Here is a 69,565-nt window from a genome sequence, read left to right as displayed (position 1 = left end):
GTGTCCTAAAATATGGTCTACTTAAAAAAGGGTTCCACGTGCTGCTGAGATGAAAGTGAATGCAGTCATTTCATGGGTGAAATATTCTATACATGTCTGTCAAGTCCATATTATTAATTGTAGTTTTCAGTTCTGTAGAATCTTAGATTATGTTTGAATGATCTGTCCAGTGGTAAGAGGGTGTACTAAAGTCATCCAGTATTATTGTGTTGTTCCTGCCCACATCCTGCGCGGGGCAGTGGGAATGGGGTTTTCCTGGGTAGAATGGGATGGCTGAGAAATAAAAGTTAGGAAAAATAGAATGGCAAAAAATAATAAATAAATAAAACCCACAGAACACAGAAAGTAGTTTTAAAAGCAGGGACAGGATGGGCAAGCTGACCAGACAAATCCAGCTTCTGATAAAATGGAGCCCGTACCTGCTTTATTTATATAGGGAGACATCAAAGAGATTCTATGGAATGTTCTTTTCCAAAAAAGTTTAAAGGTTTGCTGTTCAGTTCCTAATGGGTTATGCCCATATTTGGTGCTGCTATGAGGAAGGTTTCCAGCAGAGCAGAAGGGAAGGTCACTTGCACTGGGCGGTCTGTCACCACGAGAGAGCCACGGGAAGTTCCCAATCCCAGGCCTATCTTTCCCTGGCTTTCATGCCAAGAGAAGGTCCTCGTGTATTTCATGGATGGCTTCCCACATGTTGTGGCCTATTTAATTCTTAATATTGAGAAGGATTTGTTTTATGCACATGGATGCTCCATGGTTTGGGGCATAAATATTCAGTTGTTGTATCTTGTTTATGTATAATTCCCGTAAGCATTATGAAATGACTTTCTTTGTCTCTTCTGATTAACTTTGGATTGAAGTTCACTTTATCTGATATGAGAATAGATACCCCTGTTTGTTAAAGAGTCCCATGTCAATGGTATGTCTTTTCCCATCCTTTCACCTTCATTGTGTGGATGTCTTTGCCTGTGAGGTGAGTCTTTTGGAGACAGCATATTGTTGGGCCTTGTTTTTTTTTTTTAATATTTATTTTCTAGTTGTAGATGAACCCAATACCATATTTATTTATTTTTATATGATGCTGAGGATCAAAACCAGGGCCTTGCATGTGCTAGGTGAGCACTCTACTGCTGAGCCACAACCCCAGCCCCCCCCCTTTTTTTTAAGAAAGAGTGAGAATGAGAGCGAGAGAGAGAGAGAGAGAGAATTTTTTAATATTTATTTTTTAGTTTTTGGCGGACACAACATCTTTGTTTGTATGTGGTGCTGAGGATCGAACCCAGGCCGCACCCAAGCTAGGCGAGCGCGCTACCACTTGAGCCACATCCCCAGCCCCCAAGCCCCCTTTTTTAATCCTATCTGCCAACCTATGTCTTTTGATTGAAAAGGTTACACCACTTACATTCAATGTTATTAATGAGAGAAAATTTTACTTCCTACCATTCTGATTTGTTTCTAATGTTTAAATCAGACATGATTCTCCTTGAATTGAGTATTCTTCTAGTGTAATTCTTCTCTGTGTTGGCTTTCATTTTTATTTTTCATTTCTTCATGAAATATTTCATTGAGTATGTTATATAGTGCAGGCTTTCTAGTGATGAATTCTCTTAGCTTCTGTTTATCACAGAAGGTTTTTATTTCGTCTTCAATTCTGAAGCTTGATTTTTCTGGGCATAGTATTCTTGGTTGGTATCTATTTTCTTTCAGAGTATATACTATTCCAAGTCCTTCTATCTTTTAGGGTCTGGGTTGAGAAATTGGTTGAAATCTAGATTGGTTCACCTCTAAATGTGACTAGATATTTTTATCTTGCAGCTTTTAAAATTCTATCTTTATTCTGAATGTTAGGCATTTTCATAATAATGTGTCTTGGAGTGGATCTACTGTTATTTTGTATATTTGGAGTCTTATAGGCCTCTTGTACTTTAATTTTTATCTCATTCTTAATGTTGAAACATTATGCATTCCTTTAGCTTGTATTTCAGAGCCTTCATCTACCTCAATAATTCTTAAATTTGGCCTCTTGATATTATCCCAGATTTTGTGAATAGCCTAGTCATGGTCTCTTAACATCTTTTTCTTTTTTTGAAATATTTTTTAGCCAGGCATGGTGGTGCATGCCGTAATCTCAGCAGCTCGGGAGGCTGAGGCAGAAGAATCACAAGTTCAAAGCCAGCCTCAGCAAAGGTGAGGTGCTAAGCACCTCAGTGAGACCTTGTCTCTAAATAAAATACAGAATAAGGATGGGGATATGGCTTAGTGGTTGAGTGCCCCTGAGTTCAATCCCCAGTAACCCCCCCCCAAAAAAATTTTTTAGTTGTCAAAGGATCTTTAATTAATTAATTTATTTATTTATAGGTGGTGCTGAGAATCAAACCCAGTGCCTCACACATGCTAGGCAAGTGCTCCTTTTCTTTCTCTCTCTCTCTCTCTCTTTTTTTTCCCTTTGTGTGGTGCTGGGAATTAAACCCACGCCTCATGCATGCTACCTAAGTGCTATACCACTGACCTACATCTCCAACTCCACCCACCACAGAGGATCTGTTTTTATTTGCTCTCACTTGTGCCTGCCCCTACCCCAGCCAGGCATGGGGACATGTCAGAAAGCTTCGTCTTGAAAAGCGGGGATGGGAGGAGAGGGTAGAGGAGTCAGAACTGGGATGCTAACAGCCTAGAGAACTTATCTCTTCCTCTCTAAGCCAAAGTAAAGCCTCAGAAGATGTTACAATAGGGTGAGGAAGGGAGAGAGAGGAAACCTTCCAGCAAATTCATCGAAGGGCAAACATTTTAATTTAGAAATTCCTCAAATTAGACATTTATTAACCACTGAAAATGTGTTCCATATGCTTAAAAAATTGACCACTTAGAAGTAGAGAATAGAATGAAGGTCACTAAAAGAAAGAGTAGAGGGGAGGAGAGAAAGGGAAAGGGTAGGTAACAAATCACAATTACAGGAAGAGATATAGTTCTAATGTTCTGTAACTCAGTAGGATAATTAGTCTACAACAATTTATTATCCATTTCAAAATAACTAGAAGAGTTTGAACATTTCCAACATATAAATGATCATATCTGAGGAGATGTAAATGCTAATCACCCTGATTTGATCATTGTATATTATATACATGTATTGAATTATTATACAGTAGCCCATAAATCAGTCCAAGTATTATGTCAATTAAAAATAAAAATCAAGCCAGGCACAGTGGTGCACATCTGTAACCCCAGCCACTCAGGAGGCTGAGGCAAGATCATAAGTTCAAGGCCAGACTTGACAACTTAGCGAGACCTATCTCAAAATAAAAAATAAAAAGGGCTGGGGAGGTATCTCTGTAATAAAGCAACCCTGGGTTCAATCCTTCATACCAAAAAATAATTTATTAATTCAATAAAATTCAAGGAAGTAAGGTGGGGTATAGCTCAGCAGTGCAGAGTGCTTGCCTAACATGCACAGGACCCTGGATTAGATCCCCAGCACTAAGAAAAATAAAAATAAAAGGTAAAAAAATTTTTTAAAAGTGTTCCTATTTGTCATTTATACACAGAAATTCACATTTCTAATGAACTTTTTAAAACTCTTGATGCTTGGGATATACCAACAGGGTAGAGCCCCAGAGAGCAAATGATTTTTTCCCAAAAAAATTTTTGCAAAGCTTCTCGACAATTTCAAAATAAAGCCAAGGATGTGAGTCACCGTCTTAAATGGTTAAGAGGCATTGATATGAGAAAATGAATATCCAAGGACAGACTCGAATTGGCATTTGGACCAGACATGTTTCGTCTGGGTGTTAGCCGGAGTCTATGTGTCTATGCCTGAGCCCAGGAGGGGAGCTCCTACTTTGTGCCTGGCCCTCTACAGGACCCTGGGAAATAAAGAGACTGAAATACCACCCTTACCTAGAGGATGAGGAAAACAAACAAGTCAACAGAAATATATTTCTGAATAAGTCCCCAGTAAGTAGAAAGACAGACAAAGCTGAGAGAGGAAAGATATAAGGGGAGAGGGGGTGCTGTGGGTTAGGTATGCTTTCTTCCCTCCAAAACTCATGTTAATATGTGGTCCCTAATGTAACAGTGCTGAGATGTGGTGGGAGCTTTAAAAGGTGGTTAAGTTGTTAAGAGGGATTAATGCCTTTTTCACAAAAATGGTTTAGTTCTTATGAGACTAGATTAGTTCCCAGTATAGTGGGTTCTTATGAAGAGAGGAGGCCTCATGTTTCATCTCTTCTGCCTACATACACTTGCTCTTTCTTCCAATTTTTGCCATGAGTTGGAGCAACATGAGGGTCTCACCAGAAAACAAGTAGATCTGACACCATGTTCTTGGATATACCATCATCACAGGGCAAACAGTCTGGCAGTACCACTGGGGACTGTTAGAGTCTGTAAACAAGTCAAAATAACACCTGGCATTTTGCCAGGGGAATGTTAAAGTTCGTAAACAAGTCTGGATGGTGCCTGGCAAAATGCCAGAGGGAGTGGTTTGAGAAGTAACAAAAGCCAGCCATTAAGTGTGGAGATTCCTTATTGGTTGACTGATGTATCTAGTTTATGCTAATTAGATAAGCTGTGTGGAATGTATAAATACTGCTCCTGTCCTGCAATAAACGGCTTCCACTCCTGCTGTATCAACGTATACAAGTTGTTCGTCAGCCCCCGGTTAGTTTGCTGCAGCCGGACTGCGGCAGGGGACCAAATACACCACTAACCCATGGCTTCTCCTGATTTCCACATGGTCTGGGGGAGGGTAGTAACAATAGACTGAAAGGGAAATAAGGTCCTGGGCAAGTGCCAGGTCTTGTTCAGACAAAAGATGGCAGGGCTATCTAGGTGGAATTAAAGATGGAACAGCACTTGTGATCCATGGAAGGGGGCTCCCTGGCTCATCAGGAGAATGTGTGCAGCAAGAAGCACAGGCAGGGAAAGAATGTGGACGGGACCAAAGGGGCAGTAGTAAAGGTTGGGCCTTCAAACCAAGGAGGAAGAACCTAGTATGGCCATGCTGCTCGACAAAGATACCAGCCAGGCCTGGGCGAGCTCAAGTCTGGAGCTTCAGGCTTCATAGATCATGATGACCATGAGTCACAGGTCTAGAACTCAGAGGTCCAGAAATTACTCATCTCAACCTATTTAGTTGACCCTCAGAAAATGTTCATTCACTCAGTTTAGAATCTGGTAGGAACTGGTGAAAAACAGTAACAAGCAAATACATCAGTCACTACTACCAAAGCAAAAAGTAACAGTTGAAGTAATAATAAGCTTATCAAAAAACTTAGAAGGTAATGCTGGGGAATGAGATGCTTTGAGGAATAATGGATTTAAAATTCTCTAATGTTTTCCTGGGAATCTAGAAAGTCACGTACATGCATGTTCCTGTTCAGACACGTGCATATCTAGGAAAGACCTATGCTCCCACTTCTGGTTGACTTTTAGGCTTTGAGCAAGCAGGAAATAAGAGTTTTTCATCTGTCTTGCTGAGTATTGAAAGTATGCACCAACCCATTCACAGAACTGATGTGCAAAAAATGGGAGATTTTTATTTTTAGCTCCAGGTGTGCTATGGTTTGGATAAGGCTGACATTGTTTGAGTATCCCTCAAGATTTTTTCTGTTGAAATTTAATCCTTACTGTGAAGTATTAAGATGGCAGAAACCTAATCCAACTACCGTGTTTAGAGGTGGGACCTTTGGAAAATGATTAGGATTAGACAATGTCATTTGGGGGAAGCCTCCATGATTGAATTCTGATGGTTGATAAAAGGAAGGGAGACCAGACAGACACAGACACACGCACAGACACACATTTCCCTTCTCTTGCCATGTAATACCCTGCATCCCCTGGAGACATTGGGTCACATCTGGTAATGCCAAGAAGGCATTGAAATAGCTATAAGACATAAAGGGAAAAAAGACCTTAGATAACCTCACACAGATTCCCACAGGCAAGAATGACACGAGGAAGGAAGAGAGCTGTTGTCCCTGGCAAATATGTAGACAAGAATAAGCCAGGATTCAGCACAACCAGTGGAGATGAATGGTCTATTCATAAATACCTGGTGGACAGATGACATTCATAATTAGATTCCCTCCAACATCCCTGAGTAGAGTAATGCCCCTTCATCCACACAGGGATAGAAGACCCTCCGTGGATGCCAGAAATCACAGACAGTACCAAACCCTGTATAAGCTATGTTTAATCCTATACCTACATACTTATAACGAAGTTTAATTTATACATTAGGCACAGTAAGAGATTAAAACAATATAGAACAATTATAGCAATACACTGCAATAAAAGTTATTTTTTTTAAAGAAAGAGAGAGAATCTTTTTTGTAAATGGACACAACACAATGCCTTTATTTTTATGTGATGCTGAGAATCGAACCCAGGTCCCGCGCGTGCAGGGCGAGCGCTCTACCGCTAAGCCACAATCCCAGCCCCTAAAAGTTATTATTTTTTTAAATTATGAATTGTTAGCCAGTGAAGTGGCACACTCTTGTAATCCTAGTGGCTTGATAGGCTGAGGCAGGAGGATCACAAGCCAGCCTCAGCAACTTAGTGTGGCCCTAAGTAACTTAGCAAGACTGCCTCAAAATATAAAATAAAAAGGGCTGGGGATGTGGCTCAGTGGTTTAGAGGCCCTAAGTTCAATCAGTGGTACAATATATATATATATATGACTTGTTTGTTTCTAGAATTTTTCATTAAATATTTTAGAACTGTGTCTGACCACAGGTAACTTGATTAAAGAAAAATTCTGAGATGTCCTAAATTGAATTACAAAGGCAAACAGAGGAAGAAGGAAGACAAGAGAATGAATTAGTTACTAGCCATGGCCTAAAATAATAAGATTGCTTCACATTCCTGATGTATGTGGAAACCTTAACTGAAATCTCATCGAGACTTTTGAGTAAAACTTTCTGGACTATTTGTTATCCTCAAAAGCAACAGGTACGCGGCTGCCAAAGATGGCGGAAGGGCAGGTCCTGGGGCTGGATGACCCAGGCCATCTCCTGGGCTGCCTGGAGGCCATTCGTGGCCCAACAGGTACTGCTGGGCCGCAAGGTGTTGGGTGTGCACTGTGAAGGCATCAACATTTCTGGAAATTTCTACAGAACAAGTTGAAGTACCTGGCCTTCCTTCCCAAGAGGATGAATACCAACCCATCCCGTGGCCTGTACCACTCCCAGGCCCCCAGTAGCATCTTCTGGTGAACTGTGCAAGGCATGCTGCCCCACAAGACCAAGCAAGGCCAGGCTGCCCTGGACCGACTCAAGGGTGTCCACCACCCTACGACAAGAAAAAGCGGATGGTGGTTCCTGTTGCCCTGAAGGTTGAGCGACTGAAGCCAACAAGAAAGTTTGCCTACCTGGGGCGCCTGGCTCATGAGGTCAGCTGGAAGTACCAGGCAGTGACAGCCACACTGGAGGAGAAGAGAAAGGAGAAAGCCAAAATCCATTACCAGAAGAAAAAACAACTTATGAGGCTATGAAAACAGGCAGAAAAGAACGTGGAGAAGAAAATTAACAAATTCACAGAGGTCCTCAGGACCCATGGGCTCATGGTCTGAGCCCAATAAAGACTGTTTATGCCTCATGTGTGGCCTGACCTGCCCTTCCTCCATCACCACCCTGGGATATGGGGGACCCAGGACAGCTCTCTGGGTGCAACAGGCAGCCTGGGACCTGGAAAGCTGAAGCAGGAAGGGCCTAGCCGTGATCTCTGCTCTTGTTTCAGAAGGTTTCTAAGAGTTGTATGGTCAGAATTATGACCTGCTTATTCATGAATTAAAAAAAACTGATAGAACTACCAGTTACTTGCAGTATTCAAAAAAAAATGAGCTGGAACACTAAAGGCGGGGTGGCAGGGAGGGTGGGTCTCCCTGACTATAGGGGCACCCACCTGTCTTAACTGTGTGGCCATCCTATACTCTGTAGCTAACAGAATGGGAGAGCACCTGCTGAAGTGGGCAAGTTTTAGAGGTGCAAAGACTGGAAAATGTGACCAAGGGAAACAGCACTGCCCCTTTTCCTTCCCTCTGTTTTGTGATCAAAAGCAAATAAATTATTTTTGAAGAAAAAAAAGCAACAGGTACTTCTTCTTATGGATGGTCCTCCTATCCCAAAACCTTCCCCCTATGGGGTTATCCTCCCCTCTTACCTATAGTCAATTTGGGCTTGACATACATGATTTAGGGTTTCCTTCCACAGATTTTTGTTATGAAATGCTCTTGCCTTTTGGACACAGTGGACATACTTCCATCTGCTCTCTAGTCTTGCTGCCAGTAGCTGTGGAACTTGCCCCTAAGGCCTTGTCCTTTTCTTGGTAGCTTCTGTCATAGCTCAATAAACCCTTTTATTTCATAGATCCCTTGGTCTCTAGAGTTTTGGTTTAACTAACTAAAACCTCATAAAGTAAAATAATAGATAAGGGGGAGAGGCTACTCTATTAGATAAGGCTCCAGGGCCTTGTATACAACCTCAGGGAACCCTAAATTAGGTAAGATTAAGTTTCTGCCACTCTAGCAGAATGGGTTCCAAAGTAGAAATTAAGATGAGTTATAGAAAACTTTAATTATATTTCTTGCACATGTGGGTTTATGAACACAAAGTCATCCTGACTGCAGTAAATATTTTGAAGAGATAACCAAGACTTGGAGATCAGATGGATGATGGGGTAGTAAGGAAGACGAGGTCTTTCCTCCCTTTGGGTCATTTGTTTTCCAAGCAACCCAGGCAAATTAAGGTTCTTTGGGGAGAATATCTGCAATGTCTTACTCCTTCCTTTGATGGTCTTCCCTCATAGGTCATAACATTGATAGGTTCTATTATTCTTGTCCAGTTAATTAATTTAGGAGCAAATACTATTTATTCTAATGAAGCAATTTACTTTACTAAAAATTGACTGTTTATTTTCTAGAAAAATAGTATCTGATCACAAAATGAGACAGGAAGCTAGAGAAATTCAAGGGCCAGGCTTACTCCTTTTTCTAACAACTCTCTTGAAGGAACTAACTGGGATCCCATGAGAACTACATTAATCTCTTCCAAGGGCAGTGCCCTCGATGACCTAACATGTCTCACTAGGCCCCATCTATTAAAGTTTTCACCACCTCCCATGCTGGAGACCAAGCTTCCAACCCATGGACCCTTGCGGGGACATACTTAAACCATATGTAAACCACAGCAGTCCTTGATCTGCCCCTGTCTGGTAGAATAAATTGTTCATGAAAGGCAGACCAGGATGAAGGTGATATGTTGGATGGTGCTCAGGAAGTGCACCAGGGATGTGAGGCTGAGATAGTAGTCTACTGGCATTTCCCCTATAATTTCCCCTTCCTTCCTCTCAAGCAGTCAGTCCTGTGCCCGTTTCCTTGGGGTGGGAGTAGAGAATAAATCACAGGATGAACTTGCAAACTGCTATGATTTAGCTGAATATCCTCCCAAGGTCCATGAGTTAAAGGCTTGGTCCCCAGGGTGGCTCAACTTGGAGGTGGCAAAGCCTTTAGGAGACAGGGCCTAGTGGGAGGTCCTTAGATCATTGGGAGTGTGCCCTTGACGGGGATGGGGGAACCAGTCTCTTCCTCTTCCTGTCTCTCTCTGCTTCCTGGCTCATAAGGTAAACTGTTTGCTCCACCGTATGATCCTGTCATAACAGGCTTCTCTTATCAGAGACCCAACAAAATGGGGCCACTCAATCTTGGACTGAAACCTCCAGAACCATAAGCCTTTTCTTTTTCAATTGCCTCAGATATTTTCTATAGTGATAGAAAGTTGACTAATACACAAACCTTCTTGGATTGAGGATTCCAGAAGCCCAAGCCCTTAGATACCTGGAGGTTTAGGTCAATGGCCTTCAAACATTTGTTTGTGTGCCCTCTACAAGCAGTTTTTTAAACTATGCACCCTCTTATGCAGGACCAGCTACAGAAATCGTAGCACTCAGAACAAACTGAAAACATGGGTCCTTTGTTCAAATATTAAGAATTTTAAGAAAGCAATGGATGGCACTAAGTGGAACATGGAGCCCTTCTGAGTGTGGGGTCCTCTACAGCTGCAAAGCTTACATAGCCATGAAGCTGGTCCTTCTCTCAGTCGTTTTTGTTATTAAGATAGGGGGTTTCATTCTATTGCCTAGGATGACCCCAAACTTGTGAGTTCGAGTGAGTCTCCTATCTAAGCCTCCTGAGGCTACAGGCATGTGCCACCAGGCCGTGTCTTATTTTTTATTTTTTGATACCAGGTTTGAACCCAGGAGTGTTTAATTACTGAGCCATACCCCCAGCCCATTTTTATTTTTTTATTTTGAGACAAAGTCTCACTAAGTTCCTTAGGACCTTGCTAAATTGCTGAGGCAGGCTTTGAACTTGCAATCCTTCTGCTTCAACCTCCGAAGCCACTGCGATTATAGACATGTACCACCAGGCCCAGCTCATTTTTAAATTAACATGTAAAAAATTGTAATTTTAAACAATTATAAAAGATGAAATTTCAGTATTTTATATATTATATATTTGCTTTAAATATATTTTCTTCCAGATTTCTGAGCAGCAGAACAAGTTAATGTAATGCATGAGAAATATTTGTCACAACTGCCGGTCCACATATATGGGTGACAAATCATGGTACTTCCATACAATGGACTAATACTCAATAAAAAAAGGGGGGGAAAATGAGCTATTTGTACATGTTACAACATAGATGACTCAAAATAATGATGTCAAGAGAAAGAAGCCAGGCAAAACAGAACACAGGGGCTGGGGATATAGCCCAGCTGGTAGAGTGCTTGCCTAGCATGCACAAGGCCCTGGGTTCAATCCCCAGTACCACACACACACACACACACACACACAAAAAGAACACATACTATATGAAAATGAAAAATATTCTGTAGAGACAGAAAGATCAGTAGTTTCTGAGGCAGAGGGAAAAGAGTGGGAGGCAAGGATTCCAGCCAGGTGGAGCCAGCCATGTGGCTAAATTGTCAGCAACAGAATGTGAATAAAGAGGATGAGGATTCTTTTCTGGGTACGGTTCAGAAAAAAATGGTTCCAACAACCCTCACTCTCTCACTCTATCTTCATTTCCATCTTCTAGTTGAGTGAAAATGACTTAATAGTTAGATGAAGTCCAGCCACAAGATAGGAGCCTGGGTTGCTGCATGATTGCATGAAAAGTTCCCTTCCACCAGCGTTGGGCCATGACATGAACAAGAACTAAGGTGGTAAAGCCTCGACTTTAAGGACTGTTCGTTACAACAGTTAACCAGCCCTAATACATAGTACTATGTAGTCATTCTGCTCAAGATAGCTGGCTGGTCTCCTCAAAATAAGTCCTATACAGGATTTTAGGCTGGTTCCCTGAGGCTTACACATTGGGTTCAGCACAGTAGATAGGTCATCCTTGGGGAGGGGAACAATCCCTATTGCTGGTCTAATTTTCTCATGAACCCCTGAGCAATCCCTGTGGTGGCCAGGGAAGGAGACAATCTAACATCACAAGGGACCATATTTCCACTGGACTTTTAGGAAGTTGTTTTGCTTGTTTGTTTTGTTTCTGTTGTATTGGGGCTTGAACCCAGTACTTGCACATGCTACACCAGTGGGCTCTACCACTGAGCTACATCCCCTGCCCTTGTTTATTTATTTTATTTTGAGACAGGGTCTAGCTTAGTTGCGCAGGCTGGTCTCAAACTTCTGATTTTCCTACCTCAGCCTCTAGGTAGCTAGAGGCTAGAATTATAAGCATGTACCTCAAACCCACCATGAGAGGTTCTTTTGGTAATGTTCATCTGGGACACAACCTTATGCTCTGAACCTATTCTGGACAATCTATTCACATTTGTCTTCCTCACTTCTTCCTGTTGCTAGGCCTTCCATCTTGTTTCTTCTAGGTCTCTCACCAATTGACTAAATCATTTCCAATGCCCATTAATCCCTGTGTCTTTATTGCAAGGTCTCTCCACAAACTGTCCTTTTCTATGCCCTTAGGTCCTTTCTGAGGAAGACTAACACCCTAGTGGTCCACTTCTGGCTGGAACTTGCACAACACATGGAGCCATCTGTAAACAGACTTTTAGATTTTTCTTGCTCTGTCTACTCTCCTTAAATAACATCCATGAGACCATGAACATAGATTAAGGGAAGAGTGGCAAGAGTGAATGTGAGCAACTTCCTCAGACAACCTACTTGTGCCTTAGGACTTGCCTGGACCTAATCCCTATATGTCACTTCCTTTTGATGATGGAGTGCTGCCAGCCACCCTTACTGTTATGGCTGGGTAGATCAGAACACTAAGCTTAGGTCACATGGTTACTTGGTATGTCTGCTATGGTCAGGCATCCAATTTCGCCAGATCCCTGGAGTGAGCAAGAGGCTGTTTCTCAGAAGGATTGTTTGCTAAAGGAATGCTTTACTTTGCTCCAAAAGCTAACGCTTTTGGAGTATAAAGGCAAAAGGTAAAACTATTTACTATGCAGCCTGGTCCAGTAAGAAAATGTCAGAAGCTGTCCATGGGCTGGGTGTGTGAACCACTGCGCATAGTAGCCTCTTGAGGGGACAGGCCTGGCACTGCGAACTCCCAGTCAGGGATTGATCACATGATACAGGTGAGCCTCCCCCTCTAGCTCTGCCTAAGATCCCACCCAGCACCTGAGATTGGTGTGACTCACCAACATGTCAGTCAAAGAGATGACATGAGACATCTTCAGCAAGACTCCACCCTTGAAACCTTATCCCTCTCTGACGTCCCTACTATAAAATAAAGGAACTGCAGGCTCACAGATCTCTTTAACCAGTGTTCTCTTTCCAGAGTGGAAGCTGACCTTTAAGGTCAAATGTCTGTGTTGTGTGATTTTTCGCCGCCTTTCTTAGCTTAATGTTGCAGCCAGCCCATTTAAACGCAGTCTGTCTCACCTGTGCAGGTCACAGGCGAGAGTTATCTCCTTGTATGTTCTCCCCACTAAAGTTGGCAGCTTTCAAGTGGTCCAGTAACTGGCCAAAATAATGTAACTAAAATGTTATCTTCCAAGTATAAAGCTGCCCGTGAAGTATATTGTACATCCTTCTTAGAGGTAGGGAATGTGATGTTCAGTACTTGTCTTTCACTTTGTAGAGAATATCTCCACACATCTGCTATGGTTTGAACATGTCCCTCAAGGTTCATGTGTTGGAAGATTTGCCCTTTGGTTATGTTAAGAGGTGGTGAGATAGTCAAGAGGTAGAAGCCTAGGGGAAGTTTGCAAGACTGGCTTCTCCCAATTCTCTGTCTTCCTATTGAGGGAGACCTAGAAGGGCGGCTCAGACAGCCGGGCAAGATGGAGAGTGAGGAGGTCAGGGGCAGGGCCGGAACAAAGGAGCATGGAGAGGGTCTTCTGATGAGGTCAACTTCCTGCTGGACAAAGTGCTTGTGAACACAAGTAGGGGGACCCAATCAGAAAGACACTTCCATACTTGTGCTCATAAATGGGGGATCCAATAGAAAAACTAAAACAGATGCATGGGCGGAGGGGACACCAATCAATAACAGAAAGCATGGACAGAGAGGGAGATAAGGAAATGAGGAAATCCCAGCTCTGAGGCCCCTTCTCTTTGGAAAAGTCTGTCTCTGTCACTTTTACAATAAACCTGCTGCTTACTTGCTACCTATGTGTCCTGTTCTTCACTTCTTTGCTGAACAGAGACAACCCAGCAACCCTAGACAATAACACTATCTTTTTTTTTAACCTTTATTTATTTATTTATTTTTATGTGGTGCTAAGGATCAAACCCAGGGCCTCACACGTGCTAGGCAAGTGCTCTACCACTGAGCCACAACCCTAGCCCGACAATAACACTATCTTGCCATGTAATCTCTTCATCCTGCATATACTTCTGTATTCGTGGTGCCATTCACCATGAGGCCTTCACCAGAGCTGAGCTGATATTGGCACCATGCCTCTGAACTTTCAGAACTATGAGCTAAATATAAATAAGCCTCTTTTCTTTATAAGTTACTGACCTCAGGTATTTCACTATAATAACAGAAAATGAACCAATACATCACCCAAGACTTCTAAATAGTACACTAAGTAGACAGATCCCTGTATGTTGGAAGTCACCCATGAAATATGGGTGAACCCAATCAGCATGGAAGCCAATGGGTAGAAGAGTCTGGTATCTGGGAACTCCCAGCAGCACTCCTGCTATAGAGACTGCCCAATACATGTGATATTCTACCTAGCTCTGCCAAGTTCAGCACCGCACTGGAGTTGGGTTGACCCACTGGAGCCACACAGACACACAGCCTCTCAGAGATGGGTGTGGCTTGCCAAGATGCCAATCAATCGCAAGACACCATGAAGCAAGACTTCACTCACTAAAACAATAGCCCTGCCTTTGATGTACTCTCCCTGAAATAAAAGACTAGAGCCATTTTCTAGTTGCTCAGGTTCAGCTCCTATGTGGACTAGACCTATCAGGCACTCTGCTTTCTCTTTATCTAATTCCTGGATCTGTCTCTTACTCCTTTCACTATTTCAGACTTTATTTTTCTCAGGTAGCTCATTATCTCCTGAGCAGGAAACTGCCATGGCAGGATGCTGGTAGCCCCACAATACCTGTATATTTGTGGGATTTATTATCCATCCTCTGGCACACACATCATGCCTCACCAAGTCATCTAGGGAATCTGTTACTTCCTGTTCTTAAGTTCCATCAGGGTGATATCACCAAAGACATGGCAGGTTAGTCATAGAGCCACTGGAATGGTGATTTGGTCAAAAATCCTGGCAAACCAAGTGTATCCAGAGAGTGACATAGCCCAGAAACGTATAGTGAAGGTCTACTGCTGCCCCTGTCAGATGAAAGCAGATTATTACTGATGTTTGTTACAGTAGTCCCTCCATACCACATGCTTCACTACCCACAGTTTCAGTTACCCAAAGTCAACTGTGGTCCAGAAATATTAAATGGAAAACTGCAGAAATAAAATTTTAAATTATGAGCGTTCTGAGTAACATGAAATCTTACACCACCCTGCACTGTCTTGCCCAGGATGTGAATCATCCCTTTGTTCAGCATATTCATGCTTTATACACTACCTGCCTGTTAGTCACTTAGTAGGCATTTGGGTTGAGATCTACTGCCATGGTATCACAGTGCTGGTGTTCAAGTCATTCTTATCTTATTTAATAATGGCCCCAAAGCACAGGAGTAGTGATGCTGGCAATTTGATTATAGTATATGGCTATATTATTTCTGTTACTGTACCTAATCTGTACCATTTAATGGGCAATTATTAAACTCCTAGGCCATATCTTTATCATAGGTATGTACATATGTATAGGAAAAAAAATATATATGTATAGTGTGTGTGTGTATATATATATATATATATATATATATATATATATATATACATACATACATATATCGAGAGAAAGAGAGAGAGAGAGTGTGTGTGTGTGTGTGTGTGTGCTCGGTACTATCCACAGTTCAGGTATTCACTGGAGGTCTTGAACTTAATCATAAGGATAAGGGGTTACTGCTCTGTACAAAAATAAGCATTGACTCTGGTTGACTGTTAGAAGTCAATAACTGTGCCAATCTGCTCCAAGAAGGACCATATCTGGAAGAATACCTACAACTTAAGTCCTTACCAGAGTAAGTTTATCACAACATTGTTCTCCCACCCCCTTCCCCCAGTGCTGGGGATTGAATCCAGTGCTTCCTGCATGCTAGGAGAGCACCCTTCTATTGAGCTACATCCCTGACTTCTTCCCTTACATTCTCTAAGGCTTTCTCCCTTCTATATTGGCCAAACTGAAGAAACAATGATGATATGATGAGAATTACTCTATATCTTTCAAATCTTTGGTAGTGGCACTAATTCCTATTATGAGATGATGTACTATTTTTGATTTATGTTATCATAGTTAAGGATACAGGGCTTTCCATTTAGTTCTTCAGGAAGTCAATGTCAGGATTCTGTTCCTGTTGGTGATATCTATAGCAATACTACACATAACCATTTCAGAATGTCACTGGACCAAACATGAGGCAGACAGCACTCAAAACTTTTTTTTTTAATTTGTACCTTGTATACGTATTATATATTCCCAAGAAATAGGAGGGGGGAAATCCTACTTAAATTAAAAAATTTTAATGTTCCTTTGTGTGCCACTCAAAATCCTTTCTTGCACATACCACTTTTTTGAAACACTGAGCAAGCACGTGCCCCAATCATCTCATTTTTATCACACTGGTTGTAATTATATATTTAACTGTCCACCTTCCACGTCACTCCAGGAGAAGGAGCTGGGTCTGGGTAGCAGTCCTAAGCACACTAGACTGGATTGGATATCCAGTAAACCATGCATTACGAATAAAGATACAGTCGATGCCTTGGTGTCTTTTAGCTCAAGCAGACCACGAGCCCAGGATCTCTGGCTGGATGATGCTCAGCAATCTTTCACAGGCCGGCTTTAGCCTCTAGGTTTCTCCACTGCAAAATGGGAATGATCCGTACCTGACTCAAGTGCTGCTGGGAGGAGTCAGGAGACGAGTGTGAAAGTATCGTAGCAGAAATTAATTCACTCATCCATTTAACAGACAATTATTAAACTCCTAGGCCCTCGCAGCGCAGCTGCCACAACAATACAAACGTTTCTCCGGCAAGTCGCATCCCTCAAGACCTGTACGGGGAGGGCTGGGAGCTGAGGTGTCTCACAGGCCGACTTTCCTTCCACCGAACTTAAGGCGTGGACCTTATTAAAAATGGCGCAGAAAGCGTCGGGGACCAGTGCGGCGGCGCAGATTCTGAGTGCCCTCTGACCTCCTGGCAGCGGGCGGAGGGGGAGCCGGGCGCCGCCATATTGGCTGTTGTCCTGTGAGGGGAGCGGCGGCGGCGGCGGCGGCGGCGGCGGCGGCGGCGGCGGCGCGAGTGGGGCGAGGGAGCGGCGCGAGCGGCAGCATGACTCGGAGGCGGAGCAGGCCGAGCGGCGGCGCGGGCCGGCGCGAGCGGGCGCGGGCCGCGGGGCTGCAGAAGCCCCAAGCACCCGAGCCCCCGCCGCCGCCGAGCTTGGAAGCTGGAGTGGGAGCAGGGCCCCCGGAGGCGCCGGTGGAGCCCGACCACGACGGCCCCAGAGAGGAGGACGAGTCCAAGCTGGCGTCCGGCCTGCAGGTAGGAGCGAGCGAGGCGACTCCGGCTGGTCGGGCGCTTTCACCTCCCCGGAGCGGGAGTGGGGCGGGGTTGGGCATGGACCATCCTGCCCGGCTGGGGCTGGAGCCTTCCCCCAAGTCGGGAGTTGAGGCTTTCTCCCCCTGGGGTGGGAGTGGAAGCTGAACCCCTCTCTCCAAAGCCGAGACTTGGCCGGTCCTCCTGTGACCAGGCTGAAGCTGTCCCCTCTCCCGCCGCCTCCGGGCTGGAGCAGAAGCTAAACGTTTTGGCTATACACCCACATTGGACTGGGCTTTGGTCTTGAGGCCACAGCTCAGCTTTCTGCCCTGGGCCCACCTGCTCCCCAACCCACCCACAGGCCATCTTAGGGCGCTGGAGTCTGCAAGGCAGCCTCTTGCTTGTTCCCCTGCACTGCCTTTAGCCGCTGCCCCTCAGCAGCTGTGCCCCCAGCATCAGTCTCCAGGGACTCCCTCCTCTCCCTGCCCAGCAAGGCAGTTGGAGCAGCCAGCCAGGCTGTCCAGAGGACTGTTTGGTGGGGCTCCTGACCTGAAGTGGAAACCCAGAAAAACTTGCTCTTTCTCCCCTCTATACTCACGTCCCACAAGGCGTCCCTCGCCCCACCCCTCAGATCCCTGGTTTGGCGAATCCTGCTGAGAGTGAGCAGTAGGAGGATTCTCGAAAGCTTCCAGCTTGCCACCTGGCAGAAGGTCACTTTCTTTTGAGCAGAGGAGATAATAGGAGGTACCCTGCCAGTGTTCACTGAGAGGCGGGGGTGGCAGGGGCCACAGTTGCTCTGGGAGGGTTGTGGTACCTGGGGCTGGGTGGCTCGCCCTAAGCTTGCTCTGACAAAAGAGTTTTGAGTTGGTCTTTTGACTGAGCCTGCCAAGGAAGGCAGGCCCCTGCAGGAGTCTTGGAGGGTCGGATGCAGCGCCGGATGAGGATGAGGCGTGGCAGAAGATGCGTTTGGCTCTGCAGACACTGCATCGGGCAGCAGGGGACTCTGGGAGGCTGGTGCAGCCAGAAGGCATGGCTCTTGACAGCCTTCTAGTAGAATCTCTGGAATTGTGCATGTGAGTGGGGATGCCATTTGGGGTACTATTCCCAGAAAGCCTTCCCTGATCTCCCCAGTTGCGTCAGGTGCCCCCTCTGTGCCCACAGTCCTCTGTGCTTCCCTCTGGTAGCACTCCCCATTATGTGATGAAATGTTATGTTGATCTGTCTATTCCCTGCACTGGACTGTGAACTCCACAGGAATCCAGACCATGTCATATATCTGATCTTCCATGCCTAGGCCAAGGCCTTGTCGACACAAAGATGAACTAACTAGGTAAATAAGAGAAAGAATGAATCAGCCCAGAACCTGTGCTTATTGTAACCTAGTTTTGGTGCTGTCTCCTTTGTATCTCAGATCACAGTGAGATTTTTAATTAATGAAGCTGTCATTGCTTATTGAGTATCTGAAGCCCTACCTTCATCCCCACCTCCTACCCTCAGCTGACTCCAGTTCCAGAGAAACTCCCTGGGTTGGACTTGGAGACCTCCTGGGTCTGACTTCCAACCCTGAGTCTGCTTTTTCCTCTAATCTATTCTGGACCCCCTTTGGCAGTGCTGTTATCCAAAAAGGAGAGTGGAAAAGGAGAGAGCCTGACTGATGTCTGTCATCTTCTCTCCTTCCCATTCAGATCATACAGTACTTTAGGGTCCCTGGCATGTAGAGGAGCCGAAAAACTTGATAATGGCTTAACCATTCAGTTTTATTGAGGACACAATTTTCCCAAGGGCTATAAGCTTTGTTAACTCTTCTGATATCTAGGTCTACCATGTTCTTATATTTGTGACCTGTCAATTCATTCATTTATTCTAATAGGCACCTGACATACCTTGCTCCTGATCTTCCCACTTCCCCTGTATTTCTCCAGAGCATTTAGTACAAATATGATGGGTTAACTATGGTGTAATTATTTGTCTACTTTTATATATAAACTAAGATTGCAAAAACCAACTCAGTCACCATCATACCCCATGCCCATTGATTAACAAATGTTAATGAACAAACTGAATGGGATATATTTATATATTTACCCTGTTTTTCAGATGAAGAAATAGAAACCCAAATAAATATTTTCCCAAGACTGATGATGTAGCTCAGTGGCAGAGTGCTTACCTAGCATGTGCAAGGTGCTGGATTCAATCCCCAGTACCACAAAAAAATAAACTAAAATTGCCCAAATGACTTCCACTATAAGTATGAAGCCAAAAAAATTCACTCTTGTATTTTGGGGAATTTTTAATAGCCACAGAAATGAAACACATTGATAAACTGTGTTCTGATTGTGCTCCACTTATTTGCTGGAGGTGGAATCTGGATTCAAAAACAGGCTTTTGTGCGCTGGTGAAAAGTACTAGTGAGAGGGTTGGGGATCAATCATTGTTCTGTCCACAGGCATGCCTTTGGTGAGGATTTCTGGCTCCCACCCCAACTTGAACATAGACTGGATAAAGAAGGTCATACTTATGTCATATGGCAACCCCAGTCCAAAAGCAGCAAATAAGACCACTCCCAGTCCTCACTTTTTTTTTTAATCTGTTTTTATCTTAATGTGAACTAGTATTTTTAAAAAATCAAGAAGTTTCCCACAAATCTGAATTCTTGCTTCTCAAAACTAAGACTATGGTGATACCAGGCCCACATCTCCACGAGATAGTAATCTGTCTGAGTAGCACTGCTGCCTTTATGTGGCATGTGCTCTTTATGCTTCTCTGCTTCTTTCTAGGACTCTTCACTCATTTGCATAACTGGTACACATTTAAATGTAAGACCTCAAGGTTAATTGAAATCCCAAAAGTCCTTCCAATTTTTCCAGGCCTCTAAACCACATTGATCTGATCCTTAAGAGCATAAATCCTTTTACTTCACTAGCAAACTAGAACAGGTACTGCCTATTAGCAAAGGGAAAAAAACACACAAAACTTAAAAACAGTTGAAGGAGACTATGGGGAATAGTGTTTACCAACTTGAGCTCTGCCTTCTGCTTTGTGATTCTGAGACCATTTTTTCTCTCTTTGAGCCTCATCAGTGATTGCACAAGAGAATACGAAGCAGCATGCAGAGCACCTAGTACATAGAGATTCCTCTGAGGTGGCAGGAACTGTGCCTACCAGCCAGACAAAGCCTAAATATCCTCTCTTGCTAGAACTACTAGCTGTCTTTGGTCTCTCTTAGACTACTCAGCTGTGTTCCAGGTGTATACTCAGCCCCCAGGAGACTTGCTAGAATGTAAACCAGCAATGAGGGGGGTGGGTTAAGCTCATGCTGTTCTTCCACCCCTCATGTACCTCTTCAATGCTGATCTCTTTACAGTGTCCCCTGAGACTTTGTCCAGTTTAATTTTAAGGGACTCTAGAGACCCAGTTCTCCTTCTGCTCAGAGGAAACCTGTTTCCTCAGGAATTGGAGCAGATGATTAGTTGGTCTCTATTAAAACCATCTCGTGTTTAATTCACTCAGTAAGCTCTCTGCAACAGGTTCTTTATCTGGGATTCACAGAAGGATGAGATAGTCCCTACCCTTAGGGACCTCCTGCTTAGAATCCCACCCTGCCCTGAACCACTTCCATACTAGTGGGAGGAAGTAATACTGAGGAGGCAGCCCTGCCACACAATGGTTCTTTATAAGCCAGTAGAGACTTGCCGTGTAAAAATGCCATCAGTCTTTGAAGATGAAGACTTAACCGCCCAGGTTAATTTCCCTAAAATGTCCCAGAGTAATAAGTTTAATTATCAGATGGATACTTAAAATTCTAACACCTTTCCTTATTGTACCTAGAATTTTTCAGAGCACGGACAGTATTAATTCATCTTCGTGGTATTGTGTATGGTCTTTACAGGTCTGTTAAACTAAATTATAATTTAAAAATCAGGTTTCTATGACTTTGTTCTTAACCCCCGTCCCCTCACTGGGCCATACTGACAGTCACTCATTCATTTAATTCAGCCTTGATAAATATGCTGTGATGCCCAATTATCCTCTCTTCTGGTGTTTATTCTGCAGACACTAACTGACCCCTGTTTTGTACCAGGCCCTGAACTAGCTGTAAAGGCAGAAGTAAATGAGACATGGTTCTTGCCCACAAGGGGCTCATGGTCTACAGACCGTGTATATAGTAATTGCAGTAATGCTAGAAGAATGTATTGTATCAGCTTCCTCTGAGTTAAGGTTTAAATCATATCCTCGTAAACCACATCCTCATAACTGGCCTTTGAAAGTGTTTCAGTCAGCCTCTTGGTTTGTTTTCTCATGTTTGAAATGACAGTGAGTTCAGGCTCGCAGGGTTAATGTTAGGGTTCTGTCAAGCACTTCGCACAAATGGTAGCTATGGTTATTGTAGTTGCTTGGTGCTGAGAATGCCCAAGACATGATAGCCCAGAGGTTGGATCAGAAAGGGCTTCTCAGAGCCTAATTTTCACAGTTGAGAAGAAGTTCTCCAGAAAGCAGAGTGGGAGAAGGAGGTCTAAAGAAGGAAAGGAGCACATACAAAGAGCCACAAACGAGCACTGACCGACTCATGGGTGAGCCTGGAGAGATCAGGCTGCAGAAGTTAGCAGGGCTCTTGTTTCACCACACCAAGTAGTTTGGTCAGTGAGGAATCAATGAAAGGTTTTAAGTAGGAAGTTGATCAGCATGTGCCTCAGTAAATCCTCTCTGATAACATGTGAAGAAGTAATTCTCAGTGGGAGAGGTACTGTGATTGCTTGATTCCACAGCTTCCTCACCCCTGCCTAACTAATCATTGGATCCCCTGTACTTTTTTGGACCCTATCCCAGACCTACAAAACCAGAGTCTCCAGGTCTAGAACCCAGGAATCTATTGTTGTTAGAGTGCCCTAGGTATTCTGAATGTGGCTGGGTCTAGGAACTGCTGAATTGAGGAGGCCTAGGGTTTTGTTTAAAGAATGAGGCCACCCAGGGAGGAACTTTTTCATAAGCAGGAATAGAAACAGTTTTAGTTTTTTTTTAAAAAAGAGAAGCCTTCCCCCACTTCTCCAGTTGTTGCCCTATTAATGATATTCAACTGCTAATTTCCCATAGCATATCAAAATGCTTACCTATGTTTGTGATGTTCTATAGCCTCTGCTAAATGACTGGAATATAGTGTCTCTTGGGACAAGGCTCTGCCCTTGGAAATCACACAGTATTGTGGAGAAGATAAATTTCAACTACTAGGTTATTGTGATCAGCTTTTTTCTAGAAAGATACAAAAAAGCATTAGCTCATCCCAGGGTGAATCCCAATTCATTCTTCCTGTGGACTTAGGATGTGACACCTAAACTGAGGCAGGGGGTACAGCAGGTGTGACTGCATTACATATTTGGAAAAAAGGAATGTTTAATGGTCCTTCTTGGCAGGATGTGTAGAAGCAGAAAATTCTGAGCAGAGGCATACTTGTGTCCCAGGAAGGTCCTGCATTTGTGTCCTTTGGTTCTGTGCCCATGCTACCACCCTCATTCTTCAAACTCTAGGCAGCAACCAGCTGAGTAGCTGCATGCAGCATGGAGAAGAACATGTGCCGTCCTAATGGCCATCTCCCCTTTATACTCTACCCAATACTCTTGGCGCCCTTTGTGATTTTCCCCCTTCATTCTGAAATGAGTAGATACCTCTATTTTGAAAAGTGATGTGGGGAAACTAAAACAGAAAGAAGGGGCTAGAGGGACGACAAACACTGAAGGTTCTTATTAGGAAATTACAGCCATGTTATATAACATGGACTGGGGGTTCAAAGAGTTCTTGAAGGTTACTTGTCTAGTCCTCCATCCTGTACTTCAAGTAATAAATTTGGTTTGGGCAAGTCTCACTTAGTAAGTTTCCCTGTCATTTCTTCCAGGGCAGAAGAGGAAAGAAACTAACGGGTATTGAGCACCTACTGTGTGCCAGGCCCAGGCCAGGTACTTTACATAATTTATTTCCTTCTGTCCTCACAACTCTGTGAAGTATGGTATTATTCCCATTTCATAAATTGAGGGACCCAAGGCTCAAAGACATTCCAAGATCATACTGAAAATGACAGAACTAGAATTTGAACTCACAACTGTGTCTCCAAAGTTCATGCTCTTTGCCCCATGAGAAACTTGGGCTGGGTTTAGAATAGGAAAGTGGCAGTTGGCCCAAGGATCCAGGTAAATCAGCAGCTTGGTTCTTTCTTGTGGCTACTTGTACCCAAGAAGAAAATTCAATAAGGTAGTAATAGAGGTAGAGGGTCACGAGGGTCATATAACCTCATTGTCCTACCCTCAACTCAGCTTGTACAACCAGATTATATTTTCCACCAGCTGTCTTTATAATAATGAAAGCCTGTTCTACCTCCTAGAAGGGCTACAACCTGAGTGGGAGTTTGAGTAAAAGTTCCAGGCCACTGAGGTGGGGTTGGAATGGCTCCCTGAGAATTAACTGCAGCTCTGATTGCCAGCATTGGATTGGCCTGAGATTCTTATCTTTGATTACCCCCTCATTAGAGAATCGTAGTGGTGTAGCCATGCCTTCAGCATAGCATGCTGGGAAAGGGGCTTCTTTGTGTCAAGCAGCTGAGACATGAGCCAGGGGGTTTTAAGTTTTCATATATTCCGTGGATATCTGCATAAAAATTAGACATTCCTTCAAGTAAAAATGGTGCTCCATGAAAAAGTGGTTTTCCCTTTGATGTTCTATTTATCCAGGAAAAACTAGATTGTCCTAACTTAATGTGCTAGGTTCAAGCCAAGCCTAAGTTTCTGGACCTTCGTAAGTGACCAAGATCCACTCCCTGCCTCCAAAGAGCTCAAATTCTTCTAGGCATTTGGTGATAGAGAATATAGGTACTACACTGAAAGAATTAGTTCTCCTTATCCTGGTTCAGCAAAAATGTTCATTGGCTTTAACTAGGATCTTAAGGGATGCTAGGGAAGTTGCCAGAAAGGAGTAACACAATGGTTGACATGAGATACCAGCTCTGAGGAACCTTTGTTGAAGTAATGAATAGAAGAGTGAGCAACAGTAACTGGCCTGGTGAGTTTTTCTAGGTTAGGTAATAATCATTTTCTCTTCTTCTCAAAGGGAATTTTAGGTACTATTATTGTCCTCTGCCTGTCTTAGTGACAGGGAGACTTTTGGAGTTTGGTGCCTTGAGAGGAGAGTGCTCTCGTGGGCTGTTTCAGAATAGATTTTGGAACTTGTTGCAGAGTAGCTGGTTAGATACAGTATGTGTCTTGGGGAAAACCTGTGCAAACATACTAACACTTGGGACTAAAGGAAACCCCATGGGAGGAATGAGACCAGGTTCAATGCTGGAAATTTCATACAGCTTCAGAGCAATCCTTGGCAGTTGCCTGGTCTGGTAACCCAGATTATTCCCTGACACTTCCCAAATTGTGGACAGAAAAACCAAGGTGAAAACTTCAATCATGCCCCCAAAGAGCTATCCAGATATGCCATGAACTATATCATTATTAATAATCACTGTTGCCTGACTTATACCCACTATGTGACAAGCTAGATAGGCTTTGCATCAGCAATTCTCAAAGTACTGGTCACAGGATCCCTTTACGTTCCTAAAAATTATTGAAAGCCTCAAAGAGCTTTTGTTTATGTTGGTTATATTCATATTTGCCAAGTTAATTATTAAAGCTGTGAAAGTGTAAAAAATATTTAGTCAACATTCATTTAAGATTAACATGGACCAAGAATGGTGGCGTGTGCCTAAAATTTCAGCAACTCTGTAATCCCAGTAATTTGTGAGGCTGAGACAGGAAGATCACAAGTTCAGGGCCAATCTGGGCAATTTAATGAGACTCTGTCTCAAAATAAAAATATAAAATGGGCTGGGAATGTGACTCAGTGGTAGAGCGCCCTGCATTCAATCCCTAACACATGCGCGCGCGCGCGCACACACACACACACACACAAAGAATGCTCGTTTTCATTTTTGCAAACTTCTTTATTAGAGTAAAGCCAGTTCCTCATATATGCTTCTGTATCAACTATTGTAGTATGTTGTTTTCTTTGAAGTATGTGAAAAAATCCAGCCTCACATGGATATATGGTTAGAAAGTGTGGGATGTCTTAGTGGCCTTTCCAGTTAATTGTAGACATTTTTTGCAGTATGGAATCTGACACCACTATCTGAAATCTTTGTACCCGTTTATGTTAAAATTCATTGTCTGTCTGACACTTGGAATGAATATTTTACCAATGGATAATTCTGTAATCTCATGCTTTTGATCATTTGGAAAATAGATTCATTGAGTTTTGCAGATCTTCCAAATGTTTTTGTTTCATTTTATAATACCAAAAGATAACTTTTGTTAATGTCATCACTGATTTCCTCAGAAAAGTCTTGGGAAGCCGTCAACCTCATAGTGATGGATACAAGTTTTCCCAAATTCTAATTTTTGCTTTAACGCTTGAATTTTATCATTGACCACAAATACTGCCAGTTGTTTTCCTTGAAGTGATAAACTCACTTTGTTCATTTGTTCATTTTTTTAAGAAAATGTCTGCCAGTATCTATATCTGCATAACAAATTAGTCATTCCTTCAAGTAAAAATGGTGCTCTATGAAAAAATAGTTTTCCCTTTGATGTTCTGTTTATCCAGGAAAAACTAGATTGTCCTAACTTAATGCTTCTCAGGCCAAGGCAGAAAAGTCTGGGCCTGGTCAGGTAAGGGAGCAGAGATAATGGTTTTAATGACTGCAGATGCCAGGCTCCTGGACCTTGCAATTGCCTCAATCTAGAGTTCACCTGGCTCCTTCACTGCTCAGGGGATGGGCGTTCTACAGCATGGATCTCTTGTGAATTATCTTACTCTCTACAGAGATTTTGGTTTTGTTCAGTGAATCAGAATTATCTTGAAACCTTTTTAAACAGATCCAAAATTACTAGAATCCCTAGAACTTTTCCCCTTCCCCATCTTTGCTAAAGCTAAAACTGTACTCCCCAGAGACTCTGAAATTTAATCCAAGAAGAGCAGGAACTATTACAGGGCTGTTGGTTTTAAAATCATTTCCAGGTTGGGAACACAGCTCAGCAGTGAAGTAGTTGTCTAGCATGCACTAGGCTCTGGGTTCTATCCCAAAAGCCACCAAAAAAAAAAAAAAAAAAAAGAGGAGAAGGAGGAGGAAGAAAGGTTTAATTCATCAGCCTTTTTGATGAAGAAAAATGTGGATTCATTCGATGAACATTTATTGACAAGATTCAGTTTCTTTGTGTGTGGAATACTGTCCCAGGTGATAAAAATACATCTTGAGACCAGTGAATTAAAAGCCTGGGTTGAATGATTCTTCAAGGCATAAGGGGTCATGACTGCCAGAATTTGAAAAATGGCTGGAGATTGCAGTCAAAGGGAACCCTGAACGAAGAACTTTTCTTTCCAAAGCAAAAATGTGAAGGAACACAGCTACTCATAAGGCTCAGGCAAAAAATTGCAAGTTCAAGGCCACTCTGGGCAACTTAAAAGAAGACTCTGTCTCAAAAATAAAGTAAAAAGAGCTGGGGGTACAGCACAGTGGTAGAGCACTACCACTGTGGTGTGAGGCCCTGGGTTCAATCCCCAGGACTTCCTCACCCCTCACAACTTTTTTTTTTTTTTTAAAGGAACAGTCATATTACTGACTGAATGTAACATCTCCAGGGTTTGGAATCCTCACTAACCCCGGCAAATACCCTGATAGATGAAACTGTCAGAAAAGTTACAGCTCCACAGTGCATTCGTTGTACCCAGAAGGAGCCACTCAGGGCCTAGGTTTAAGGGTTGGCCCCTCTGAATGGCCTGGACCTGAAAGCAGGACTTTATTTGCTGAACTCAGGAGAGTGGGCAAGTTAATTTCTAGTGTAAATTTAATCAGAACAAAACAGCCAAGGGGTGCTGATAATGAAATGATTACTTACTCCCTTGGATCCCTGGAGCTAAGTGCTTTGTATCTCTAATGTCACTTAGTCCTCTGGGCAACTTTAGGCAATACAGGTGGTATCCTTACTTCACTTAGAGCTTAATTAGCTTTCTAGGCCCTGTGTTTCTTCCTTTACCTGTGAAGACAGCCTGTCCTATAAAGTGACTTCTATTGATTGCTGATTCACTTATTTTGTGTACCAGTTTGTCTCGAGAGATTTGCATCATTTCCATTAACTGGGGGCATTTCATTAATGTCCATTAACTGGGTAGAATCCCTGAAGAATACGCTGCTTTTTCACTCTAGAAATTGGAACCATTTGGGTAGAGATACAGGGTTGGAGAGATGTGGGCCTTTTTCTGCCGGAAACAGTAATTTCAAGCACCATCTCACTAAGCTTCTTGGTAGCTCTATTGTCATGGGGACACCTCACAAATCTGATTGAACTAGTATATGCCCAGCTGAGGTGTGCTCTGAGCCAGGCCCTATGTTGCACTAAGTATCCTGACAGGAATCAGACCTGGTGCCTATGCCTGGTAGAAGGAACAGAAGATACAGGTAAATAAAACAGAAGGCCCTAGTGTGACCAAGGCACAGTATGCTAGAGGAGTGTGGGGGAGGAGAAATGAATTGCAAATGGGACTCTCCAGAAATGCCTAGTGGAGGCTGGATTTAAGTTGGGCCTTTCAGCCCTGCCTAAGTATTCATTGGGAAACACTGGAAGGAAAAGCTTTTTAAGCAAAGGATCCATTTTAGCAAAGTTATAAGGTAGGAAAGTACATAGAGTATCTGGGAAATTTAAGGATGACTTCATGAGGACGAGGTCAGAGATTAAAATATTTTCTGACAAGTCACCTTACATTCATCCAATATGAGAAATTCTCACACTCCATAAAAAACAGTGATCATTTTTTGTTTCCCATTGTTGCCATCATGTAAATGATTAGTGCCGTATGTTGAGCAGAATATTATTACATGTCTACCACTAGACTATCACATTTATTTCTCAGCTAATCCTGCAAATTAGGACTTAATCTCATTTTACAGATGAGTATACATAAAGGATAAGTAGAATTTAAAGTGATGGTAGCCCAGGATTAATGCCACAGCTATTGTTTTTTCTACTACACCCCAGCGCCTCCCACAAGTACTTAGGCACTAAGTACAATCACAATGGTCACACACTTCACTTTTGAAAATTATGTTTGCTTTTAAAAGAAAATAAAGGAAACAATTTTTTGTATATTGCCTTAAACATTCATTTTACCTGTGAATTCTTGGACATACCTACAAAACCATATATATTGTGTTTGACAGGCCATATAAAAAATTTCAGGGGTCTGGGGTTGTGGCTCAGTGGTAGAGCACTTGCCGGGCATGTGTGAGGTCCTGGGTTCAAATATCAGCACCGCATATAAATAAATAAAATAAAGGTCCATCTGCAACTAAAGTTATAAAAAAAAAAAAAGAATTTCAGGACATGGATGTAGCTCAGTGGTAGTGTAGCACACTTGCCTAGCGGGTACAAGACCCCAGGGTTCAATCCCTAGTACTAAAAAAATAAAAAATCAAATGCATGAATTCAATAACCAGCACCCCCATTCCCCTTTCATAAAAAAGAATTTCAAGACTAATTTTATTCATACAAGTATTATTTACATCTTTACATGACTTTAGAATCTAACATGCAAACGAAATGAGACTATTGTAAAATTCCTGTCCTTGTTTTTGCCTTGATATAGTTGCTATAATTACAGGGAAAGAGACATGCACCTTAGCCCCCACCCTTCCACCCAGAGTTACTATAGCATCTTGCAGCTGTGGAAAATATCCTGAGTACAGTTCTCAAAAAGGCTTCCTTGGCCCTAATTTCTCTAAATACCATCAGCTTTCCACCTTTTCATGAGATACTTACCATCAATAGGTCCATTTTGCAGCTTAACACTGAATAACTGCCTTTCTCTTTTAGATGTTCCTTTGGCAGAGTCTATTTAGGCAGTATCTTTTATGAATTCCACATGTAAAATTTCTGTCTCTGGTATTCCTCCCAATTCCATGTACTTCCCTAAATGTTTCATTATATTCCTGGTACTACAGTTTGAATTCTTTCTTTTTTGAGAAACCACAGACACAGGTTAGTGTAATTGTAACAGATTTAAAGATACCCTGATGCCAACTCATAGGCAGTTTTATTAGAGACAGATGATGGCATTTGTTTCATTGGTAGGATGAGGGTGATGCCCTCTGCAAACACAATACTTAGTGGAGGGTAAGTTTGGAAAGTATATTTGTTATTTTTTCTGTTACAAACCACCCCAAGACCTAATGGCTTAAAATAACACTTATTTCTCCTAAGTCTACTGCCTGCCTGGGTGTTTCTGCTGATCTGAACAGGTCTGGCTGATCTTAGCTGGGCTTGCTCACATATATCTGATCAGTTGGCTGATTAGCCAGCAAGACTGTTTTCTCTACACGTCATACATCTCTGCAGCCACTCTCACATCCTAGGCAGCCAGCCTGGTAATGCCTTGGAGTGTGGCAGAGGTGCATGAGTAAGCAAGCCCAGCAATGCAAGGAAACAAGGAAAAACACATACACACTTATGCTGACAGCATCTTTGCTAACATACCATTGGCCAAAGAAAGTGACATGGCCAAGCCCATGGGAGGGGACTACAAAGTTACAGAATATAGAAAAGCTATTAATCGGGGCCAAAATGCAATTAGTCTTTCAGTTAGGTCCCCTCTATGTGAAACTTTCAGACTTAGATTACTTGATCAAGTTTTTCTAGAAGGGGAATAAAAAGGCCAAGTAATGGTTGTGTATTGGGCCTATGGGCCTGCACAGGGCTAGGCACTTTACCTGCTTTTGCAACAACCCTCACAACAATTCTGCAAGGTAGGTAGGAATTAAAGTTCAGAGAAGTTAAATAACTTGCTCGAGGTCATCCTCCTAGTGGGCAGGAATTAGAATGCATGTCCATCTGACCCCAAAATCCAGGTTCTATGTATCATCATCACTGCCTCTCAAGAGTACCATGGTTGAGCCAGGCAAAGTGCACATTCCTGTAATCCCAGCAGCTCAGGAGGCTGGTGCAGGAGGATCAAAGTCAGCCTCAGCAACTTAGTGAGACCCTGTCTCAAAATAAAAAATACAAAGGACTAGGGATGTGGCTCAGTGATTATGTGTCCCTGGGTTCAATCCCTGGTACTGCCCCCCAAAAAGGAAGTAAGTTCCAGGGTCTGCCTTAACCTCCCTGCCAACATAAATTTTCAGTTGAGTTGATGCTTTCTGACAAGTTCTACAAACCCCTTCTCTAAAATGTTGCTGTGATCCTAAAGGAATTGTGCGACTCTCCTGAAAACCCACACATTCTCCCAAGTTCTCTGTCGACTTAAAGCATGCTTTCCTTCCAGATGAGGATTGGTCTGTAGGCTGCACAGGCATCCCCAGAATTGTGACCTCTCCTGAACATGCCAGAGAGAGAAGGGCTGTCTTTAACCTTTGAAATTCAGGGACATCAGGGTATTAGAACATTTGAGCATGAGCTTTGGAATCAGATTCCCTGAAGTTCAACCATTCATTAGCTCTGTAACCTTGGGCAACTCATTTAACTTCTTAAAATATATTTCTTCATTTAAAAGGGGGAAAAATGGGAGTAAGAACACCTCGTTTGCAGAGCTGTTATAAGGACTAAATCTAAATTATGTCTATAAAGTGCCTAACACCGTGCCTGGTATGTAATAAGTGGCATTATTAGTACTGTTAGTGTTATTTCTAAGGAGAGTCTTTCCCCTCCTGGGAAACCCTGTATCTGTCTGTTGTGCAGGTATCCCTTACCTCCAGCCAGTCTGTGCAGACTTGCTGCCTGCTATGTCACCGTGAACGGAAAGGCTGGGAAGAAGGCCCTTCACAAAATGGACTGGTGTTGCAGGGTGAGAAGCTTCCCCCTGACTTCATGCCAAAGCTCGTCAAGAATCTCCTAGGCGAGATGCCTCTGTGGGTCTGCCAGAGTTGCCGGAAAAGCATGGAGGAAGATGAAAGACAGACAGGTCGAGAACATGCAGTGGCAGTAAGTAACCACTAAAAGGGGGTTCCTGAATGCAGAGCAGCCACCTCCCCAGAGACATCAGGTGTTCCTTCCCTGTATTCAGGTGGCTCTACTTGGGCCTTCCCCAGGCCCAGGCACTGAGAGACTACTGGGTTACCTTGATACAGTTTTTGTGGCTCAGGTTCAGATTTGGGGGAAGAGACAGGTTTCAGGTATCCCACCAGCCCCTCAACATAGCACATACACAAGATAAGGATAAGGACCTGCACATAAGTGCCAGTAGATCACGATCCTACTCCTTCACGTGACCCTGATTTCTTCAGCTCTGTTGCAGTTTGAAAGTCAACCTAAGTATGATGACACAGAGGGTAAAGGTCAGTTTGGGGGTCTAAAATGTACCTTTGAAGCCTTCCAAGATAGCTAGGAACCATGGAAGTCTGCCATCCCATGAATCATGGTGGCCAGACTCTCCTCATTTCTCATTCCCCTCCACACTCTTTGACCCGGGATCCATTAAGTTTCAGGACTCCTGGCTTAAAGACCCTTTCTCTTGATAGCAGCCTCTCACCACTCTACATAACTGGAAGCACCACAGCCCTCACTTAGCAAAGGCGAGCCCTTGCTTATGCTTGTTGCCAGAGTTGTCCTGATTGTGTTTTGACAAAAATGACACAGAGGCCTGGGGGAGAAAGGAATGCCTTTGGTATACACTGAGGCAACAGAGGGTCTGCTCTGCTGTTTGATCGTGTGCCTTTTTCTTCCTGTTTTCCAGATCTCCTTGTCACACACGTCCTGCAAATCACAATCTTGTGGAGGTGATTCTCATTCTTCCTCGTCCTCTTCTTCATCATCCTCATCTTCCTCCTCCTCTTCCTGCCATGGGAACTCAGGGGACTGGGATCCCAGCTCGTTCCTGTCTGCGCACAAGCTCTCGGGCCTCTGGAACTCCCCGCACTCCAGTGGTGCTGTGCCAGGCAGCTCACTTGGGAGTCCTCCTGCCATCCCTGGTGAGTTCTTCCAGCTCAGCAGAGAGCCAGGCCCCCTCAACACAGACAGCTATATTTTCCTATCCGCTTTATTTAATAAATCAGAGGATTGTTTATTAAAATAAGTAAAAATAGAGCTGTTCTCATGGTAGAAGGGACAACTTAGACCTTCTATCTCTGTGAAACACCTTTCCCATGACTCTAAAGTTGAAAAATACTGCTAGTAGAAGAAAATTGCTCTCAAAGCTATCATTGATTCTGATAGCTGTTCATATTGAATCCAGGATGGGACCTCAAATGGTGAGGACCATTTGAGGAGTAAATGGAGTAGGGGGGCTCTTAAGGTAGTAGGACTTAAGTCTCATAACACCTGCCCTGCAGCACCACAGAAAACCTGGGCTTCCTCCACTCCTGGGCCTCGTTTCCTTCACTTGAGAGATGGCTATAAAAGCACTGCGCTTACGTCCATAAGAGATTGGCCATACACGCTGCCATGCTTATTATAGTCAGCAGCTTCTATTTTTAGACTAGGATAATGCTCTGAGACCCAAAAAGAAGAATCTTGAGTTATTGATTTATTATATAAACATGATTTACTGTCATACTGCTATATGGAGGGCAGAACTCTTCAAAATGGTGCCACCCGCAGGAATCAGGCATCCCCTGATTACTTGGTTTCAGAGCCTCAGCTTGTTGCAGGCATGCCTGTCCCAGGTCTGAGGAAAGCCTTTGAATAAGCAGTTCCTGGACAGATTAAACACACATCCTCCTTTCATGCTTATGCACAGTAGAGATGTGTGACCCTCTCTGGGGCCAACATTCCCAGTACCTTTTCCTTTGGGCTTGGGTTCCTAAATCCTATCCAGCTGAGCTGCTGCCCATATAGAATCTTCTCTAGCTCCTGTACTGAGAGGCTATGCCCTCTGGTAACAATAAGCAGGATGCTGTGGCAGTGAGCTCATGGGCTTTTTCCCAAAAGTCTGACCCCTCTCTTCCCCCTCTACCCGCAGGTGAGGCTTTCCCTGTTTCGGAGCACCACCAGCACACAGACCTCACTGCTCCCCCTAACAGCCCCACTGGCCACCACCCCCAGCCAGCATCTCTGATCCCTTCTCACCCCAGTTCCCTTGGCTCCCCACCCCACCCACACTTGCTGCCCACCACCCCAGCAGCACCTTTCCCTGCCCAGGCTTCAGAGTGCCCTGTGGCTGCTGCTGCTGTCCCCCATCTCCCAGGGCCATGTCAGAGCCCCCACGTACCCTCCACCAGCATGCCACTCCTGAAGATGCCTCCACCATTCTCGGGGTGCAGCCACCCCTGCAGTGGGCACTGCAGTGGGCATTGCAGCGGGCCTCTCCTCCCACCACCAGGCTCTCAGCCACTCCCTAGCACTCACAGGTAAGTGAACTGTGTGAAGACCACACTCCCTGCTCACTGGAACTCAAAAGAGTTTTGGAAAACTTTACCAAGGGTACCTTTGGAGTAGAAATTAAAAGGTAAATTGAAGTGGATAGTAGCTCAGTGGTAGAGTGTATGCTTGGCATGAACAAGACCCTGGGTTTAAGCCCCAGAGATGTGTGTACGTACATAGTAGTTGCTCTTTTTTTTTTTTTTTTCTCATTGTTTTCCCAATTATAAAGAATTTTTTTTAATTTGGAAAAAAATGTCCTTATAGCCTAAATTTCTTAAAAACTGTGTAGTTTTTCTTAATGTTTTAAGTATCATATCATGATCATTTCCCCAATTAAAATTCCTCCTTTTTTAAAAATTTATAAGTGTGCCTCACACAATGCTAGGCAGGCACTCTACCACTGAGCTACAACCCCAGCCCTAAAATCCTTTTTTTCTTTTTTTTTTTTTTTTTGGTACCAAGGATTGAACTCAGAGGCACTCTACCACTGAGCCACATCCCCAGACCTGTTTTGTATCTTATTTAGAGACAGGGTCTCACTGAATTGTGTAGCGCCTCGCTGTTGCTGAGGCTAGCTTTGAACTTGTGATCTTCCTGCCTCAGCCTCCTGAGCTGATGGGATTACAGGAATGTGCCATCACGCCCAGCTAAATTCCTCTATTAAGGACCACATACAGCATCTTACTTTATAGCTCCAGTATAGTTTATTTTACCATTCTATTCTTAAACATGTAGGCATTTCCAGTTTTTTAACCAAGAGAAATAAGGTTATAATAAATATTCTAAAACTGTATTTGAATGTGTCCTTTAGGAGATCCCTAGAACTCAACATAATTAAGAAACTTATATTAGTATATATTTGAAGTGAATTCTTGGAAGAAGGTAGATATATATTTTTTTTTTAGTTGTAGATGGGCATAATATCTTTATTTATTTTTATGTCGTGCTGAGGATCAAACCCAGTGCCTCACCAGTGCGAGACAAGTGCTCTACCACTCAGCCCCAGCCCCAGCCCTAGATGTATATTTTTTTTTTTTTAATTTTAATATTTATTTGTTTTTTTTTAGTTTTCGGCAGACACAACATCTTTGTTTGTATGTGGTGCTGAGGATTGAACCCGGGCCGCACGCATGCCTGGCAAGCGCACTACCGCTTGAGCCACATCCCCAGCCCCTAGATGTATATTTTTATAAGCCAGATCTATGTTAATATGTATCTAGATTTTCCCATTCAAAAATCCCACTGCCCTACTGCCACTACTTTTGGAAGATTTTTCCCTCATGTGTCTTTCACATGGTATTAATGGCATCTATACAGATTTGCTGCTTCTGGTTTTCACTTAGCATTACCTCATCAGCATGGTTGTGTTCCTTTGTGGTGGTCTTAGCCCTCAGTGTTCAAGGCTGAAGAAAATTAACAGTAGTCACTTCACTGTTCTCTAGTTAGTGAACATTCAGGTCATTCCACCATTTTAACATTATGAATAGCATCTTCAAAGATGTCTTGGCCTCAAGTGTTTTCCCTTTTTTAGATTTTTCTCCACGGAAAATTCTTCAGAATGGAAAATTTCTCAGTTAAAGGGTGTTTGGGTTTTTTCTTTGTTGTTTTTGAGGAGGGTTTTTTTGTTTTGTTTTGGGTTTTCTTTTGGTGTTGCTGGCGATCGAACCCAGGGCCTTTTACATGCTGGAGAAATGCTCTACTACTGAGTTAAATCCCCAGCCCAAGGAGGGTTCTTAATATGCATTGAAAAGCTGCTTTCCATAGGACTCTCCACGTTGATTCAACCACCAATAATAAGAGTCCTGGTCTCAGTACTCACAGGACCACTGGGTATTTTAATTTTCCTAAAATCAGTTTGCTTATGTGACAAATACAACAGTGGTCAATTTGGAGTAAACTTCTGTAAGCACCACTGATGACAATTCCTCCACACTCCTTTTTAAATGCTTGCTACATTTTTTCCTGTCCTTTTCAGCAGCGGAGAGAGGTTGTGTTGGACTGCCCTGAGAACTGAACTTCCACACAGCTCCTGGAGCTCCAACCTCACTCTGGCTCCCTGACCACTTGAGCTTCAATCTGTTCTTGCAGCACTTCAGCTGCTGATGGCCCAGCTCTAATTCAGCCTGTGTTATCCTTACTCTGGGGAAATACTCTCTACAAGAGGCCCACTGGGCATGATGGAGCACTCCCAGCAGCTCAGGAGGCTGAGGCAGGAGGATTGCAAATTCAAAGACAGCCTCATCAACTTAGCAAGATCCTTTCTCAAAATAAAAAATTAAAACAAAAAAAAAACTGGACATGTAGCTCAGTGGTTAAGCCCCCTTGGCTTCGGTCCTCAGTACCAAAAAGGAAATACCATGCCGAATTTATAGTATCAGGCACAAGCAGTAGCTCTTAGTCTATGGCCCAGGAGACACATTTGCTTTTCCTCAACTCAGTACTGCCTCAACTGTATTTAAGGCAGCTCCATTCACTGCTGCTGAGACCAAACTCAGGTCATGAGGACCTTAGAAAGTAAAAGGAAACACCTCATTGATCACCTGTGGGTGTGCCAGGAAAACCATCAGGCTGCTGCTCGGTTCAGACAACTACTTACTGAGCACCTGCTATATACAGTGTTATTGTGCTACACACTGGACCCACAAATCGAAGCAGCACCGTTCCTGTCTGGAGGGAGTACACAGTGTTAAGAGGCAAATAAGCAAACAGATCATTATAGTAATACATGAAAACAGAATAAAGGTGTCCACATGATGCCCTGAGAAGGATGCATATGGTAGGCACAGGCAGGGGAGGCACGGGGAAATCTCAGAGGTTTGTATTTTTGATGGCCCTCAAGAGTAGTTCTTGTGAGAAGTGCAGATCTAGCAAGTAGATGACAGTTGATGTGGCAGGTACAGGTTGTGGTGCCTCCCTAGACTTCTGTTGCCCACTCCTGCATTACCTTCCCTAACCTCTTCACCTATCTTTCTCCCTTGCAGCAGGGAGCCTGGGTGCAAGGGGCATAAGTTTGCACACAGCGGCCTAGCCTGCCAGCTGCCCCAGCCTTGTGAGGCAGATGAGGGACTGGGCGAGGAAGAGGATAGCAGCTCTGAGCGAAGCTCCTGCACCTCGTCCTCCACCCACCAGAGAGACGGGAAGTTCTGTGACTGCTGCTACTGTGAGTTCTTCGGCCACAATGCGGTGAGTGAGTCTGCCTGGGCTGAACAGGGCTGGGGGCCAGCCAAGGTGAGCAAAGGAGTACCCTGTTCTTCCCAGAGACCCCTCATCATGGTGATCATCACTGCACTTGGACCCTGTGAGTCCTGGTGCTTGCATCTGCTCACTTGAGCTTCAGGGCACATTTATGAGGTTGGGGTTTTTTAACATTTTGCTACCTTTGCTCTTCTCGTGGTTTCTCTTAAGATTGACTTTTTTTCTTTAGGCAAAAGGAAAGGAAATGGCAGAGAGAAAGCTATGATTCTGATGAGTATGTATACGTGTGTAATCCCAGAGAAGTGAACGCTTGTGCGTGATGAAGGCAGAGTGGAAGCAAAAAGGCTCTCAGTTCCCCAAGTGTGACAGCCAGCCGAGGGACAGGCCGTGAGCACAGACGGCGCCAGGAAGGAGACTCAGATCAGAGTACATGCTGTCTCTGCACAGGGGAGAAAGCAGTTCAGAAGTCTCATAAGGTGAAGAGGAAAGGGCTGCTGGTTAGGGCAGAGCAGCTGAGGATAGGAGGAATGAAAGTAATTCAACTACCAGTTGCCTTTGAGCTAGGCGCTGTTATCCTCATTTTAGAGATGATAAAATTGAGGCTCACAAAGACTCAGTGACTCGCCCAAGGTCATACAACTTTCAAGTGATGAAGCCCAGGCTCAAACCTACTAGCCTGGCTCCCCAGTCCGTGCTCGCCCAGCTCTGCCCTGTTTCCTCCCACTCCCTTCACCCCTGGCTGTCTCGGCTCAGAGCCCAGGCATTTGGCCTCTGTGGCTGATGGTAGGGAGAACAGCTGTCTCGCTCCTCACCACATACTTGGTGCCAGCGGGTGGGAGTGCTATGGGCCTCCCAAGCCCAGGGTGTAATGTCAGCGCCTCCCCCTCCCCCAGCCACCCGCTGCCCCGACGAGTCGGAATTATACCGAGATCCGGGAGAAGCTCCGCTCAAGGCTGACCAGGCGGAAAGAGGAGCTGCCCATGAAGGGGGGCGCCCTGGGCGGGATCCCTGGGGAGCCCGCCGTGGACCACCGAGATGTGGATGAGCTGCTGGAATTCATCAACAGCACGGAGCCCAAAGTCCCCAACAGCGCCAGGGCCGCCAAGCGGGCCCGGCACAAGCTGAAAAAGAAGGTGGGTGTGGGGGGAGCTCAGCTCTACTGCCTTTCCTCCCTGAGGAGTCCCTCACCCCAAGCCCCAAGACTTCTGGGGCATGAATGGTGCTAGCTGCCAAAGGCCTTGGCACAGCTCACTGCTCTGGGAAGGTCTGAATGAGTTTGGGAGGCATTAGGGTCAGAGAGTCTGGGGGCAAGTGAAGTGGAGGAAAAATGTTTCTTGGCCTCAGAAGCTGCTTACTGGATTCCTCCAAGCCGAGGACTTGCTTCATTCGGTCATTTATTCATTCAGCAAACACTTCTATAAACAATGGGAGCCAAAGTGTGCTGCATTTAAGTTCTCGTCTGGGAGAAGCTCAGTCCACTGGGGAGACACACAAAACTGGACAAGTACATATGTATGACAAGCACTGGAATGAGGGAAGCCCCCATCCTGCCCGAAAGTGGCTTTACAAGAGGCTGACTTGTGAGCAGAGTCATGGGGAGTGAGGACACATACATCAGGAGGGCCTCCTGGCAGCTGGCACAGCACACTCCACAGAGCTTGCTAAAGCCAAAGCTGAAAACAGCAGAGAGGCAAGACACAGAGGAGGCAAGGGAGGGCCTCGGGTCCAGCTGAAGATGAGCTTTGCCTCCAGGTGAGGGAATGTTACTGGACGGTTGTCATCAGAGAGTGTGCTTGAGATTTGTACTCTGATTGTGGTGTGGTGGTATGGAAGGTAAATTGAAGGGTGCTAATTTAGGCAGGAAAACCTAGAGTTTGATGCCCCAGCCAGGAAAAGACAAGCCAAGGGAGAGATAATTGAGGGTGGGGCAGCAACAGAAGAGAGAATTGCAAAAGAAGCAGAAGTGACAGGCCTGGGTGATCTGATGGCAGAATGATGGTGGTGCCCTTCACTGAGCCAGGATGGCGTTTACAGAAGACTGAATGCAATTGGGTTACATTTTCTCAGAGGTTCCCATGAAACATCAGCATGGAGAAGGAGGTGCAGGGTTAGGAGTTGCCAATACAAAGATGTAATTGAAGCCATGGGATTGAAATGGTCCTCAGGGCTAAGGTTTGAACCTAGGGAGCTATTCCCGAGCAGCCCTGCTGCCAGGTGAGTCCCAGAGCTTGGTGAAGTATTCCCTGCAGCTTTATTATCTCTTTGTCCACGTGTCCCCAACTGCATCTGCACAGTGCCACACCCAGAGGAGTCCAGCATCAAAGGGGTTTAGGTTTGACAGTCAGCTAGTTCCTGTTCCTGGGTGGTCAAACAACCCTAGAGCTCTGGAAGGCAGAAGTGATTTCCAGCTTTCTCTAGCCCAAAGAATTACTAAGATCCTTCTGCAACTTGAAGGACTAAGCCAAGGAGTTCCACTGCTGCCTTCAGAAAATGGTCAGCACTTTTATGTTCCCATTCAAAGTTGCCAGCGAGAGATTTTCAGTAAGCTGCAGTGTTCTTACTGGCCTCTTAAGGCAGCTGTCCCCAGTTAGGTCCCCAGAGGGTTTCCAGGCCTAATGTGCTTCTAATGAACTTGTGCCCTTTCCCTTTACTCATCATACTGTTTACTCACCTTTTCTTCTTGATAAGCTGTCTCTGCAAGCTCAGTTCAGATGTTTCCCCCTCTGCTGACTTCCTGAGGGAATTCTTCTGCTATGCTCCCACCACACCTTGGACATCTCTCTCAGCTGCCATTTGTCATGATCTTTTCACTCATTCCAAAGCTCACTGCGCAGCCACTGTTTGCTAGGCCCAGCCTAGAGGCCAGGACACACACAAACCAAGCATCCCTGCCCTCTCAGATGTAAAATCATGGGTCCACAGGCAGGGACACACATACATGGGCAGTTGCAATGTCAGGTCATTATCTGTTTAGACAGCAGCCTTCACTCTGAAGTCCCTCCACCTGCCAAAGTTAACCACAATCTGGCTGACCATCGAAACCCAGTTTCCCAGCAGCCAGATAGTGATGACTGCTTATTCACTCCCACTTTGGGAGTGTCTGTTTCCCATCCCACTTCCAGATCATGACCCTCTCACCTTTGTGTACTAATCCCTAATCTTTTTTTTTTAATTTATTTTTTTAGTTGTACACAATACCTTTATTTTGTTTATTTATTTTTATGTGGTGCTGAGGATCAAACCCAGGGCCTCGCACGTGCTAGGTGAGCACTCTACCGCTGAGCCACAACCCCAGCCCCAAATCCCTAATCTTTTGAAGCTGAATTCCTGGCCCCACCATTGTAACCTCCTCCACTGAATAATGTCACCTGATCCTTTCTCTTATGCCCACACCAATCTAGTATTCACTCTTAAACTGAGTAAGTATTGGTAAAAGAGCAAGTGAACTGTCCCCATCACTCTCTCTCGCCAGTACTCTCAATTCCTTGCCCCATTGCCCTTCTGTCAACACCTTCTCAGAAGAACTGCCCCTCCCCTTCTACACCCCCAAAATAGTACATGACCAGATCTGCCTGGGGCTCCTGGCCAGGTGTTCTCCCTTTGCCTGAGCCCCCACATTGCCTGGCCAGCTTCCATAGCTCCCTAGTCATCTTGCTCCACCTTATGCCCATTTGTACAGCCTCTTTGTCAGAATTCCATTCTCCAGCCTCCAGGTCCTTCATGGCCCCCTTCCCCTTATTTTTGGTAAATAACCACTTTCCATGTCAACAAGGAAAAAAACCATTGGACAGGCATTCTCTCAACTGATCACCTCACCTGCAAACTTAACTTTCCTCCTTGTTGGGAGAAGAGTAAGCCCTTCTCACCCAAACCCATGTGGTCCTTTTTTGCCTCCTCAACCTAGCATGAGGCCACCTACTCTGGAGCTGCAGCCTCTTCTGGGATACTTCCCATTGCCTTTCACTGTGTCCACTGCTGTCATTTCAAAGCAGAGTCTTTGTCAAGCTTGTAGCCTCTCCTGTACCTTTCCTCTCATCAAAGCCACCATTTCTTGAAAAACAATGTCTGTGTTTACTGTCTTCACCTCCCCCCTTGTCAGCTCACTGCAGATTGTTCTTCATCCCTTTGCAGAGTCACACTGATTTCTTTGTTGCCAAATTCAAATTCTGTTCATCCATTTAGCAACCTTTGACATTTTGTGTTTTCCTTTTCAAACTTTGTCTTTGGCTCCTCCGCCCTCAACCAAACAGGGCCAGGAAAGAAGCAGTGGGAACACCATCTTCTCCAGTTTTCTGAACTCTCAGACCACTTTCTGTCTCCTTTGTGAGCACCTGGCCCTCCCACTTGAGCACATCTCCCTGGGAGAAGAAAGCCATGGAGTTTGCACTATACTCCCTGCACTTCAAATTGATATCCCCTACTGCTACTGGGCTCCTCCTCACGGATGTCCCCCAGACACCTCAAACTCAGCAAACTGAGCTTGTTATCTTTCTCCATTGTCTCGTCAGTGGCACCACCACCCACCCTGATTGCCGAACCAAAGCTCACCTCTGAATGCCATTCTGGAGGAGTGCATTATACTGACAGAGCAGTGGGCCTTGCAGTTGGACCTCAGTTTGAAGCTCTGCTATGCCACACTTGCTGTATGACCTTGGGCAAATCACTTAACCTCTAAGCCTCGGTTTCTTCATCCATAAAATGAGAATAACAGGAGAACCTAAGTCAGATTATTGAGGATGAAATGGAGTGATGTACAAAAAGGTTGGGCATAGTGCCTGGCGCATGTCAACGTTCGGTCTATGGAGGCTGCTGTAGCAGCCACAGTGGTTGGGCAGTGTTTTCTCAACACATCTCATTCTCTCCCTACCCAATACCAAAAGTCCTATCCAGGTGGCTTTCCCAGTTGCTCTAACCAGTCACTTCTTTCCACCTACCGCCTCTACTTTCAAAGCCTTACGTGGCTGGCTGAACATTGTCCTCGGGCTCAAACCAGAACCCAGTGTGGCCTGCAGGCTCCTTGGGATCCAGCCCCAGCTTAGCTTGCTAGCTTCATTTCTCAGCCTCTCCTCTCTCACCTGCCTTCCCAGCCCCAGCCCCTGTCCTAGCCGCTGTCCCACACAAAAAAAAATAAAAATAAAATCTAGACTCTGACTGTACCTTTGAATGGTGTGTGTTCCCTAATGATACACTTTTCCATTTCCCAGCTTTTAGGCTTGCTATTCCTTCTGTCTAGAAAGTACTTGTCTCAACTTTCTCCAGGATGATTTCACTCAGCCTTCAGTGCCTTCTCTAGGAAGCACTCCCTGATGACCCAGTCTGGGATAGGAGGATCATTATCTCCCTGTAGCTCTGAATTAAACAGCCTGTTTATGTGTCTTCTCCCCCAGCTGACCAAAGTAAGTGAGGCAGAGACCATGTATGGCTGCATGCCCATCGCCTAGCCCACTGCCTCACAGTTGATGGTTAGTTAATGGTTGGCAAATGGAATTGAAAGCCATGGCAACTTCTGAAGATCATTCCTGGTGTATTATCCAAACTCTGTCATTTTACTAGCCACATAACCTGAGCCAGTTCTGTATTCTTCCCAAAGTCAAGATTCTTCATCTATAAATTGCAAATCGCGGTGCAGCAAGGATAGTAATAAAGATTAGAGGAGTCGGGTTCCTGGTATGTAGCAAAAGATGTGTGTTGCTGTGCTTTCTCCTTCTGTTCATATCAGAGTATATGGTGCTAGTACGCTCCCTCCTCACCAGTACATTTCAGATATTTTGGTTCAGCAGCAAGTTTTTTCTCTGCATGAAATCTTCCATGGACTCTCCTGTCTAACAACTAAAAGCAAAGCTGGTATAGGGAAGCAGTGAGGGGAAAGGGCCTCTGGGCCCTTGGCCATCCCATGGCCTCCAGGCCCTACACACAGCTAGAAATCCTGCTTCAGGCTATACTGTTGCTCACTTGATCCCTCACTACCAAGGCACAGCCTTAGCACTGGGGAAGGAACTTGGCACAGACTTTTTCTCCCTAATAGATGTACATCTATGTAGTAGGTGTACTACTTTTTCTCCCTAAGTCACAACCTGGAAGGTTAGGTTCAGAGAGAGTAAGTGATTTGTCCAAGGTCCCCAGGGACAGCTGACCTTAGTCAGTAATAGAGCCAGTGTTCAAAAGAGATGAGAGAATAAATGCCTGCCTGCTAGGATACAGGGTCACCCACTTTTAAGTTGACTCTTAAGGTGGTGGCAAGCTCTCCTTTTTTCTCCTCAGATTCATTTTTCTGCTTTTCCCCCTTCATTCCCAAATCGAAGGAAAATACTGAGGTGGTGCAAGTCATCCAACACCAGGTGCTCTACCACCACATTCTTCCCAAGGGTTCTCCTCTCTGCTTCCTATCTCCTTCTAAAGGCCTTATTTGCCTGCTGATGCCTTGAAGTGGGGGTGATGGCCAACAAATTGATTATTCTCCAGATCTGAGTCCATCAAAGCTTATTGCAAGGTCTCAGAGCCTCCCTGGGCTGAGGGACTGCTTTTACATGTTCCTGGTATGGCTGTCCATGTATGCCATTGGGCACGCTTTGAGTGTGGCCTCAAGTCATTGAGGCCAGCATAGTCATGAGAAGCATTTCTGTTGGAAGGGCACTCAGATGTAGCATCAGGAGGGCACATGCATTCCCAGCCACCCAGAGCAATCACATCTCCTGTGACAGTCTCATAGCACCCACATCTTCCTTCCTTTAAGACTGTATAATATGACTTTTCCCCTCCCGCCTGCAGAATTGGAGAGACTGCCTCTCCAGCAGCCATGTTCCTCACATGAATCCCCATTTTGGTCTTCAGAATTATTGTCCCCATTTTGATGAGTCCACAGGGACCCAACTGGTAAGTATATGAATTGCTCAAGTTCACACACAACTCAGGCCAGGGAGGCATAACTTGTCTCTTTGAGTCCCAGCCTCCTTAGGCTGTAGGACCAACACAGGGGCTTGGTATGAACAAACTATAAAAACCTTACTCTCTGGGGAGGACAAACCTGTCTGATCACATTTCACCCTCATTCCGGCAGTGTCAGGGAGCAGGCCAGGATTATGAGGCTGTGTCTCCAGCAAGTTAGTGGCAAAGCTGGGTCCCAGACCGATGTGTCCAGTGTCATATTGTGTCTGATAGCTGACAGACCTCTGCTGAAACTGCCTCTTATATTGGCAGGAAAAAGAGAAGGCCCAGTTGGCAGCAGAAACTCTGAAGCAGGCAAATCGTGTTTCTGGAAGCCAGGAGCCAAGGCCTGCCAGGGAAAGGCTCTTGGAGTGGCCTGACCAGGAATTGGATCGGGTCAACAGCTTCCTGAGCAGCCGTCTGCAAGAGATCAAGAACACTGTCAAAGACTCCATCCGTGCCAGCTTCAGTGTGTGTGAGCTCAGCATGGACAGCAATGGCTTCTCTAAGGAGGGGGCTGCTGAGCCTGAGCCCCAAACTGTATCCCCCTCAAACCTCAATGGCTCCTCAGAGCAACGGCCTGACATCAACCTTGACCTGTCCCCTTTGACTTTGGGCTCTCCCCAGAGCCACACGTTACAAGCGCCAGGTGAGCCGGCCCCACCGTGGGCAGAAATGAGAGGTCCCCACCCACCATGGACAGAGGTGAGGGGCCCCCCTCCTGGTATCATGCCTGAGAATGGGCTAGTGAGGAGACTCAACACGGTGCCCAACCTGTCCCGGGTGATTTGGGTCAAGACGCCTAAACCAGGCAATCCTAGTTCTGAGGATTCAGGCTCAAAGGAGGTCCCCAGTTGCAAGCAGGAGCTGCCTGAGCCTGTGGCCACAGGTGGGAAGCCACGGAAAGGCAAAAAACAGGGTAGTCAGGCCAAGAAGAACGAGGTGAACCTGGCCTCCCATCCTCCAGCCAACACAGAGGTTCCCAGTGCCAAGAGCCAGATATTTGGCTCCAAGCAACCAGGCAAGGCCCCAGAGCTTCCCAACACAGGCAGCTGTGCTGAGGCTGGAGAGGGCAGCCGAGGGAGCAGGCCAGTATCAGGTTGGGCTGACAGCCCCAAAACTGAGAAGGAGAAGGGCAACTCCTGGCGGAACTGGCCAAGTGAGGTCAAGGCACGTCCTTCAGAGCTGGAGTCTGTACAACCCCCAGGCTCAGCAAGGCCACAGAGCTTACCCCAGGGCAAGAGCCGCAGCCGCAGGAGCCGCAACAAGCAGGAGAAGTCGGCCTCCTCGTTGGGTGAGTGCACCAGGAACCAAATAGCTGGCCCCGCACCCCCCAACCAGGCCACAGGGTGGAGGGCAGTCCTCGTGTATGGGCAGTGCTGCCCCCCAGAGCATGACCCCAGAGGCTTGGCTGTGGGCACTGAGCCCTCCTGGCTCTGTCTTCCTAGACGATGTGTTCCTGCCTAAGGACATGGATGGGGCGGAGATGGATGAGACGGACCGAGAGGTGGAGTACTTCAAGAGGTAGGTGTGGGCTCATAATTCCCCCACTTTGCAAGGGGAGCCCCTGCCTATACCCAAGTCCCATATTGTACCTTGAACTTTAGAAAGGCCTACTCCCTGGCTCTTTCGGGTACCTCACTACCCCTCCAGGCCCTGCCACCTAGCTGGTCTGCTGGAACCCAGGGAGCCACTTTCCAGAATGGAACATCTAGGAAGGTGCAAGGCATAGGGAGGATGTGACACATCAGGCACCCCCAGACCTGGGCTTTTTCCAGCTTTTATTCACTCTTTAGTCATTTATATTTCCTCTACCATGCCTGGGCAATCTAGACAAGGAGAGATCGAGAAGTATACAGCACAGTGATCAGTGCTAATAGAGGTGTAAGAGCATGAGGCGTACAGGATGGGAAGAGGATGGGGGCTTCAAACCAAGCTGGGGGACAGAGGCAGGCCAGGAAGCTTTCCTAGGAGAGGTGATACCCAAGCTGAAACCTGAAAATTAAGACTGAGTTGGCCAGGGAAAGCATACGGCATTTGAAGTGTGGCCAGGGTGTACCAAGGTCTGAGGGTAAGGGAAGCAAGCATACTTAGAGAAATAGAAGCCCACCCCATACATTAGAGAATGAACTATGAGGTTAGGAAGGAGCTTGAATCTCAGGTGGGGGTGGTCTTCCTGTCCCCCTGGCCTCATGGGCAGTGATTCTTGAGCCAGCAAAGCTCCCATGCCTGCCAGACCCTGATACTTGGGAGCACAGAGGTTGTGTTACATCAGCTGGTTTCTTAGTGGAACACCTAGTGTCCGCTAAGGGGTCCAGCGAGGAAGGGAGGGAACCTCTGATATGCTTCTTCCTGTCTCCCAACAGGTTCTGTTTGGATTCAGCAAAGCAAACTCGTCAGAAAGTTGCTGTGAACTGGACCAATTTTAGCCTCAAGAAAACTGCTCCCAGCACAGCTCAGTGAGGTAGAGACCCCAGGTTACTTGCATCCCCTGTTCTCTGCCATCTTATGTGCCCATTCTCTGCTTTGGGCAAGGGGTTTGGATTTGGGGCTTGTTGGCCGTGGTCTCTGTACTTCTACAACAACCCCACATAAGCCAGTTGGCAGTGTCCAAAAATCTAGACCCCGTCTCTTTTCTTGCAGCCACTCATCCCAGGCCTCTGTTGCTTCACTACTCCTTTCTGGCAGATTCTCCTCCTGCAGGGTCCCTTCACGGACTGCCATCCCTGGGCAATCACCACCAAGGCTTAAGCTGTCTACCAGCTGCCAGGCAGCTGCAGAACCCCTGGGGCTGCCCTCGCTCCTTATACAATCAGGCCTTGGGTTTGGATCCCACTTGCTTAGCCTGGTTCTTCAATGCAGATGATGAGAGTGGCTTCCAGCTGAAGCAGTGTGAAAAGAGAGCCAGCCCCAAGGGAGCAGTGAAGGGCAGATGAGTGAGAACAAGGATTTGTAGATTCTTCAGATACAGAGGATTTTATTGTGGGAAAAGTTCCCTGAAGAAGATAGTAACCAAGCTGCCTCCAGGAAGAAGAGACCCAGCCTCCAGATGGCTCTGGCCTTCCCTCTAACTCCCTGCATAGTTCCTTTTGTCTATTTTTTTATTTTAATTTTTAATTTTTAAATTTTTGGTTCTTCTGGGATTGAACCCAGGACACTTCACCACTGAGCTACATCCCTAGTCCTTTTTATTTATTTATTTATTTTAAAATTTTTTAAATTTTTTTTTAATTTTTAAAAATTTTTTAGGTATAGATGGACACAACACAATGCCTTTATTTTTATGTGGTGCTGAGGATCGAACCCAGGTCCCTCCCGTGCTAGGCAAGCTCTCTACTGCTGAGCCACAATTCCAGCCCCAGTCCATTATATTTTTTACTTTTAAACAGGGTCTCATTAAATTACTGAGAGTCTTGCTAAAAGTTGCTGAGGCTGGCCTCGTATTTGCAATCCTCACATCTTGGCCTCCCACATCTCTGGGATTATATATACCACCACATCTGGCTGGTCTGAAATATTGACGTTGGATGATATTAGACTGGGTACACACCCTAGGAGAAGGCATTTGTCTGGGAACTTAGTGCAGAAAAGGGCAGCTGGCAGGTGCACCTTAGTGCTGGGCTTGGGGCCTTGCAGTTGTGCACTCTCCTGTCTTAACCCTGAGTTGTGTCCCTGGGGTAACTACACTTACCCTTCAAGACGGTGGAAAGCTGGGGTAGGTAAGCTGAGCTCATTATCCCTACCCCTGTTCTTCTCTTTCCAGTGCCAGAACAACTCTCTGGGCTGAAGTAACAGGCTTCCTGGACCCTCAGCTCCCTAGGGACAGCCTGGAGAACCTGAAGCCAAGGCAACCTTCAGGGCTGCACTCGGTGTGGCATCCTTGTGCTGTCTCTACATCAGGACTATCTTATTTAGACTCCCCTCAGCCCTCTGCTGGGGATGCTGTGCTCCCTGATCCACAAGATATCCATACCCTAAGATTATCTTCCAGGGTTAAGGTGTCTTCCTGCCTCTTTTCCACCTCCACAGAATCAGGAGTAACAGACCCAGGCACTTCAACTGTTGTTTTCCTAATGAGAGAAAAAGGGTCACATCTCCCATAAGCCAAATTCCACTGTCATTCAGGAAGCCATATCCAACCATCTTCTCCCACCTTGACTGATCTCTAAAACATGCTCTATGCATGAGAAAGCAGTGCTGGCATGGACTTGGGACCTAGCCCAGGCTGTGTCCCTAGAGCCTAAGGCAGGAATATGAGTACAGAGCTGGCTTTGTCTAGTACCTGCCAGTGGGAGAGCAGATAACTAGTAGCTACTTAGCTACTTAGTCCTGGCCCAGAAGGGTATTCTGCAGCAGGGGTCCTAAGATCCTCAGAAACTATCCCTCACATGCCAGAACCCCAGCCCAGGACTAGGGTTCTTTCCCTCCCACCCCCCAATAGGGTCTTAACCTTCTTCTTCTGCTCAAGGTGATCCAGGGAATCTATTCAGCATTTTCAGCCTAAGGAACAAAAATAGGAGACCATTGTTCTTACCTCCACAGGGACCCAGAGTCCGTGTAGGTTGGGCGTGCACTGTTCTCACTGTGATCCTGCTCTTTTATTCTTTCTCAGCCCTGCCTAGGTCAAGCTTCTTCAGGGCATCCTGAGGCCCCGACTGCCAGCTGAAGGTCTACAGTTTTTCCTCCCACATGTCCTGCCCACCTGCCCTGACCCCTCCCTGCTCCTGCCATCCTGGACCAACCAAACGCTGAATGGATGCTGTGCTGTGCTAGAGTCCCTCAGGACCTCGGCAGAGCCGCTTCCTGGTGCTATGCAGCCTCCACACTCAGAACCTGGGGACTGGGCTGGCCTGTGCTGTGGGCCAGGGGCTGATGGTACTGCTGGCCCAACACTGCTCTCTTTGTGTTCAGTTTTTTGTTTTTGTTTTTATTTTATTTTTTTTCAATTCTTTACTTTTGATACTGTGAAGATCTTTCATGCTGAAAGATAAAGCAACATTTGGACACAGAGTTGATGTGAATGGTGATTTGCTGGTCTGGGTGGGGGATGGGGTGACAAATATACTCAGAAGCATGGGATCACCTTAGTCACTAATCCATTGTCAGCAGTTTGTCCTGGTTTCTATTAAATTTCCTTAGAATTCTTCAAAGCAATCCTAAATGGAACAGTTAGTCCATTTTACAGTTGAAGAAAGTGACTCCACTGAACTCTGACCAAGCAGGACTGAGCAAAGGCCTATGTAACTGTGGGGTCGGTGCCCTTTCCTCCTGTTGGAGGGACTTTGGTATGTGAGTTTGAAGCAGCCCCTCCCAGCTGTATGTCTCAGCTTGCCCCTTGACAAGATGGGTGATCTGCAAGTTAGATGTGGTCTTTCTGCATGCAAGGGTCTAGGAAAGATCATGGGCCTCTACGGACAGTGCCCAATAGCCTGGCAAGTTACAGGTTCCTTACGCTGCCTTAATTTAGTCAGGGAAAGTTAAGGGTAAAATGATTTTTTATAAATTAGATCTGATTTCCTAGAGGGAATGGGACATGTAGTCTAAGATAATGAACCAGTCTGTAAAGTCAAGCAAACTGTCTCATCCCCCAAATGGACGGAGGTGTTTTGGAAATTCAGATTTAAATATGTATATCCTAAAATGACTCACATACATTTATGTCCAAGTTCCCTGTCTCCAAAGTAGTTTTCGTTACTAAAGCCAACTCTTAACTTGAGCTTATGTGGGGTGTTCTGTGTCTAGAGGAGAGTTCTATAACTGGCAAGAAGGCTCGTGGAGCTTTATAAACAGGACCAGAAATCACAACCTCCCCTCCCCACCCCCAGGTTGAGCCCCACCATGATATGCGTGAATGTGTTTTCTAAAGAAGGGAAACAGCATTTGACCACAGGCAAGCAATTCCTGGTCCCTGATTTGTTCCAGTCTCTGAGGAAGTGTGAACACTTCCTTGTGAAACCTTTCTCTTATATTTATTTGTGTTCCTCTTCCTGCCATTCTTGCACCAAGCTCCTGCCTTAAAGTTGAATTAGCATAGCTGTCCAAAATGTGGCTCCATCATGCCAAAAAATCAAGACCTGATCAAGTAGTCCGTTTGCTTACAGAGAAAAGCTTATGTGAGTGTCATTCAGGGTCTTTTGTGCCTGGATGCCTGATGCTTAGCACTCATCCCAGCCATGCAGTCTCTAGTTAGGCTTACTACCTGTAGGATTCCCAACATTTTTTTTCTCATCTTTCCCTCTTCCCCAATTATCTTCCTTCATAAATTCCTATTAATCCCACATCTCAGATGAGAAGCCATTTGTCCTGCCTTTTTTCCAAACATGGTTTGTTTTCTGTCTTCTCAACTAATCCATAAAACATTCACATGCCAAGTGTATTGTCTTGTTCATCCTTTATATGCTTCAGCACTATGAACAGTGCCCAGCATTTACTCCTATTAAACATGAATGAAGGAAACCATGTTATTCCTCTTTACTAGTCCCCAGTGAAATTGAATTTATAACTTAACAGTCACTGCCCTGCATCATCGGGGCCCAGTATCCTTTTCCTACCATATCCCTGGCTACCCCGGCCTCTCACCAGCCATGGTGATCTCTTTATTCCCTGAAGAATGTATGTACTTGCACATCACCAGACCTTTACTCCTGCTGTACTCTTGCTCAGGAAGCCTCTATTTTCCACTCCCTGCAATGAGATTCCCACACTTCCCTGGAAACTCAAATCCAGTGTTTGCTCTAAGTCTTCTAGTTGGTCACTCTGATCTCTATTATAGGATTTACAACAATCATCATTTACATATGTACAGGGCCTCAATTAAAAACCACTGTCATCAGGATTTTATTTATCCCTCACCACTCACTGCGTGGTCTCAGATGAAACCAGTCAGAGCGGTTGTGGGTGTTCGGGGTCATTTATTCATCAAGCCCCACTCTGCTCCTGCGGAGACAGTGGCAGGATCCCAGCTTGCCAGATCCGGGAGCCCCGGGTCACTAGAGGGCTTAATGTTCGCTGGCCGCGGCGTACTAATGGCGTCATGCTTTAGGTCTGGCTAGGTACCTGGCAGGCTGCCCTTCTCCCTTCCGGATCAGTCTCCACTGGGGGTCTTCTTCTGGATGGGTTTGAACCTTTGCGCATGCTCCAAATTCTCCAGTGTCCTACACGTCGTACCTGATGTCTTAGGCCCTGGCAACAGTGGCGTAGTCGCTCACAGCCCCGCCCCCACCTCATGAGGAAATTTGTCCCTCTGCGCGATCCGGCTCTCCAAGATCGTTGCTAGGCGCCGACGTCCGCTTCTTCTCATCGGATTGGATCTCGCTCAAAGATGAGGCGTGGTTTTGCCGTGGCGCGCATGCGTGCGACAAAGGATGGAGGAGTCGGAACCCGAGCGGAAGGTGGGAACGAGGCTGGGGCCCACGCGGGTGGGGAGCGGGAGTGAAGGTGGGGGCGATGCGGAGTTCGGGTCTAATTCGCTTGTATCTGTAGCGCGCCCGCCCGGACGACGCGACCGCAGGAGGAAGCCGCTCCGAGGATGAGGATGAGGACGATGAGGATTACGTGCCCTATGTGCCGCTGCGACAGCGCCGACAACTTCTGGTGAGGGATCAGGGTCGGAGGAGGAATGGGGGCGTGACCACCGGGTTTCATTGGGATTGGAGGAGGCGCTGGCCTTCCCCAAGTTCCGAGACGATCTGAGAACTAAGTTTCTGTACACGCGAGCGTAGCCCCGAGGCAAAGGAAGGACTGGCGACCAGGCCTGAGGAGTAAGGCAGTCTGCGCCTCCAGGCACAGGTCCCACACTCAAAAGCCCGGATCCTGATGCAGTCTCCCCGGGGACCATGCTACCCTCGCCCCGAGACAGACACACACACACACACACACACCACTTTGAACTTGACTCTGAGAGACACTGGTGGAACCACAGCTCCAGAAACTGCTGCAGCGAAGACGCAAGGGAGTTGCAGAGGAAGAGCAGCAGGACAGCAGCAGTGAGCCCCGAGGAGATGAGGACGACATCCCTTTGGGCCCTCAGTCCAACGTCAGCCTCCTGGATCAGCATCAGCACCTCAAAGAGAAGGCTGAAGGTGGATTGGGCAACACTGCCTGGACAGGGAGGAGGTACAAACGAAGCTTAGTGCCTTATTTTGGTGTCTCACATCTTCGGGTTCTTTTCTCAGCCCGCAAGGAATCTGCCAAGGAGAAGCAACTAAAGGAAGAAGAGAAGATTCTGGAGAGTGTGGCTGAAGGCCGAGGTAGGGTTGTAGCTAGGACAATAAGGAGGTGGATTGAATCATCTCCCCGCAACCCGAGGCATTTAATATCTCATAGGATCTGGCCTCTGGGAAACAGGAGCCAGCCCTGAGTTATGTTTGTTTTCTCAGCCTTGATGTCAGTGAAGGAGATGGCCAAGGGCATTACATATGATGACCCAATCAAAACCAGGTATGTCTTTCCAGACTGTTCAGTTGCCCTTACTTAGGATGGTGTGTGGCTGAGACTAGCAGTGACACCCCAAGCCCAGCTGTTCCAAGGCCTCTGTTGAACCCTACCACCCACCCACAGTTGGACACCACCCCGTTACGTCCTGAGCATGTCTGAAGAGCGGCATGAACGAGTTCGGAAGAAGTACCACATCCTGGTGGAGGGAGATGGTATCCCACCACCCATCAAGAGCTTTAAGGAAATGAAGTTTCCTGCAGGTATCTGGGAACAGAGAGGAAATGCTACATTTTTCTAATCGAGTCTTGGTGAGGTGTGCCTTAGCCTCCACTGAGTTCAGCATTGTCAGTGTTGAGTCCAGACAATAAGAATGGAGAGATTTAAAAAGGGATATCCTTAGGCTTATTTTTCAACTGTCCTAACTGTACATGTTCTCTGTCTTCTGTAACAGAGTTTCACTGGGAAACTGCTATTGGGTTTAGATAGCTGTGGGTGTGAATACTGGCTCCAGCAAGCCCGTTGGCATTGGACAAGTCTCTCTTCCTTTCTCTCCCTGAGCCTGTTTCATCACTTGCAGCTTGTGGGGTAGTGCTGATCTTACAGACTCTAGGACTCTGATAAAGCACTTGCTATTTCCCACAGCCATCCTGCGAGGCCTAAAGAAAAAAGGCATTCTCCACCCAACACCTATTCAGATCCAAGGTATCCCTACCATGTGAGTATGGACCATGGACTTGGGGTCCCTGAGGAAAGCAGTGACAGGGAGAAGCAATAACCAAGTGTCTGACTGGAGAAGTAGTTGCTGTTTCCTGCTGGACCTGGCCCTCAGGCTATCTTCTCCTACAGTCTTTCGGGCCGGGACATGATTGGCATTGCCTTCACGGGGTCAGGCAAGACGTTGGTGTTCACACTGCCCGTCATCATGTTCTGTCTGGAACAAGAGAAGCGGTTGCCTTTCTCTAAGCGTGAGGGGCCCTATGGACTCATCATCTGCCCCTCGGTAAGATGGGCTGGACTGGAGGGCAGGGTAGAGACTGGGATCACCTGGTGCCAGCTTTATCTTTGTGCCTACAGCGGGAACTGGCCCGGCAAACCCATGGCATCCTGGAATATTACTGCCGCCTGCTGCAGGAGGACAGCTCACCTCTCCTGCGCTGTGCTCTCTGCATTGGGGGCATGTCTGTCAAAGAGCAGATGGAAACCATCCGACAGTACGTACAGGCACCCCTGCCCCACACCCTTCCACAAAGTCCCCAGAGAAGCTTAATTTAGCCATTTTGCAGATCCTCACAGAAGTCTCCTGTTGGGGCCCAACTCTTAAGGACCCTAAAGTCTTATGGGGAGGTGGATTGAGGTGAGACAGAGACATATGGCCAGGTACTGTGGGAACACAGCAAATGGAATGGCCTAGGCGTCTTGAAGGTAGGAGGTTAGAGAAAGCTCTGCAGGAATGGTGATATTGAATTTTGAAGAGAGGCAGTTCAAGCAGAAAACACAGAAGTAGGGATCAGGGGTGTCCAGAAAAGTCAGGGTTGTTCATTGCGGTCAACCAAGGAAGCTGGGGCACTAGATCGAGGATAGATCAGAGTGGCATGCCCTTTCCACACAGTTCAGACCGCATAGACGTTGCCAGATGCTATGGACCAAGCCTTGGGGTCACTGATGGGCCAGACCCCATTCCTATTTCTGAGGCATTTTCAGTCTTGGGGAAGATGCAGGCGCAGAAAAGATGAAGTCAGTACTGGGAAAGTGAGCCAAGCAAGGCCTCCAAGGGGGCTGCAGGAGCCTGGGGTAAAGCCTCTGCAGGGTTTCAGTGTAGCTTTCCTGGGGCTAGGAGAGTGACCTGAGAAAAGAAGGAAGGTGTCTCAGGCCAAGGGCTGGCAAGAAAGCCGTAAGCCCTTTATTTTATTTTTATACGGTGCTGAGGATCGAACCCAGTGCCTCTCGTGTACTAGGCAAGCGCTCCACCACTGAGCCACAACCCCAGCCCCTGCAGGCCCATCTTATATGCCATATGTATAGGGCAGAATATGGAGAGTAACAAGGAGAGGACAGGGGAGGAGAGTCAGGAGAGAAATCCTAGAGCAGAACAGAGGCAGGATGCCATCTCTTGGTAGGTGATAGGCAAGTAGCCCCAACCTCAGGGTCTCTCCTTGGTTCTCAGTGGTGTACATATGATGGTGGCCACCCCTGGACGCCTCATGGATTTACTACAGAAGAAGATGGTCAGCCTAGACATCTGTCGCTACCTGGCCCTGGATGAGGCTGACCGCATGATTGACATGGGTTTTGAGGGCGACATCCGCACCATCTTTTCCTACTTCAAGGTGCCTCTCCCGACCTTTCCAGGGATTCCTGAACTGCCCCCCGCCCCATGCATACCACATTCAATTATGGAGGGCCCTGAGCCTCTGCACTGCCCCATCCTCTGCTCCTACTTCAAGGGGGCTATGTCTCAGCTGCTTAGTATCCCCAGAACCTATCCCCTACACATCTTGGCCCATCCCCACCAGCCCTGCATGCTTCAGCCCCAGCCTCCACCCTTCCTCAGGGCCAGCGGCAGACTCTACTCTTCAGTGCTACCATGCCAAAGAAGATTCAGAACTTTGCCAAGAGTGCCCTGGTAAAGCCTGTTACCATCAATGTGGGGCGTGCTGGGGCCGCCAGCCTGGATGTCATTCAGGTGAGCCGGCATTCTTGGTGAACAGTCTCTCACCTGTGAGGACTGCATCTGGTGAAACTGATTGGAAAAAGGGGTTCACTTCATGTTAATTGGAACCCCTTGCTCTTAGGGGTTCCGGCTCTTGGTGGCAAGAGGCATCTGGTTATCTCCTGGCTCAGATTAGAAACCCAGCCTTCTGTGGCAGGGACGTGGCCAGTGACCCTAACCTTGAGATCACCTGACCTGGCCTCTTTCTGGCAGGAGGTGGAATACGTGAAGGAAGAGGCCAAGATGGTATACCTGCTTGAGTGCCTGCAGAAGACCCCCCCTCCTGTGAGTGCAGCCAGTCCAGGCTAGTGCCAGAGTCCCAGGACAAGGAAGAGGGTAGTAGGGACTGCATGCTGGGGTAAAGTTGGAGGAACACCCTGTGACTAGAGTTGGCCTTCCTGCGTAGGTGCTCATCTTTGCAGAGAAGAAGGCCGATGTGGACGCCATCCATGAGTATCTGCTGCTCAAGGGGGTTGAGGCTGTTGCCATCCATGGGGGCAAAGGTCAGGACAGTGCATGCATTAGTGTGAACCCTGATGCTATAGCAACCCTTCACCTATCCCTTCCCCTGCCTGACCTGCCTGCTTCCAAAACTCCCACCGTAACTCTGATAGCTGCTGCCTGACCCTCCCTAGACCAGGAGGAACGGACCAAAGCCATTGAGGCATTCCGGGAGGGCAAGAAGGATGTCCTGGTGGCCACAGATGTGGCCTCCAAAGGCCTGGACTTCCCTGCTATCCAGCACGTCATCAATTACGACATGCCTGAGGAAATCGAGAACTATGGTGGGGAACTTCAGGGACCAGGGGAGTGGGGTAGACAGAAGGACCAGGCCAGGTCCCCGCCCTGGTGCAGTGAGCTAGAGGCTCTGTCCTTCTCTTTTCAGTGCACCGAATCGGCCGCACAGGGCGCTCAGGAAACACAGGCATTGCTACGACCTTCATTAACAAGGCCTGTGGTGAGTCAGAGAGCCAACTCATCTGTCCCCCAGGTCCTCCACCTGTGGCTTCCCAGGTTCTGACTGTGGGACCCAGGGTAGGGCTTGATGGTTCTTCTTTCCCCCTAGATGAGTCAGTGCTGATGGATCTCAAGGCCCTGCTGCTAGAAGCCAAGCAGAAGGTGCCACCTGTACTACAAGTGCTGCACCCTGGGGACGAGTCCATGCTGGACATTGGAGGTGAATGCTGAGCAGGCGCAAGTTCTCTGGGGTTGGGGGCAGAATACCACAAAACAAATCCATACTAGATATTGGTGGACTAGGGGGACCTAACTGGGAGAGGGGAAAAGGTCCAGGGCCTGGATTCTGACCCTGTGATTTTGCTAACCCTGCCCCATCCCTCCAGGAGAACGTGGTTGTGCCTTCTGTGGGGGCCTGGGCCATCGGATCACTGACTGCCCCAAACTTGAGGCCATGCAGACCAAACAGGTCAGCAACATTGGCCGCAAGGACTACCTGGCCCACAGCTCCATGGACTTCTGAGCCGTCTGTCTTCCCTTCTTATCTCCAAGAGGCCTCAGTTCCAGGACTCAGCCACCCTGTGTGCACACAGACACCAGCCCCGTGGACAAGAAGCCAGCATCTTGGCCCAGCTGGCCTGGGCTGTTCCTTGTACCCCAGCCACCCCAAAATTACTATTTTTGTTCTTCCCTTCAGCTGTCATTAAAGCACAAGCCCCCTCTCTCAGCCCCAGCCCTGCCTCTGTGTCTCTGCCTTCAGCCCTCCGAATCCTGGACAGGCCTCGCCTTCCAGCCTCCAGCAGCCCTCCTACTCCCCCTCCCAGCACCTACCCTCATGTTGGCTATGGAAGGAAATGCCAGTCAGTGTCCCTCCTGGGTGCTCAGAGGTGTGGGGACTATGAATCACAGGGGGGCCAAGGGGAAACAGCTGAGCCTCTGGTCCCCCTGGCTGGCTGGCTTAACTGTCAGCCTCTCTCTTCCTGTCAATTTATGTTGCTCTGGGGGCTTCTGGAACCCCTTGGCAGGCTGCTTCCTCCCTTTGCCCGTGCCTGCCTGTGCGTATTCCCTGTCAGAAACATTCAGTTCCATTCACCGAGAAGGCAGCAGATACCACAGGACTGCCAATCAGGCCACAAGCACCCTACGGGGGCTGCAAGAACCCAGACAAGCCTGGCAGAAACCTGCCTGGAAAGCCCACAGGAAGGCCGGAGATTCATATGCAAGTAAAGGTCGGTCTCCATCATAAGACTGCCAGCAGATCAATGAGGATTTTAATATCTAGCAAGAGGAGGGCGGAGGAACAGTACAGCAGTAGCTGTGTATTGCACAGTTCCTCTGCCAGGAACTTCGTGAGCAAGGCCACATGCTTATCCCAGGAGGACGGTTCTTGCTCAACCCTGTTTGTTGCTTTGTGTGTGGCCTCCAACAAGTTACTTAATATTTTTGAGCCTTGATTTCATAATTTTTGAAATTGCGATGAGAATGCAAAGGATGTGGTGTTTGAGGCTCCTAAAGCTCAGGGCTATCTGGACTACTACAGTGGGCACAGAACCAGGTACTAGAAGGCCCTAGAAGATCTATTCTGGCCAAATGTGACCCCCAAAGAGCATTCTTCAGTTTGGTTACAGCATTCTTTCTGGAGGTTGCTTTGAATGACATGGGACTGTCCCTAGAATTCTGATGCACACACAACCCCAATACTAGTCTCCAGCAAGGCAAGGCAAAAATAAAAAGCCAGGCACCTGACAGGAAGCAAAGCTTTAAAAGAGCATGTGACCTCCCTGGGGAGCCCACTGGGGGCCTACCACCACACTCACATGGTTAGGGCCCGTTAGGGGTGTGGATCCCATGAGGACTGGCTGCCTAATAGGAGGACTGCTGTGCTCTCAAGACTAGTGACCAGGCAAGGCCGCCAAGAGGAGGAGGCAGCCTATTGCCCCAAGCAGCACAGTGGTGAGGGGTTCCCTGGAGGGGTTGTTCTGTGGGGAAATGAGGCTCAGGGGAAGTGAAGGCCAGAACACAGAAGCCCCTGAGTGCTGGGGAAGAGGAAAAGCAGAGTTGGTGTGGGTTGGTGGAGAGTCAGATGGGCCCAGGTGAAGCAAGGGCTATGAAGATGGGGAGTCAATGAAAATTAGAAATATTCCAGACAGAAGTAGAGAGGACAGGGTGAGACAGTCTCAGGCAAACCTAATGGTACAAACCAGGACTTGGTGGAGGGCCAGGCGTTCACCAGTCTGGTGAGAAGAAGGTCCCAGGCTAGGAGCAGACTGTGCAGCACCGGGTCCCAAGCTGCACAGCTGGCCCGATGGGGGAAGCATTGGAGCTCATGACTCAGGGCAGCCAGGCTGTGGTCAGTTGCTCATATCCAGCTGACCCAGATGCCAGCATAGGGGTCACTTGCTCTCAGGTGGCCTGAGGCTCTCGAAGGCAGACATAGACACTTTGAGCTGGCCAGAACCCCTAAGAAGAAGAATGTACTGCCCCTCAATCCCTTAACTGAGGACGACTCCCCTCCCCCTCGCCGCAGCTGCCTCTCTGGACCAAGGGAGGGGGAAGTGGCCAGAAGGGGAAGTGTGAGGAGTTCCCCTCCAGCCTTTCACCAGTCTCCTCAGGTCTCCGGAACAGAAGGCCTCGGGCCCAATCGTGGCCATGGAGCCCGTGGAGACTCCCGTCAAGGATGGCATTCTCTACCAGCAGCACGTCAAGTTTGGCAAGGTGGGGACCCCTGGCTGCCAGATCGCTGCCCAGGACTAGCGGTAGGCAGAGAAAGGGGCCTCTGCCCAGTCCTGGATAACCCACCTGGACCTGGGAAAACTGGGAAGGGAGTCAGGATGGGAGATGGAACAGAATTTCTTTTTCTTGCAGCATTAGGAATTGAGCTCAGAGGCATTCTGCCACTGAACTACACCCCTAGCCCTTTTTTATTTTATTTTTATTTTGAGATAGGGTCTCACTAAGTTTCAGAGGCTGGCCTCAGATTAACTATCCTCCTGCCTCAGCCTCCTGAGTCACTGGGATTACAGACATACCCTATGGTATGCGGCTGGAACCCAGGAATTGGGGAGCAGAATAAAGTCCTGTTGTCTGCCTGAGAAGGTTGAGGCTGAACAGGCTTTTGAAACCCTGTCTTATTTTAGAGATGGAGTCACCAAGATGAGGGAAGGGTCTAAGAATCAAAACCTTTAGGCAAAGCAGAGCCAAGCAGCCTTCTGACCCATCTAATAGTGAACTGTTACCCATGGAAAGGGCCAGGGGCTGAGCTGAAGGAGCCCCTGGAGGGCACGCCCTACAGTCAGGGCTGGGCCCCAGCTCTTCCGTGGGCCTGGCCCTGTACCCCACAACTCAGCTGCAGCTGCTGCTCAGGCAGATAAGTAGTCTGTTTCCTTTGTTAGAAGTTATTTGCATGTTTCCTTCCTAGCCATCATGAGGCTCAGGCCTCCCAGCTTCACCCCAATGTCTTTTTTCTCTTTCTTTGTGTGTATATGTGAGGGTGGGGGGTGACAGGTGGGCAACCAACATAACAGCAGTGTGCCCAAGACACTAGATACTCTACAGACGTAGTCCAGTAGAAGACCAGCCTCACATTCTCACAGCCTCTTGAGAGACGAGGACACTGGGGCTATGGAGGTCACAGGAAAGGGCATGGTGGATTTGAACCCAGGGCTGACTGAACCCAAATACAGAGTTTCCCCCGTGCCTGGCCCAGCCCTGGCAAGATCTCCTTCCCTAGCACCTGAAGACTTGTGGGAGGGAGAGGCGAGACTGGGTAGACAGGAGCAGTTGCTGAGTAGCTTGTGCTTAGCCAAGTGGTAGGAAGAATCTGCCACCTAAGAGTCTCTTCCCCAACCCTCTCTCCCACAGAAGTCCTGGCGGAAAGTGTGGGCTCTGCTGTATGCAGGAGGCCCATCAGGCGTGGCTCGGCTAGAGAGCTGGGACATTCGGGATGGTGGCTTGGGGCCAGCAGGGGACAGATCTGCAGGGCCTGGCAGGAGGGGGGAGCGGAGGATCATCCGCTTGGCTGACTGTGTGTCTGTGCTGCCGGCTGATGGTGAGAGTTGTCCCCGGGACACTGGTGCTTTCCTGCTCACTACTACGGAACGAAGCCACCTGCTGGCTGCACAGCACCGCCAGTCCTGGATGAACCCCATCTGCCAGCTGGCCTTCCCGGTGAGTACAGGATGGTGTGGGGGGGGGGCGGGCGGGCGGGGCAGTCCAAAGGCCAGCTGGTGGGGAACCACATCACCCTGTGCTTGCTTATCTCCTTTCTCAGTTTACATCCTGTCACTCGATAAGCATTGCCAAGCAACTGCAAGGCTGGGAAACAGCCCAGAAACCCATAGAAGGAATCTCAGATGTCCGTGCCGGTTTAAAGAAAGTGAAACTCTGGGATGGAACTGGAATAAATGGAGGAACTTTAGGCAGAATGGTCAAGGAAGGCCTCTCTGAAGAGACAGTGGGCCTGATTCTTCGATAACAAATAAAAGCCCACCAGGCAAAGGCTGGAGGAGAGGCCAGGCAAATACAGTAACATGAGGAGTGTCGTGAATGAGGGGGCAGTATGGGCAAAGGTCCACGGGCAAGAAAAAGTGGTGTGTTCACCACAAAAGGGACAGAGAGAAGACTGGTGTGGCTGAAGGTAGAGATCAGGAGGAGCGCAGGAGGTAGAGAGGTCGGAAAGCTCACTGGGAGCCAGCTGAAGCCACTTTGGGCTACCTGTGGGATTTGGGATTTGTGTCTGAATCAGAGAAGCCTTTGGAGGATTTAAGCCAGACACTGATGTTTGTAAAGATTAGCTTTTTCAACCGATCTTGATGGACCAGAACAAAATATCTGGTGATTCCTCAAAAAGTTAGTCATGATGCCAGGCAGAGTGACACATGCAGGAGGCTAAAGGATCTCAAGTTCAAGGCCAGCCTCAGCAACTTACACCCTAAGCAACTTAGCAAGATAATCTCAAAATAAAAAATAAAAAGGACTGGAGATGTGGCTCAGTGGTTAAGCACCCCTGAGTTCAATTCCTGGTACCAAAAAAAAAAAAGTCAGTCATGAAGTTATCATATGACACAGCAACTCTACTGCTCAATATATATCCAAGAGAACTGAAACAGCTATTCAAACAAAATGTACACATGGATGTTCTTGTCAGTATTATTCACAGTTGCCAAAAACAACCCAAATGGCCATTCCCTGATGAATGAATAAACAAAACATGTTCTATCCATATAATGGAATATTATTTAGCCATAAAAAATGAAGCTCTGATAACATGCTACAACAGGAATGAGAATTGAACACATTAAAGAAGCCAGACACAAAGACCACATATTGTATGATTCCATTTACACGAGAGGTCTAGACTAGGCCAATCTATGGGACAGAAAGTAGATTGGTGGTTTCCAGGAATTATGAAAGAGAGAAATGGGGAGTGACTGCTAATGAGTAAAGGGTTTCCATTTGGGGTGATGAAAAAGTTCTGGAATTAGGTAGTGGTGATGGCTGCACAATCTTGTAAATATAATAAAAACCACTGCATTGTGTGCTTTAAAATAACTAAAATGGGAATTTTATATTCCATGTATTTTGTTACATTTTTACCTTTTTTAAAGGAACAGGATTAAACAGACAAGCGAGGAAGCAGTTGCATTTGACCCTAGCCATTCTCCCATGGGCCAAAGTGGTCATGGTGGAGGTGCCAAGAATCAAAAAGAACATGAGGACCTGCTAAAGAACTAGATGTGGGATGAGGGATAGGAAGGGTCAACAGCCACTGGTTGGTTCGCTCTTATGTGCTGCCCCTGAGGCTCTTACCCGTCACTGCTCCAAGCTATTAGAGACACCTACAAGCCAATCAAATCCAAGGCCAAGCTCAGGGGCTATGGGGGACATCCTCTTGTTTGCACAGTGATTTATAGCTGTCAGACACCTGTAAGCACAGCTCCTCCTTCCCCAGCTCAGCACCCTCAAGAGAGAGCCCAGTGGGGACTGCCGCCCTATCATACAGGTAGGGAAATAGCCTCAGAGGGGTATCTAGAGTCAGGCAGTTTATCAAGGGCACAACTGGGACTATCACCTGGGGCCCCAGATGCCCTTGCTTGTAGCAAAATCCAGGGGTGTGGACCCCTTGGGAGGGGTGGGGAAGAGAAGCAGGTAGACTCTAACCTCTGACTTGAGCCCACTCCCCAGGGCACAGGGGAGTGCTCCTCAGGACCAGGAGAAGCTGAGTTGCCCAAGAGGGGCCTCATCCCCATGGAGGAAAATTCCATCTACTCTTCCTGGCAGGGAGGTGAGTCACAGGAGGCCCTGGGGCAACCTCAGCCCCTCCCACCCAGGATCTTTGGGGGACTGACAGGGTACCCTCTTGCCTGCCTACAGCGAGTGAGTTTCCAGTGGTGGTGCAGAGGACTGAGGCTGCTGTCCGCTGCCAGCTAAAGGGACCCTACCTCCTGGTGCTGGGCCAAGACACCATCCAGTTGAGGGGAACTGCCAGCCCCCAGGTCCTCTACAGCTGGCCCTACCACTTCCTGCGCAAGTTTGGCTCTGACAAGGTGAGGTGCTGGGTGGCTTCCCCACTTCCGCAGGTCCCTACAGGGAAGGGCTAGAGGTGGTCAGCAGGCTGACCCCTCAGCCCCTGACCCCTACCCATGTCCCTGTATCTAGGGCGTGTTCTCCTTTGAGGCTGGCCGCCGCTGTGACTCAGGCGAGGGCCTCTTTGCCTTTAGCAGCCCACGTGCCCCTGACATGTGTGGGTCTGTGGCTGCTGCCATCGCCCGCCAACGGGAACTGCTGCCAGAACGGGCTGTTGCCAGGCCTTGCCCCCTGCCTCGCGCCACCTCCCTTCCCTCCTTGGACCCCCCTGGGGAGCTTCAGGAGGTGTCACCAGGGGCTGATCTGCCTACCTGCAGAAGGGCACCTGTGGTCGATCCTGGGCCCCAAAGCCTACCATTACTACTGGGCCCTGCGCCTGAGGAGCCGGTGTCCGATCTCTACGCCTCTGTGTGCAAGCGTGCCAGTGGACCCCCAGCCACCATCGAACACCTCTACGAGAACGTGTGCCTGCTGGAGGCCAGTCCTGGACTGCCCAATGGGGGCCCTGAGCTCCAAGAGAGCCTTTCTGGCGGCCACAGCCCCGTAGCCAGCCCCATCTATCACAATAGCGAGGACCTGAGCTGGTCCGGCCCAACCCATGACAGCAACCTTGAGGCTCAGTACCGGCGACTGCTAGAGCTGGAGCTTGATGAGGCAGGTGGCACCAGCCGCTCCGGCAGTCAGGCAGGCTTCAAGGCCAAGCTGGTGACACTGCTGGGTCGAGAGCGGAGGAAGGGTCCTACTCACTGTGACTGACCCTGAAGACCTGGGCAGGATAGAGGTGCTCCTGGGACAGGAGGGTGGGCAAACTCCTGTCTACTCTGGCTTGCAGGAGCAAAGTAGGCAGCCTGGGAAGGATTCACACCCTGCCCTGTGTGTCCCCCAGTGTACAGTGTACAGATTAACCAATAAAGTGCCAGCTACCCCTCAGTTTTGCCTGTGGCCCACGCTCCATACTACCTCACTTCAGCCCCTGGCAGTGGCACTTGAGGGTCCCCATGAACATAAAAACCCTCACATTCATTGCACCAAACACCAATGTCCTGTCCTCCAGGGACACAAATGTCCTAGACCTGACTTCAGCTACCAGTGGGCTCAAATCCACTGAAGCAAATGGATGTGATGGCAATAGTTTGGGTTCCATTTGTGCAGTAGGAATGACATGAACAGTCAGGTGGAGGGAGACAGGAAGCTTGTTGAAGAGGGGGGTGCCCTCTGCCTTGAACTGGAGGGGCAGGCAGGGCCCACCAGGTGGATAGTGAGCCCAGGCCTTCCAAGCTGAGAACAGATATGCATGGGCCTGAGATGATAAGGAAGATGTGGACACAGAGGTACTTTGGGTGCCCTATGGTGAGCTGGGTCTCATTATCAGGGGAGGGACATGGTCAGACTCAATGTGGAGACTGCATTTGAGGGGGCAAAATTGGAGACCAAGATGCCCAAGCTGGGAAGGAGGGAGTGGGGTTCGGAGGATAGTAAGGAGCAGATAGAAGGGATTTCAATGATGTATACACCCAAACACTTGTTCCCCGCAGCAACAATATACAGATACTTCTGGGGGACTTCAGGCCTCAGTTTCCTCACTGTAAAGGATCAAGACTAAATTAGGGGCTAGGTTTGTAGCTCAATGGTAAAGCACTTACCTAGCACGTGTGAGGCACTGGGTTTGATCCTTAGCACCACATAAAAATAAATTTAAAAAGGTATGTGTCCATCCATAACTAAAAATAATTCTATAAAAAAGATTAAAATACATGTGGGCCAGGGTATGGTTCAGTGGTAGAACTCTTGCCTAGAATGTGTAAAGCCCAGGGCCAGCACTGGAAAAAAAAATTACATATTAGACTTATGCATCAGAATTTTACTGTACCAGAACACTGTGGGACAAGGCCATGTTCACAGCTTTAGTTCTGTTCTCAAGGAGCCAACATTCCAGAGAGAGAGAGAAGCACATTTCTAGAAGGCTTTAGTCCTTGCTTTCTCCTTCTCTCCTCTGCTACTCCTGCCGACAACCTTGGGACCATCCATGCATACAATGTAATCCCAAGGATATGGCCTCTTTGTCTCTTGACTTCAATTCTATCTCAGCTGCCCTTGGCACATCTCGAATCTTGTCTTCAGACAGTAACAAACCAGTCTTATTTCGACCAAAAGAAAGATTTTAAAAAAGGTGTTGAATAAGCTGAAAAGCTGAGGGAGTCCAGACCCTGGATTCCATCCTCAGCACCACATAAAAATAATTAAAATAAAAGCATCCTCTTCTGGCCACTCCTCTCCCTCCTTCCAGCTTACTTCCTCTAGCATAGCCAATATTTCCTTTCCAGCCACAATGACCTACAGGGATTCTTTTCTCATGATCTGTAAGGTCCCTGTCTACCTTCTATCCTTGTCCCCTTTCAATTTCACCCGCAGAGTCATTTCTCACTCTCTTGTCTCTTTCCATCTTGTTTGACTGGCAAAGCCCCCAGCCTCAGGGGAACCCAACTTATTACTGTGCCTGTTCTCTGGCAGCTGCCCACAGTTGGAGAAATTCACATAAGCAGGCTGACTGCCTTGTGACACAATATTATCGCTGGCTCTCGAGGCTGCCCTCAGATCCTGTGTTGTACATAGACGGCTTTTCTCTTCCCTGAGACCTTCAATCCTTCTCCTCTCCATTCCTTCCCATTTCCACCTCACTGATGAAGTGGGACAACAGCCATCAATAGAAGTGAACTTTCCACCACCTTCAGTCTTCCACCACTGCACTAGCAAAGGGGCCAGCGTCTGCATCCATCTTCTCCCGTTCCTACAGTGGAAGAAGTATCTGTCCCCAGCCATGTGCTCTGCCCCCAGCTTTTCTCAGTTTCTCAAAGGCTGGCACACCAAGATGTCACCTTTCTCTTCAGTTAAATTAGTCTCTCCCCCTTCCCACCTACTCTCTCTTTAGAGTTGGGGACTGAGCCCAGAGCCTCAGTCAGTGACTTAGACAGTGACTCTGACTGAGCTACACTCCCAGCTCCCCTTTCTCTTCTGGAGCCATCCATTATTGCTGTCGTCGTCATCATCACCATCATCATCATCTCCAGCCACATGCAAACATGGTGTATCATTTCATAACTTAAAAGAAATCTTCCCTTGGGCTGGGGTTGTGGCTCAGTGGTGGAGTGCTCGCCTGGCACGTCCGAGGTCCTGAGTTCAATCCTTAGCACCACCTAAAAATAAATAAAATAAAGGTACTGTGTCCATCTACAACTAAAAAATAAATATTAACAAAAAAGAAATCCTTGAGTCAGGAGGATATAGAAAACCTAAACAGACCAATATCAATTGAGGAGATAGAAGAAACCATCAAAAGACTACCAACTAAGAAAAGCCCAGGTCCCGATGGGTATACAGCAGAATTTTACAAAACCTTTAAAGAAGAACTAATACCAATACTTTTCAAGCTACTTCAGGAAATAGAAAAGGAGGGAGAACTTCCAAATTCATTCTATGAGGCCAACATCACCCTGATACCTAAACCAGACAAAGACACTTCAAAGAAAGAAAACTACAGACCAATATCTCTAATGAACCTAGATGCAAAAATCCTCAATAAAATTCTGGCGAATCGGATACAAAAACATATAAAAAAAATTGTACACCATGATCAAGTAGGATTCATCCCTGGGATGCAAGGCTGGTTCAATATACGGAAATCAATAAATGTTATTCACCACATCAATAGACTTAAAAATAAGAACCATATGATCATCTCGATAGATGCGGAAAAAGCATTTGACAAAGTACAGCATCCCTTTATGTTCAAAACTCTAGAAAAACTAGGGATAACAGGAACATACCTCAATATTGTAAAAGCAATCTATGCTAAGCCTCAGGCTAGCATCATTCTGAATGGAGAAAAACTGAAGGCATTCCCTCTAAAATCTGGAACAAGACAGGGATGCCCTCTCTCTCCACTTCTCTTCAACATAGTTCTCGAAACACTGGCCAGAGCAATTAGACAGACGAAAGAAATTAAAGGCATAAAAATAGGAAAAGAAGAAATTAAATTATCACTATTTGCAGATGATATGATTCTATATCTAGCAGACCCAAAAGGCTCTACAAAGAAACTATTAGAGCTAATAAATGAATTCAGCAAAGTGGCAGGATTTAAAATCAACACGCATAAATCAAAGGCATTCCTGTATATCAGCGACAAATCCTCTGAAATGGAAATGAGGACAACCACTCCATTCAAAATATCTTCAAAAAAAATAAAATACTTGGGAATCAACCTAACAAAAGAGGTGAAAGACTTATACAATGAAAACTACAGAACCCTAAAGAGAGAAATAGAAGAAGATCTTAGAAGATGGAAAAATATACCCTGTTCATGGATAGGCAGAACTAACATCATCAAAATGGCGATATTACCAAAAGTTCTCTATAGGTTTAATGCAATGCCAATCAAAATCCCAATGGCATTTCTTGTAGAAATAGAGAAAGCAATCATGAAATTCATATGGAAAAATAAAAGACCCAGAATAGCAAAAACAATGCTAAGCAAGAAGTGTGAATCAGGCGGTATAGCGATACCAGACTTCAAACTATACTACAGAGCAATAGTAACAAAAACAGCATGGTACTGGTACCAAAACAGGCGTGTGGACCAATGGTACAGAATAGAGGACACAGAAACCAATCCACAAAACTACAACTATCTTATATTTGATAAAGGGGCTAAAAGCATGCAATGGAGGAAGGATAGCATCTTCAACAAATGGTGCTGGGAAAACTGGAAATCCTTATGCAACAAAATGAAACTGAATCCCTTTCTCTCGCCATGCACAAAAGTGAATTCAAAATGGATCAAGGAACTTGATATCAAATCAGAGACGCGCCGTCTGATAGAAGAAAAAGTTGGCTACGATCTACAGTCGGTGGGGTCGGGCTCCAAATTCCTCAATAGGACACCCATAGCACAAAAGTTAATAACTAGAATCAACAAATGGGACTTACTCAAACTAAGAAGTTTTTTCTCAGCAAAAGAAACAATAAGAGAGGTAAATAGGGAGCCTACATCCTGGGAACAAATCTTTACTCCTCACACTTCAGATAGAGCCCTAATATCCAGAGTATACAAAGAACTCAAAAAATTAGACAATAAGAGAACAAACAACCCAATCAACAAATGGGCCAAGGACCTGAACAGACACTTCACAGAGGAGGACATACAGTCAATCAACAAGTACATGAAAAAATGCTCAACATCTCTAGCTGTCAGAGAAATGCAAATCAAAACCACCCTAAGATACCATCTCACTCCAGTAAGATTGGCAGCCATTAGGAAGTCAAACAACAACAAGTGCTGGCGAGGATGTGGGGAAAAGGGTACACTTGTACATTGCTGGTGGGACTGCAGATTGGTGCAGCCAATTTGGAAAGCAGTATGGAGATTTCTTGGAAAGCTGGGAATGGAGCCACCATTTGACCCAGCTATTCCCCTTCTTGGTCTATTCCCTAAAGACCTAAAAAGAGCATGCTACAGGGACACTGCTACATCGATGTTCATAGCAGCACAGTTCACAATAGCAAGACTGTGGAACCAACCTAGATGCCCTTCAATAGACGAATGGATAAAAAAAATGTGGCATTTATACACAATGGAGTATTACTCTGCATTAAAAAATGACAAAATCATAGAATTTACAGGGAAATGGATGGCATTAGAGCAGATTATGCTAAGTGAAGCTAGCCAATCCCTAAAAAACAAATGCCAAATGTCTTCTTTGATATAAGGAAAGTAACTAAGAACAGAGTAGGGACGAAGAACAGGAGAAGAAGATTAACATTTAACAGGGATGAGAGGTGGGAGGGAAAGGGAGAGAGAAGGTAAATTGCACGGTAATGGAAGGAGACCCTCAGGGTTATACAGTGGAGGGGGTAGAGAGAGAGGAGGGGAGGGGAGGGGAGAGGTGGGGAGGGGGGAGGGTGGATGATGGGAAAGGCAGCGGAGCACAACAGACACTAGTATGGCAATTTGTAAATCAATGGATGTGTAACTGATGTGAATCCGCAATCTGTGTATGGGGTGAAGGTGGGAGTTCATAACCCACTAGAATCAAAGTGTGGAATATGATATGTCAAGAAATTTGTAATGTTTTGAACAACCCACAATAAAAAATTAAAAAAAAAAAAAAAAAAATTAATTAAACACCCCAGAGTACAGCTAAGCCCTTTCAGTTAGACTATATCCCGATCTTAGAATAATCCAAATTCTCTGGTAATTTTGAAAATCATTCAAAACTCTACAAATTAAAAATAATAATAATAATACAAAAAAAAAAAAAAAAAAAAAAAAAAAAAAAAAATCTTCCCTTGACCTCATATTCCCCTTTAGCCACCTCCCCATTTGCTCCTCCTCACAGTGAAACTCCTCAAAAGGGTTGTTGATTACTCTCATTTCCACTTTCTTACCTCCCATTCTCTCCTTAACTAACTACAATTTCCCTTTCTCCCCACCACTCCATTACACGGTTCCTACCACAGTTGCCAACCATCTTGCTCCCCAAAACAAAAGTACCCTGGACTCCCCTGGATAGTAAGGGGAATGATGCAAAAAGGGAGATGTGATAATGGTAGAGAGGAAAGAACAGCAGGGACAACATCCCAGGAGGAGAAAATCCTAGAACACACGAGTTACCCAGAAAAGGTCATGACCACAACTGGAACTCAGGACTCTGGGTCTCCAGTCTGGCATCCTTTCCCTCATTACAAATATAAGCCTCTTTGTTACTTGGCAATTTCTGTGATTTTCAAACCAGACTTAGGAAAAGTCCTTGGAAACCTCCAGGATTCTAGAAGCCTTGTCTTGGAGTTGCAGTTCTTCCCAGCAGGGGGCACTGTGTCCTAGTCCAGCTCCTGTTCCTACTCAAGGGCTGCCTGTGCTGGGAAGGATATGCAACTCCATCCAGGCCTGAACCTTGCACTGACCCAAGGAAGAGACCTCAGGGTTCTCTCTGCTGAAAGACTTCCAGGACCCACCACCCAGACTGCCACTTCTTCTTTGCTCATTTGCTGTTTCACTTTTGCAATCCTTCTTTCCTTCTTTCATCTGTTCATTCACATTCACCATGTATAGGCAATAGGGAAATGCTGGTGAACGAGACACAAATCTCTGCTCCCATGGGACTGACATTCTAATGGGAATAAAGGATGATAAACAATATCATGTGAGAGGGTGGAAAGTGCTATGCAAAAAAATA

General features: G+C 46.5%; 3 protein-coding genes and 1 pseudogene across 11 annotated transcripts; all 4 read left to right on the top strand.

Annotated features, from left to right (window-relative positions):
- The first annotated feature begins 6,968 nt into the window (after positions 1 to 6,968).
- LOC124109459 (large ribosomal subunit protein uL13-like) lies at positions 6,969 to 7,570 on the top strand (annotated as a pseudogene).
- A 9,393-nt stretch (positions 7,571 to 16,963) lies between these two features.
- On the top strand, positions 16,964 to 48,655 carry Fam193b (family with sequence similarity 193 member B). 8 transcript variants are annotated; one of them, XM_058586636.1, is made up of 13 exons: positions 17,024 to 17,159; positions 17,785 to 18,226; positions 23,041 to 23,101; positions 30,908 to 31,150; positions 31,902 to 32,136; positions 33,126 to 33,513; positions 36,508 to 36,709; positions 37,615 to 37,854; positions 43,490 to 43,594; positions 43,919 to 44,939; positions 45,094 to 45,169; positions 46,012 to 46,109; positions 48,258 to 48,655. In XM_058586636.1, the coding sequence occupies exons 4-12, from the start codon at positions 31,037 to 31,039 to the stop codon at positions 46,106 to 46,108; spliced, it is 2,478 nt and encodes an 825-aa protein (XP_058442619.1). In that variant the 5' UTR covers positions 17,024 to 17,159; positions 17,785 to 18,226; positions 23,041 to 23,101; positions 30,908 to 31,036; the 3' UTR covers position 46,109; positions 48,258 to 48,655. The 8 variants fall into 8 exon arrangements, with proteins under 8 accessions (XP_046324043.1, XP_046324044.1, XP_046324048.1 ...); XM_046468089.2 differs by having other exon boundaries at positions 17,025 to 17,159; positions 17,762 to 18,226; XM_058586637.1 differs by lacking the exon at positions 17,024 to 17,159 and having other exon boundaries at positions 17,205 to 17,897; positions 18,035 to 18,226.
- A 2,305-nt stretch (positions 48,656 to 50,960) lies between these two features.
- Ddx41 (DEAD-box helicase 41) lies at positions 50,961 to 56,481 on the top strand. Its single transcript, XM_046468094.2, has 17 exons — positions 50,961 to 51,036; positions 51,128 to 51,238; positions 51,567 to 51,726; positions 51,820 to 51,894; positions 52,024 to 52,084; positions 52,205 to 52,341; positions 52,724 to 52,796; positions 52,928 to 53,081; positions 53,156 to 53,292; positions 54,246 to 54,408; positions 54,633 to 54,764; positions 55,005 to 55,076; positions 55,198 to 55,294; positions 55,427 to 55,576; positions 55,678 to 55,749; positions 55,858 to 55,968; positions 56,135 to 56,481. Exons 1-17 carry the CDS (start codon positions 51,010 to 51,012, stop codon positions 56,269 to 56,271), a joined length of 1,869 nt encoding a protein of 622 aa, XP_046324050.1. The 5' UTR covers positions 50,961 to 51,009; the 3' UTR covers positions 56,272 to 56,481.
- A 1,090-nt stretch (positions 56,482 to 57,571) lies between these two features.
- Positions 57,572 to 63,263, top strand: Dok3 (docking protein 3). Of its 2 annotated transcripts, XM_046468083.2 has the most exons (7): positions 57,572 to 57,701; positions 58,361 to 58,463; positions 59,610 to 59,915; positions 61,699 to 61,749; positions 61,932 to 62,031; positions 62,121 to 62,293; positions 62,406 to 63,263. In XM_046468083.2, the coding sequence occupies exons 2-7, from the start codon at positions 58,398 to 58,400 to the stop codon at positions 63,087 to 63,089; spliced, it is 1,380 nt and encodes a 459-aa protein (XP_046324039.1). In that variant the 5' UTR covers positions 57,572 to 57,701; positions 58,361 to 58,397; the 3' UTR covers positions 63,090 to 63,263. The 2 variants fall into 2 exon arrangements, with proteins under 2 accessions (XP_046324039.1, XP_046324042.1); XM_046468086.2 differs by lacking the exons at positions 57,572 to 57,701; positions 61,699 to 61,749 and having other exon boundaries at positions 57,740 to 58,463.
- The last annotated feature ends 6,302 nt before the right edge of the window (positions 63,264 to 69,565 follow it).

This window comes from Marmota monax, unplaced genomic scaffold (assembly GCF_021218885.2).
Source record: "Marmota monax isolate L192 unplaced genomic scaffold, Marmota_monax_Labrador192_F-V1.1 WCK01_AAM20220418_F8-fsc00196, whole genome shotgun sequence".
NCBI classification, from domain to species: domain Eukaryota; kingdom Metazoa; phylum Chordata; class Mammalia; order Rodentia; family Sciuridae; genus Marmota; species Marmota monax.
This window is presented reverse-complemented; position numbering and strand designations above follow the sequence as displayed.

Coding starts and splice junctions, on each gene's coding strand:
- Fam193b (XM_046468087.2), top strand. CDS start 31,037: ATGCCAAAGCTCGTCAAGAATCTCCTAGGCGAGATGCCTCTGTGGGTC. Junction 43,595..43,918: donor AGTCCACAGGGACCCAACTG/GTAAGTATATGA, acceptor TTATATTGGCAG/GAAAAAGAGAAGGCCCAGTT. Junction 44,940..45,093: donor GAAGTCGGCCTCCTCGTTGG/GTGAGTGCACCA, acceptor CTGTCTTCCTAG/ACGATGTGTTCCTGCCTAAG.
- Ddx41 (XM_046468094.2), top strand. CDS start 51,010: ATGGAGGAGTCGGAACCCGAGCGGAAG. Junction 51,895..52,023: donor GAGTGTGGCTGAAGGCCGAG/GTAGGGTTGTAG, acceptor TTGTTTTCTCAG/CCTTGATGTCAGTGAAGGAG. Junction 54,765..55,004: donor CCAGCCTGGATGTCATTCAG/GTGAGCCGGCAT, acceptor TCTTTCTGGCAG/GAGGTGGAATACGTGAAGGA.
- Dok3 (XM_046468083.2), top strand. CDS start 58,398: ATGGAGCCCGTGGAGACTCCCGTCAAGGATGGCATTCTCTACCAGCAG. Junction 61,750..61,931: donor ACTGCCGCCCTATCATACAG/GTAGGGAAATAG, acceptor CCCACTCCCCAG/GGCACAGGGGAGTGCTCCTC. Junction 62,032..62,120: donor CTACTCTTCCTGGCAGGGAG/GTGAGTCACAGG, acceptor GCCTGCCTACAG/CGAGTGAGTTTCCAGTGGTG.